Source organism: Theobroma cacao, chromosome 9, assembly GCF_000208745.1.
Source record: "Theobroma cacao cultivar B97-61/B2 chromosome 9, Criollo_cocoa_genome_V2, whole genome shotgun sequence".
In the NCBI taxonomy this organism is placed as follows: Eukaryota; Viridiplantae; Streptophyta; class Magnoliopsida; order Malvales; family Malvaceae; genus Theobroma; species Theobroma cacao.
This window is the reverse complement of record NC_030858.1, coordinates 8,089,876-8,142,867: the sequence shown is the minus strand read 5'-3', so window position 1 is coordinate 8,142,867 and position 52,992 is coordinate 8,089,876. Positions and strand designations below refer to the sequence as shown.

At 31.8% G+C, this 52,992-nt stretch overlaps 4 protein-coding genes and 1 long non-coding RNA gene across 6 annotated transcripts; 3 read left to right on the top strand and 2 right to left on the bottom strand.

Moving 5' to 3' along the window:
* LOC18588917 lies at positions 2,593-11,815 on the bottom strand. 2 transcript variants are annotated; one of them, XM_007013645.2, is made up of 8 exons: positions 11,532-11,815; positions 11,074-11,207; positions 9,196-10,159; positions 8,597-8,688; positions 5,317-5,391; positions 4,041-4,102; positions 3,899-3,968; positions 2,593-3,710 (listed from the first exon to the last, which is right to left on the bottom strand). In XM_007013645.2, exons 1-8 carry the CDS (start codon positions 11,698-11,700, stop codon positions 2,976-2,978), a joined length of 2,301 nt encoding a protein of 766 aa, XP_007013707.2. In that variant the 5' UTR covers positions 11,701-11,815; the 3' UTR covers positions 2,593-2,975. The 2 variants fall into 2 exon arrangements, with proteins under 2 accessions (XP_007013707.2, XP_007013704.2); XM_007013642.2 differs by having other exon boundaries at positions 9,196-10,156; positions 11,532-11,811.
* On the top strand, positions 19,275-19,992 carry LOC18588916. Its single transcript, XM_007013641.2, has one exon. It carries the CDS (start codon positions 19,369-19,371, stop codon positions 19,711-19,713), a length of 345 nt encoding a protein of 114 aa, XP_007013703.2. The 5' UTR covers positions 19,275-19,368; the 3' UTR covers positions 19,714-19,992.
* LOC18588915 lies at positions 23,376-23,708 on the top strand. The gene has a single exon (XM_018126799.1). It carries the CDS (start codon positions 23,376-23,378, stop codon positions 23,706-23,708), a length of 333 nt encoding a protein of 110 aa, XP_017982288.1.
* LOC108663380 lies at positions 28,391-30,227 on the bottom strand. The gene is made up of 3 exons (XR_001929357.1): positions 30,175-30,227; positions 29,452-29,535; positions 28,391-28,579 (listed from the first exon to the last, which is right to left on the bottom strand). It is a non-coding gene; the product is annotated as an uncharacterized LOC108663380 (long non-coding RNA).
* On the top strand, positions 49,941-52,874 carry LOC18588913 (peptidyl-prolyl cis-trans isomerase CYP28, chloroplastic). Its single transcript, XM_018128504.1, has 2 exons — positions 49,941-50,697; positions 52,517-52,874. The coding sequence occupies exons 1-2, from the start codon at positions 50,013-50,015 to the stop codon at positions 52,723-52,725; spliced, it is 894 nt and encodes a 297-aa protein (XP_017983993.1). The 5' UTR covers positions 49,941-50,012; the 3' UTR covers positions 52,726-52,874.

Below are 52,992 nucleotides of genomic sequence, written 5' to 3'. Positions count from 1 at the left end.
CATTTAATGACGCTAATTATGATGCAATTAATGGACAACGTAGACAACTTTTAGATAAACACAAGAATATAGAGGTAAGGTTAAGATTAGATATATGATTGTGTTAAGTATTGATATTTATTATCATGTGCATTATACGTGAATATTTATTTATTTTTAATAATAATTATATATGAATAAATTATATCTTTTAAAATACAAGTTAGAAATATAAATAATTCAAAATTTGTAATATCAATTTACAAATTATTCAATATTATGAGAATTCAATAAATATTTTTAATAAAAGTAATTTAATACAATCAAAATTCTTATTTACAACTTAGATAAATCTTATTAATATTTATAATAAAAATATTTAAAAGGACACTTTATAAGATTGAAATTTATCTCATTTATCAATTTCGCTTACATCTTAACTTGAATTTCAATCCTTGTTTGACACGACCATGTACACTATAGTTATTAAAAATATTTAAAATGGCAAATTGCAATTTATGATATAATGATTAAAAATATCTATTTTGTCAATTAAATAAATTTTCAACATTCTTATTTTTATATACATTATAATATAGATTATAGATTATATATTTTAGATTTTTTTTTATCATTTTTCTAAGATAATAAGCAAAATAGTGTAACACATTATCATGTTGACTCATTTCAGCATTATGTATATTGGATCTTTGGATTGAAGCTCAAACAAAGAGCAAAAGGATGAGATGAAATATTTGGGCAAGTAGCAATACAAAGTATGAGACAGAAGAAGTAAATATAGAGTTTAGAGTGAATTGTGTATGAAGATGTCAGGCTTTGCTGTTGGATCAATTTTTGGCTTTTGGTGAGATGGATGGCTAAGTTTTTCTTTTGCTTATCTTGGATAACCTTGACCAATGACTCCCAAGGACTAAACTTAAGATTAATGTAGCTTAGATCTGACTCTACCCACTTTGTGAGCAAAGTAAATGGGTCTACATTGAAAGTAACAATGAAACTTGGAGAAGAACAAACAATATATATGAGTAAAATACTTTAATCTTTTAATTTTTAATCATAATTTTATATTAATTTATTAATTTTCAAAATCAGCAGTCTATCTTAAAAATATAAACACTATTAACAAAAAATATAAAAAAAATTAAAATACCTTTTTTTTTTCTCTCAATTGCAGGTGCTCCTTAGGGGAGGGGAACACTTTTCCTTTATTTTTTTTTTAAAATTATATAATAGTAATTTTTAAAATCAATAAAAGGTAAAATTATTTTTTCAATATTATCACATCATCAAATTAACAGAAACAATAACGATTGATTAACAGCTAAATCTACGTGTCGGACGAAAAATATTTTTTTAGAACGAAATGTTCATTTTGAAAATTAATGAACTCATCTAAAATTTTAATTAAAAGTTAGAGAGTCTAAGTATTGTACCCTATATATATACATAATGCAATTTCTTGTTATAGTTAAACAAATTTGATGTGTGTGCCCCACGAACCAAAATTGCAATGCGGTGATTGAGTACCAAAAAAAGATGATGATGATGTACAATAATCACATGGCTTGGAGGTTGGAACCAAGATTCCCACTTGTAGAGTTAAGTGAGCTGTTAATGTACATAGACTTGTCTTATGCTAAATCTTTAGCTTAAAATAATATTCTGATTAAATGTCCTACAGAATGAAAGGTATACCATACGGGCCATGATGCAGAGACCTCACCACGAAGCAATAAGAAAGGGCGAGCATGTAGCTGTGTGGTCCGCGTGAAACCCCCCATGCAGACACGCAACCGGTCATTAGATGAAGGACAAAACCAAAGTTAAATCTGGAAGAATTAAACAAGCAAAAACGTGAACAAATGTAACTTGTTTGGTGTAATTCGTGATAAAGGTTATACATAGAAAAAGACAAAAGAAAGATGGCACATGTAATCTTAATTTAAACCGATATTTATAGGGTTAAACAATTGAACACGAATAAATTGTTTAACAAATTCATAAACACTTTTTACGTATGTTAATCATATTTCTTCACTTGCTTTTATTTTTTTTTAAAATATGATATCTCAATCCACATTAATCTGTAAAATTTTATCTATTTTAATCTATCGAGTTTCATGATTTTAGCTTACAAAAAGTATTTCATAAATTGAAGATAATGTGAATATTTAAATATACAATTATACTCTAATATACAGCTAATTTAAGATTCACTATTCTTTTTTAAAACAGTGACACATAACATCACGAAGAGACAAAATTTTATATGCCGAATTCGACCCAACGTTTTATTAACTTGAACCCACCTTGCTTTGACATTGGATTTTACTTTTAGTATCTGATCCTAACTCGAAAAATATATATGTAACTTGATTCCGGCTTGTCTCATTTTCGAAAATTATTTTTATGTTATTTTTTTTAATTTTGACAAAAATTTTATTTTTAAATGTAAATTACATTTTAATTACTTTTAAATATATGATAGTATTAACTTAATTTCTGGATAATAAAGCCATGAAATAGAACGGCTCATGCACCAGGACCTCACGAGAGCGGAGCTCCATGTAGTAATCACCCACAATAAAAGGCTTAAAGAAGGAAGTTTACGTGATTGGATGGGGCAGTGTTTTTCACATTTCCTGATCGAACTGTGTCTTGTCACATGGGGAAGCACTCAAAACAAGACTTCTTTACAGCTCCCACCAGTCACAACCACGCCAAAAATAAGGCTTGAAGGGCTCCAAACACATACAGGCATTCATTTAATGCCTTTTGCAACTTTAATTTGTGGCTTCTATCAATACATCCTGGATATTCAGTGTCACCACCCTATAAACTAATTGAAATGGAAGGGCCTGACAGCCCCAACTAATGAAAACAGGTCCTAAACCAGGGAAATGATAAAGGAACTGACCGAATAACTGTTAGTAGTCAAATGTTAGCCTCTTGTACATTCATTTAAGGCATGACATCTAATGTTTAGCACCCAATCCTCGCGATTTTGGGAGCCTAGCAGCAACTAAAGGATTCACCATGCCTTGTGAATCCTTACCCAAGCCCATTCCTTCAACAAAACCCATCTTGGCCATCATCTTGGATCCAAAACCTTTGGTATGCTTTTCAAAAGCTCCAAAACCTTTATGCTGACCCCTGGCTGAGTTACCAAATCCTTTGGTACGCCTTTCAGAAGCTCGACTGGATATATTTTGAACCATGTCTGAGTCACTACTTGCGCTGGGGAAATCAACACCCAACCCAAGTGACTTAGGCCGCTGTATGACTTCAATAGGCCGTGCCATTCCTTGACCATCTTTTCCCAAACCTCCACCATCGACAAATCCCATTTTAGCCATCATTTTGGATCCAAAACCCTTGGTGTGTACCTCAAATGCACCAAACTGTGCTGAGCTGACTATACCCTTATGTTCACAAGTTTCTGCTGTACCCTCAGGATCCATCGTTCTGACCTCAACAGTTTCTGATGACATGTGGCCACTTGATACAAATGAGACAGGTTGATTTGCGTATGAACCCTTTTTCCCACTTCGTTCTTTCTCAATCAATTCACCAATGTAACTTGAATTGGCTTTCTTTAAGCCACTCCCTTTACCAACCTTCTCTGCTTTTGTTCTACCTGCAGCCACTGACTTTCTATTAAAGCCTTCATTAACAGCAAAGTCTGCATCCTCATTGCCAGCTCCAATTAGCTGAAATCCAGGAAAAAAAAAAAACATGGTTATAAGTTTGCTCAGTTGCCATTAAGAGACTGTCCAATTACATACTGTAACTTGAGACGGGCAATATAACATCAAATTAACAATTGGATAAAATATAAATGCACAATCCTCTGTATGCAGTGTATAATCATAAGAATGTAGCTAACAACAATTAGAACCTTTTCCAGGCGAAGTTTGTTGGTGGAAGATGGCAAGGATGTGTATTGTGTGCGTGTCACTGTCACGAACCTGTAAAAGGAAAGGGCATCAAGTTTAAGCATTAATTCCATTTCTAAATCATGCAGCAGACATACTAATTACCTTTTCTTGCCAGAACCTTGGCAGCCGCTGGACAAGCGATAAATTGCAGCTAATCTTTGTACCTACAGAGACATGAAGCACATCAAATATACTCCAATATCGGCAAAGGAGTCATCAGCTTGGTAAAACTGAAGATAAAAGCCTCACTTTTATGTTGATTTAACTCAGACCTCCACATTCAATTTCAAAACAGGATTCCTTAATTGGTTTCTGTTCCATTCAATGCAAGAGTTAATTTGGGTAACTAATATTTTCATCCTACAATTCATCTTCTTTGACACCGCTGATGACATTTGCTTTGCTAGGCCATAGATTTGGTTTAACAGAGTAACTTTTCAAACTGAACATTAATGAATTAATATTTTCAGCTAAGTTGATATAAAGAGTTGCAGAAAATTATTCTAAAAGCTCAAATGTACTTCATGAAAAAGAATGAGAACATCAAATAAAAAACCATTATGATGACTAAACAAGGCTGCCAATACCACAAGACATAAAGGAAATCACCAATTGGAAGCATTGAAGCATCACAACAAGCATTTGTAAACCATGAAATTAACAAACTCTTTCAAACTATGACCTGAGAATAAAAGCAAAGTTACTGCTGTCAATGTAAATGAAACTACAAAAACAAATAGAAGTATGCCTAAACACTATTAGATGAAGCAATGCCTCAGGTTTCCTGAGCATTAGCAACATTGTGTTGGGGAAAATGTTTAAGAAGACAAAAAAGTTGCCTCATGGCCGGTGGGTTACAAGCTATTGTGCACTATCCACCTGGCACCTGAAGGCTTACTTGGATAACGCACAAGAACTAAATAAGGCAATTCATTTTTTACTTCCTAATGACTATACCAAGGTGATGGGATAACACATTATGTTTCAAAACACTGATTAACTTTAAAAGCATGTCTCCTAGTAATAGAAGCTTCTCGTTCTTATTCTAACTGGAGTCTACTTTTATCAAATAAGTTCATAGATAATCCTCGTAGATAATCTGCTCTCCAGTACATACTAACATAATTCTCCAAGTCATAGCCTTATTTAAAACCAAATAAACCTTATCCTTCATTTGATACTAATGAAACAAGCCATTCAATTGCACTAAGATAAAATTGTCATATAATGATTGCATCTCATCATCTCATGGCAGAAGATGATCCACGCCTGTAAGATAAGCCGATAAGGTAAAAATGATGCAGAACAAACAAGAGGGGGAGGGGGCTGAATATGAAAATAAATTTCAAACTGCTAAAGTTAAACCATAGATTCGTACCTGGGAACAATCTCGATGATGCATGGGTTGAAAAGCAAACATATCAACCCCATCCAAAACAATCTGCTCTAATTTCTACAATTCATCAAACCATGGAGCAGTTAAAGTCCTGAACCAGCCATGATAATACAATATTGATCTAATAATTACTTCAAAAGTTTCCTTCGTCTCAGAGCATTGCCGTATAGTGAATAAAAGAGATAGAATTGTTTGTTTCATCTTCAATAATCCAATCCTATAATTTCCCAGAACTTTGAATTTAATACACTTATATAAATACATTATCACACTTTATTTTCCTATTATTCTATTAGCCTTTTTTACATTGAAAAATGAATTATATAAGATAGTTTCCATGGAATATTCATTCAAGCTAAAGAGTGAAAGTCAAAATTTAAGCTTTCCCCAAAATCTCCACTTATACTTTAATATCATGTACTCATTCTTATTTCCTTGTCCACTAGTATTGTTTACGGAAGTTGTATAACTAATTAAGTTTACACATTGATCTCATAACAAATTCTTTACAAGGTTTTATTTTTATTTTTTTATGTAAGGCAATAATAACACTTATTTAATCCTGTGGAAATATCACAGGATTTCTGCTGCTAGTAAAAGTAATATCACAGGATTTGTGCTGCTACTTAAAAAACAAAGTTATACGAGTAAATAATGATGGACAAGCTTAAATCATTTAAATGTACTGGTCATTCACCATTCATTTAGCATTTACTGTGCCTTATCCACTTGTGACAGAATAAATTTGAATCTTGCATCAAGATTACTAACCAAAATAACAAGAACAACCAGTCCTTTTCCCACTATGACACGTCAGCTACATAGATCAGATTTTGCCATTGTATTCTATTTCAGACCATATCTTGAGTAAGATCATTAAGAGCAAGGACTTTTTGTGCTAATTAAACGATTTCAGAATTTGTTTCTGACGCAGGTACATCTAGGATTCTATTTTATTTAATATTTTTGTTGGCATAGGATTTTATTTTCTTTAGTTTGAGATTTATTTTTCTATCCTTATTAGAATTTTAGTACTTTAAGTCTTTATTTAGGATTAGAATTACTATTTGATTAGGATTTATCTTACCTAGCATAAATAGGTGGTCCTAGATAGAGAATTATTATTATTTCATCTTTGTTATTCTGAATTTTTATTCAAGAGGTTTCTTTAAAACCCAATTATCTTTTATTGTTCCAAACACAATCAACCCCATTCAAGCCTAATTGTTGAGTTCTAATTGTCCTAAACCTTCTGGCTACATCAGTTTCTCTACTTAAAAACTGTAGCATTGTACTTCTCTAATCCTCCAAAGAGTGCAAAAGCTTATATGCTAAATTCCAATGAGAAGAAAATATCTGCATGTAAGTGGACTTGCACAATTATTCACTGACCTCTGATGCAATATCTCAACCTACTCTATCTTCACTTAATCAAATTAATAGATTGTTTTCTATCACCTTTATGTCAATTTGCTTTGTATTTATTGGGACCACCTCTGCTAATATAAACTATGAAAAGAAATGAAAAGAAAAAAAATAATTCAGTTCAATCCGGTAAGGTTCTCAAATAGGAGAAAAGCCTATGGAGCACACTATTTCGTCTAGTTGTTCCTGAACATAAAACTTTGTTCCTTGTCTTATACAAAGAGAAAAATGAAAGACTTAAATAGCATCCTTTTTTCATTAATTCTTCACAAGTATAGCTGTTCTAAATCTATTTCAAATATTTTCTGACCCAAAGGAAATCTTTAGGTGCCAGCATGAGGTGGGACAAGGTAGTTCAATTATAACTAGTAATAATGTCTAGAGATATCTAAAATCAGGGATTTTAATGAGGTTGCATCCGCATTTTCAGTCACATAATGTTTATCATAGTTGCGGGTGTTGCATACACATTACCTTTGCTTGCAACTGTTGCAGTCGCAAATTTTCTTTTTGTTGCACCCCTTTCTCCAAAATTCTATAATCATAGCCCGACAACTCTTTTCCATAATATTTGAATTATTTATTGCACTTTCACTCCTTAAAAAATCATAATAACATCATAAAATTAAATATTATAATTATCTTTATATATTAAAACCAAGTATATAATATTGTTAATTAAAGGTCAAAAAAAAAAAAAAAAAACTTCACGCTCAGAAATTTCTACTCTCCTCCCAAACCAATTCTTCCCTCTAAAGTCAAATTTTCACACAACCGATAATAAGCACACTGTCCTACAAAAAATTCTCTTTCTCCCTCCCACCAAATTATTTGCTTCAAAACTCACTCTTGGCCAGAGCCCTCCACCTTTCTTTTCTTCAATCTCGTTTTTGTATTTTCTTATGGGAACAAGATCCTAGCATCACATGGTCTGACTACCTCCTCTTATCTCCCGCAAATGGAGATCCTAACTCAATCAACCTTGCCAACAGCCATCTGACATCCTCGAACAGTGGTCAAAGTGGCAGATTGCTTAGCTTCTTTCTCAAACGAGTATCATAGCAGGGTAGCAACCCATCTATCCTCAATTTGTAGATGCAAGTTTCCACCCCACAAAAATCAAGATAGGCTGCCATAATACTGCCAGTACACTCTCATGTGTTTATATAACAATTCTTCTATAGAAAAAATTTCAAAGAGAGATTGTTGAGAAAATTTTGCTTCTTCCCTCGAAAATTGATCTGTTTTCTTTTGTTTAAAGCTCAAATTGATTGTTTATGGTAATTTGTTCAATAATTTTAGATCTAAGGTTATTTCTTTGTGGGCATTAGGCTGTTTTCTAAGAAAATTTTCTTTAGAAACTGAAACAGGGGAAAAGGGGGAAACCCATGATAGGGATGGGAAAGCGGCCACTGTTAGTCTGCTATGGCGCGAGGGACCACTAAACCATTTTATTATGGCCATTACATGCCACTAAGAATGTGATTCAAATTAACAGATGAATAGCGGCCAAAAGCAGATGCAGAAGCTGCCACTACTGCAAAATAGCGGTCGCTACACCATGACAGGGCCACTATTTAAAACCCTGTCTAAAAGATACAAACAAAAGATTTCAAACTTAAATAACAGTTATAGAAACTCAAAATGTGGAAGAAGGAGAAGAAGAACATTAATGACATAGCAAAACCCTATGACTATGAGAGTGTGCTATAAAAAAAAAAAAGAAGAAGAAAAAAGATAACTATGCTATGAGAAAACAAATCGCATCAATAATCATCACACATGCAATAAAAGGCACAAGCGGGTTGTTAAATCTCTTAAAAGTTTTTCGTTTTACCGAATTTATTTGCTCAAGATCAACTCCCCGGCGAAGCATTCTTTCACGACGCTTCACAGCAATCATTTCCTTACGATATTTCTTCTTTTCACCTGAATGGTAAAGCATGTTATAAGGATATACAACACGATTTGCATTCAGGATATCAATGTACCAGAAAGAACATGATAGCAAAATCAAGTTTTTTTAAAAAGGGCTGCAACCAATCTACTGCATTTGAATTAATAGTAACACTCCCCTTTTTCAAAATGAAAAAGTTGAAAATAATATATACTTGTTAACATTTAAAAACTAAATGCCCTCATATTGGAAATTTTCAGATGTTGGCATACCAAGGCCAAATCAAAAGGAGAAATACTGCTAATATAAGTTGAGAAAGGTTAACAAAGGAATTTATGGCAGTGAACCTGTAATATATTTTTATTAATACAATTCTCTGTTTTCCTAGTTTTCCTTCCAATAAATTTTCCACAATTCCAGACAAAACCTAAGAATTTCTGGACAAAAATGGAAAAGAAGCACCTAAAGAAGATGCTTTTACCGTCACACTGAAGACTAAATGCATATGGATTGAGATAACCTATGTAAACAAACATTACCTGGAAATCTTCTGGAATTTTTACTCTTTTGTTCCTGCAAAGGCCAAGACTGAGGAAATCTGGCAACATGCTTCTTTTTCGCAGATACAGTTCTTGGGTCCTTCACTAGCATAAGATCATCCAAAGCTGATGACAAAACATCATTAGCAACCCCAGAGTATTTCTTTCTTGACTGATACTTCTGCATGCCATATTCCCTAGACGCATCTTGGAGTGCAATCCCACCCAGCTTCTCTAAAGTCTCACTAATAGAACTGCTAGAAGAACTATCATCATTCGATTCATCCAAAGCCTGACCTACCAACCACTTGGTATCTAAAACACTATCACCCCCACCAATTCCTTCTATGTAATCTTCTGCAACCTCTTCATCAATATCTGAGTCATCATCAGACAAAATTTCAGAGGCATCACTCCCATACACTCCGTCTTGCTCCCCCTGATCGGTTGTCTCAGAGCTTTCATCATCTAGTGATTCTCCATCATAGTCCTCATCAGTTTCTCCATCAGACATATCTTGAGTATACAACTTCATGCCTCCAATTGACAAAAACCCTGAGTTTTTCGAGTTTTTCTTTGAGGATGATGCATCAGCAAACAATTCCTCAGTCACCTCTGCATCCACCTTGCTATTATTACCATGATCAGCAACCAATTCCTTCTCAGAGGACGATAAATCAGAACATGCGCCCTCTTGTTGTTCTATTTGCTTTGTAGATGACTCAATTCCTCTGGGGTTTGCCTCAGATTCATCACCAAAACCCAATCCTCTATGAGAGCTATCACCTAGCACACAATCTGAATCGTATTCATAAGTATATTTTACATGGTGGGGCTTTGGAGGTGTGGTTTGATCCATGTAAGCAACAATTTGGGTCTCCTTTGAATCAAACAAAACAACAGTGTGTGACTCATCCATTTTTTTATCTCCATTGCACTCATGAACACCTGATTCTGGATCCTGCTAGAAATCCAAATAAAAAACTATCATCACAATCTAGTCAGTATAGTTAACTACGAGTTTTGGGCAAAATATCCTAGATAAAGCATTGATGCAAGCCATTTCTCAGAGCTAGAGAGGGATCCTCTTAAGGATGAAACTAACTAGGCAAAGTAGGAAGACTTTATCATTTACCTTCATTATACCAGGGGCAGGAAGGAGAAAAATGACTTTCAAATATCAGGATTAATCATCCCTCAAAACTCTCAAATACATTAACACACACAAAAAAAAAGAAAAAGAAAAACACAACTCTTAAAGAGAAGCAAAAGGGGAATAAAAGAGACCTTCGTGACAAAATAAAAATAAAAAAGAAAAGGGTCATCATGCTACTGAGCGAAACATCTTCACTAATTCAGGGCTAATATTACACTAAGTTTTCCTACTCACGTCCTTAAAAATGAGGGTATTATTTGCAGACCATTTGGAGCTACTTCCTGTAAAAAAAATGCACAAGGAAATATTGCTCTACAACAAATTATTTCAGTTCAAATAACGTATAGAACAAAAATAAAAAGTTTGTGACAACCAATATTTAACCTCTTACAGAACCTCCAAGTTTCATCAAATAGCAGAAACTAGAAACTAAGTAAAAATGCCAGTTTGATAGTGATAAAATTAGGATCAATTTCAACAACCACAAAAACTAGAATTGGGAAAACCACACATGAAAACAAACATTAAACCAATACCAACGAAGAGCTTCAATACGAAAACCTTAATTTAAATTGAATCAGTCTTTAACGCAATCAAATGTCACTAGTTCCCTCTTCACTCTATTTTTTCCCTGTGCTTACCACAGAGGGGAACAAAAACTCAACTTTATGAAAATACAAATTACATAAAGCAACCAACTCTTGGTATGCAAAGGAACATACTTGAAGATTGAGAGAAGGGTACTCATATCTTATAGCACTCCCACCAGACTTCCTTGATGATCCGTTTTTAGAAGCAGAAGCCTTTGCCCTATCAGAATTCGACCCCAAATTTGAATTCTCATTTCTATTCCTTCCTGCAATTCAACACCCCGAAAAGATTTTTCACTATTCCAACCCTACATCCACCTTCAAAGAAATTAACTTATTAACTAGAAAAGACAACCCACTTGATCTTACGATTTCTTCCTCCAACACAATACGGAAAGCAACCTTTTTGATTATTCCAACACCAACTAAGTTTCATTATAACTTAATAAAACATATAATCAACCCATTTGATTTCTTAAGTGCTTTAACAAATTCTAGATGAAGACAAAAAACAAGCTTCGTTTGTTTTCCCATTTTCATTTCTCAGCAACAAAACAGGCAGTTAAATAGGAAAAATAAGAGAAGGGGACCTCGAGAATCCAACTGCCAATCAGATAAAAGACCACCCTCCACAAAGAGAGAGTTCCTGATTCGAGACGATGAAGATTTGGGGTCCGTTCTTGATCTTCCTTTGCTACTCTTAGTTCTATGATGGCTGTTGTTGTTGTTATTTGATCTTCTCTTATTACCTCCTCCCATGGCTGCCGTTAAGCCTATCAATCAAATCAACCTTGGTGTTTTTTTTATCGAACATTCAAAGTAGAGGATGATTGAAGAGATCTTTACCTTCCCTTTGCTATTCTTTCTACTTAGTGTTCTGGGATCAATCTGGGCCGTTGATGGAGTTTTGCTTTTACGGGGTGTACCTGTTTAGGTGGGTCCGTCGTGATGACGTGCTTGGTACATAATGGAATCTGGTAAACGTTTCTTACTTGCAGGTAACAAGGTCGTACTCGTACGTAATTTCATGTACTGACGCGTGTGAAGCTGCAAATGCGGATCGGTCGTGTCACGCGGGTGAACCGAATATCCTCGTTCGGATCGGTCTGATTCCTTTGTTTTTCCCAATTTGGTAACCGACGGAGCTCCGACATGATGCAGTTTCAGTTAGGGGTGTACAAATACAAATCGAATCAAATTGAACTGAATTTGATTTTTTTGGTTTGATTAGTTCGATTCATCAAATAATTTCGTTAAAATAATTCAGTTATTAGTGTTAATTCCATTCAATTTCGATTAAAAATTTTCTTAATTGAATTACTCGAACTTGAATAAAAATATAATAAAATTTTCACATGAAAAATAAATCATAAATTATTTATTATTGTTTTTTTTATATTTTTAATTATTATTATTTGTATGAGTATCCATCTATTTATCTTAATTTTTTATCATCATTTTTAATGTTTTTGAAATATTGATTTATAAAAAAAAACAACATAAATAAACATACAAAAACACAAATAAAGAAATTTCTTAAGTTTAGTTTATGAAAATCGAAAAAACTAACCAAATTAATTTAGTTACTATTAATTCAGTTATTTGTGAAATTCGATTTAGTTTCGATTATTTTTAAATATAAATTCGATTATTTCGATTATTAGATATTCAAAATCAAGTTAACCAAAATAATCATTTGCTCTGCTATAGTTGAAGTGCAGTTGGAGTTTTCAACTATAATACTTTTACTTTATTTTTTTCTTTAAATATAAAACCTATAACTATATTAAAAGGATGCCTAAGAGGGTTTCAAAATTGTGACAAGTTTAGATTTTGGTTTTGCTTAATGTAGAGCTTTACTCATCTGACACATAGCTGATTTTTTGGCTATGGGTTTAAGATCATGGTTGATCTTCTGGACTATTCCTTCATCCTTTTGCTCCTTTTGCTTACTCCCACAGGTGATTGACTTTTTAGCTCTAGCCTTCAGATTTGATGGGCACCGGTTGATGTTTTTCATTTTTCTTTCATCTTTTTACTCTTTTTGCTTGCTCCTCTTTCAATTAAATTGATTACATTTTTGGGTTTCGGTTTCGTTGGCTACATATGGCAGCTGTTTTTCACTCTACTTGGGTTCCTTTTTTGGGGCTCGGCTATCAATCGCAGCAGGTGTTTTTGGCTCTACTTGACTTTTTATTTTTGAGCTTGGCTCTTAGCAAATGATAAATATCGGATGGCTTTTAACTACGCATTTGTCAGTTGTGCTTTGATGACGTGTTCAACTATTTGATTTTGTTGTATAGTGCTATACTGGATACGTGTTGAGGTTTGTTGAAATTTTTTAGAGATTTCAAGTCTCTTTTGCTCTTTTGAAATTTTTTATTTTGCTTTGCCTGGGGTCCTTTTGGGATTTGCAAAGAATAATTCATGCATTTTAGTATTTTTGCTCTGTTTAATCCATTCGAAAACCTTCCTATCTACTATTTTCCCTTTACTTTCTTGTCTTCTTTTTTTCCTATTGTCGGTGTTGTGATTACTGAATTCCTTTTTGTTTCTGTTGTCCATGTTGTGGTTAAGGTTTGGTTTTGGTTTGTTGTGCTTTGTTGATTCTTGTATATTTCATTTCTTTTGTTTGATTTGCTTAATGTGTTTGTCATCTCCACATGTTTTGGTCTTTTGTTTGTTGTTTGGTTTTGTTTTGTAGTACCATACTGCATCTGTGTTAAGGTTTGTTGAAATTTTTTAGTGATTGCAAACCAGAATGCCTTCTCCTTTTTGTATAAAGGCGGTAATCTTACACAGTCCCTGTTAAATATGTACAACTCTATTACAAATTTTTGAATCAACTTTTGTACATGACACTATCAAAATAATCTTACCAACTACAAAACAGTAAGCTTTTTCCTTTTTATATCAAGGCACCAACCTTTCATCGACAATATAATCATCACAATTGTTTAAACATCGAATGTTCACATAATGACTACACTTACACTGCACGAATTTTTTGTAAAAAAATACTTTATATAGCCCAAATATTCACCGCAGTTTATATACTAATACAATTAACATTACATATTTACATGTCTATTATACCAACTGCTTTAAACTAAATTAAAAAACAATTAGCAATCCTAAGCGCAACGCACGGGCCTCAAATTGTGACACGTTCAAGCTTTGGTTTTGCTCCACGTCAAGCTTTAATCATCTGTCACATGGCTGATTTTTTTGCTGTGGGTTTGAGATATATGAGGCATGGGCTATTCCTTCATCTTTTTGCTGACTTTGCTTCCTCCCACACGTGGCTGATATTTTGGGCTTTAGCCTTCAAATTTGATGGACCACGATTGATGTTTTTCATTTTTCCTTCATCTTTTTGCTTACTATTCTTTTAGTTCAATTGATTACACTTTTAGGTTTCAACTTCATCGGCAATGTATGGCCACTGTTTTTGGCTCTGCTTGGATTCCTATTTTGGGGGCTCGACTTTTAACAGATGATGAATGCCGAACGGCTTCTTGCTACACCGTCTGTCAGTGGTGCTTTGGTGACATGTTCAACTATTTGATTTTGTTGTGTAGTGCCATACTGGATATATGTTGGGGTTTGTTGAAATTTTTTAGAGATTTCAAGTCTCTTTTGGTCTTTTGAAATTTTTTATTCTACTTTGCCTAAGGTTCTTTTGGGATTCTCAGAAAATAATTCATGCACTTTGGTATTCTTGCTCTGTTTAATCTATTCAAGAACCTTCCTGCCTACTATTTTCCTTTTACTTTCTTGTCTATTTTCTTTTTTGCTCCTGTTGCCGGTGTTATGGTAATGATTTGCTGGTTCCTGTATGTTTCATTCCTTTTGTTTTGATTTACTTAGCGTATTTGTCTTCTCTACATGTTTTGTTCTATAGTGTCATACTGGATTTGTGTTGGGGTTTGTTCGAATTTTTTAGCAACTGCAAAGCAAAATGCCTTCTCCTTTTTGTATGAAGGCAGTAGTTTTGCACAATTTCTGTTAAATATACACAACTCTATTACAAGCTTTTGAATCAACTATTGTACATGACACTATCAAGAAAGTCTTGCCAACTACAAAAAAGCAAGCTTTCTCCTTTTTATGTCAAGGCATCAGCCTTTCTTCAACAATATAATCATCACTTTGTTTAAACATCCGATGCTCACATAATGGCTACGCTTATACTTTATATAGCCTAAATATTCATCAACAATTTATATACTAATACAATTAACATTACATATACACCAACTGCTCTAAACTGAATTAAAAAAAAAAAACAATTAACAATCTTGAGCGTAATGCACGGGCATGACATTAGTTATTTATTATAAGAGTAGTTTGTTTAAAGTGATGTAGTAGAGGTAGGGACTTGAATTAATATATTTTATTTTATAAGGTTATAATTGGGTCATTATATATTTTGAGCATTCCAACATAATTAATTAAAAGGATCACAATTTTGATATTATATGAAATAATATGTTCAGTTAAACCTATGAATTGTTAATATAACAAGAACTAACACAACATGAGACAGTCACCTTTAATTTAGTGAATGGATTACCACTTCACCAAAGTCAAGCCTTAGATTTGGGATCCAAAATTTTTATTTTTTTAAAAAGAAATAAAAATAATATATTTAGATCAAAATAACACATTAAAATGAAATTCTTATAATATGATCTAATAAAATTAAAACATGACCTCTAAGAAAATTCCTGACATTCACAATCAAACTACTGTTTATTACAATTTTATAACATAAGAAAAAAATTAATTGGACCAGGGTTATTCAGCTCAGCCCACAACATGGAAATTCTATGTGGCCTAGAAAGGTATTCAATTGGGCTTCTTTTAAGTCAGTTCAAATTTCAACATGCACTTTCCTCTTGGTATAAGGGCTGGGTAGCGTGGATTTTTGTTTGTTTGAAATGGTATCCACACTCCGGGTGCGCAAACAGTTAATTTGATGAAATGGGTTTTAAAAATTTTTAAATTGAAAAAATCGAACGCCTTCTCTAAAAAAATTAAAATTGAACCAAAGTAATTATAATAATCGAAAATTAAACTCTGAATATTTCAGTTAGTTCGTTTCAATTGTGATTTTTTTTACAAGATCTCATATTGAGATTTTCTTTATTTTTTTAATTGTTGAGATTTTATTTTGTTTTATTTTTTAATTGAATAATCTCAAGGCTGACTTATCTTCTGTAAGGACATGTTTGGTTGGGAGAATAGAATAGTCATTCCTTCCCTATTCTCATTTTTGAAATAAAATTGTATTTGGTTCAATGGAATAACTATTCTTCAGAATAATCATTTCAAGAGAAGCTTGAATAGCTATTACTAAAATCTCCTTGATAATAGCTTTTTCAAATTGTTGAAAATAAGAAACGAAATTGATTAGATAAATATACTCTTTTACAATTTAAATAATTATCTCATAAAAAATACTAAACCTATTTTTTTCTCTCTCTTCCTCACTTCTTCTCTCTCTAAAGCACAAAAGACACAAAATTTTTTACTTCATTTTCAAAAAAAGGGAAATGAAAATCTTTAAATATTATTTAATATATTAATATTATTTCACTATAATAAATATTATAAAGCATATTACTTAATATTATTATTTGAATATAATAAATGTAATAAAGAATATTATTTAGTATTATTTAAATTTAATGAAGAATATATTTTATCTTTTAATATTAAATATTATTTAATTATAATAAAAGGTTTAATTATCTTCTCATACAAAATATTATTAAATTAAAATAAAAATATGTTTGTATTTTGGTTAAAATATTATTTAATTATAGTAAAAGTTATTTTGATTTTATTGCTCAAAATATTTTTATCTTTTAACAAAATAAATTCTTTAATTTTAATAAAGAGTATTTATTTCTCATCATAGTTTTTTTTGTTTTTTAATTAAAAAATCTTTAAATTTTAATAAAGGGTATTTTTATCATTTACCCATTATTCCTTAACCATTCTGAAAATTATTCTTACCAACCAAATAATGAAATAAATAATAATAGCAATTTCTATTCTATTCCATTCTCATGAACCAATTTACATAATAACTATTCTTCCTCTATTCTATTCCCTTTGAATGACTATTCTATTCTTTCCAGTAAACCAAGCATGCTAAGTGTTACTCATTTCGGTTAATTCAGTTGAAAAAATTTTAAACAAAAAATGGAATCGATTAAATCGTTCTAACCAAATTTAATTAACTAAAATAATTGAATACCGAACTAACGGAATAAAAAAAAACAAACTCCAATTCAGTTCAATTTAAATTTGCACACCTCTAATTCCACACATAGCATGCCTTGCAAAGAGCAGTTAGTCAAATTTAGTTTCTTTTTATCAATAAGGAAATATACTTATAGATAATTAACCACATAGTATCTACAAAAACAATGCAAACTTGAATTAATGATTGCTACTCCTTCTAATTAAGAAGATTGTCCTTTCTTTTCTCATTAAACATTCTCAAATTCATCTTATATCCCTTATTTTTTATTAAACCATAATTTATATGTTAATAAATTGGATGTCATTTAAATCCCAAGAAATGGGAAATCCTTTTGTTTTTTGTGGGATACAAACTACAAAGTCAGGAAAGTTGATAGATATAATCTAGGCTAAAGCTCACACACACACACACACACACATATATATTTATAGCTTGTCTTAATTTCTAAAATCATCAAGCATTCTCTTGCTGGTGAAGTAGGTATGAAATATTGTAAGCATGCAGGAATGCACACAGGAGATAAATATATATACTTGCCAGTTGCCATGCATATGGAACTTGTGCAGATTTTCTCTTGATTATTCACCATATCTTTCAGCTTGATTTTGAAGATACCAACATTTCCATTTATCTCCATGACAAGTAACCTCATACTTATCTGTTCAAGTAAGTTGACCATGTCTCTCAAGCCCAAACCAAAAATACACCAATAAGAATGTATTATCTGCAGTGCTACTCCTTCCAGGAGGTTCGGCAGATGAATCTGGCTGATATAATTAAACATGGCAATGTTTCACCTTTTACTCCATTATTGTTCTAGAATTAATTAAAGTCCAGTACTACAGCTTAACTACTTATTTCTGGTCAGGTTTTTGCAGAATAATAGTATGCCCTTCGAATATGTCAATATGTCAGAATAAAAATAAATCTTACTTATAGAAGCATCAATATCATATAGGTCGCCTCTATATCTTGTTTAGCTGTCATTATAATTTAGCCAGCTTAGTTAGGTATGAGTTATGATGAAGTTATCCTAATAGGAGATATATATATATCTTTATAGCTTCATAGTTGAAGAAAGAAGATTTCAATTTTTCATCCCATAAACTCTTGAAAATGAATTCAAACACAAATCTATGTTGAAATTTATAAATTCTTATGTGGATATGTTAGTTTTTTTTTTTAAATTATACATGTAATTAAATATTATTGGACTATGGCTCTCCAATACCATAAATATCCATCCTCTCCTCTTACAATTTGAACCCAAAATTTTCAAATCGAAAATTTGAATATTGACATCACAAACATGTGCAAAACTTCTTACAATATATATGATCATACCGACAAATATATGATCAAAAAATGGTTTGATGTTATATTTATAACTCATTAACCATCCAATGGCCTTATATTAATGAACACATAAAATGGTTAGATCTTAATTTCATAACAGCTTAGAGGTTTGGAGCACTATCAACACTAGCATAACCTGAAAACAGTTGGTTTACCCGCATCAATAGATGAATATACACATGTTTACACCAAGACCTAGCTAGAAATGATGCCTAGGAAGCAGTCCAATTAATTCCTGCCAAAACTAATGTCCCCATTCCGACGACCTAACATTAATCTTTCAAAGCTCTCTTGGTTTATCCCCTAAAAATCTTATCAATATCCTAGGACTAACCGAGAAGTAATTAACAAGAGCTATATATATATACTGAACAATGGAAATAGCGTATAGAATCATGCCAAACACTTGAGTTACTAAATTTTAGTCAATATAGTAAGCCTGCATTTTGAGGCAACCTAAGAAGTTTCTTGTCGGTAAATTCCCCAATTCTGCAATTTTCTCTCCTAAATTTTTGCTTGTCTTTCCTCGCAACACAAATTAATGAGGCCAAAAGACTAACATGGAAATATGCAAAGTCTATGGACCGACCCTCAAGACACGGCTCCCACAACACTGATGGCCCACGCCATTGCCGCATATACCTCTCGCCAACAAATTAGGCCTCTGTCTTTTCGCCCTATATAACCACCATAACCACTTTCTATTAAATGCCACCGTTGTTCCATGACATTGAAAGGTTACGCACATTGCCAGAAGCAAAAGAGGTTGTGGTTGTGCTAGCTAATTAAGGAACATGGCCACAGGAGCTGCTGATGGACTTTTCCGGTCGCTCTACGAAGGGTGCATCGCCGGCTGCGACATCGGCATCGAGCGCCGGCCGTACCACCGGAACTGCAGCTGTGCCCTCCACGACAAGTCACGTGGGAATTGTCCCCATGCATTCCCTAAATGCAAGAACGTATCTTATCCAATAAGGAGAGCATGGAGTGAGGGATGCTTGGCCATGGCAGCAGCTTCTTGTCATTCTTCTCCCTCTTCTTCACCGGCTTTTTCCGGGGTTCACGGGGCTGGGAAGCATCGATTGGTATCATATAAAGAAGAAGAGGAGGAAGATAATCCGGCACCGGCTAAGGTGTGAAAAAATGAATATGAAAGGGAAATGAATAAATTTTGGCCTTTTCTGATGTTCTGGTTTTAGAATAAGTACAGATCATAGGGTGAGGCAAGGCAATTTTTGTTACTTGTTGATTGGAATTTGATTAACTGGCCTTGCAAATCCATCATGGCCTAATCAAATTGGCTGCTCTGTACTGTACTTGGAGGTGAAAAGTTTGTTCATATATAATATCCTTTCATCTGTGTATATTAGAGTATACACTAAACAGATTGTCAAATCATCTTGCCATGGTTTTTTCAATCTTCTTCTCATTTACACTAAACAGATTTGATTCATGGATGAGATTTGCAGAATTCCAGGTCGAAACCTGCAATACTGATAACATGTTAAGCGATCAACCATCTCAAAAGTTGAATTTCTTTATTTAAAATGTTTTTCCTTTTTGTTGATAAAAACCCAAAGCCAAGAAACGTGGAACCTGATTCCGAGTGGGCAGTATTTCTATAACACGTTTTTGGCTTTCGAGTTATGCAAGTTGATCACGGAATTGCATAAAAAAGCAAGAGGGCGTATATCTCTTAGGGAAACTTCCTGAAGTATCTAAACTCTGCTTACTGAAACTGTACGTCTCCAAATTTTAATTACCATTCGTCTTCTTTCTGCTGTTTTCTGTAAGGTATCTCTCAACAACATTTACTAGAATGTGATGTGAAGATCAGATCAAGATTAGTATGACAAAGAATTAAAAACAGATAAATGGAAATATAAAAAATTAAAGGGGTCTTGGGAATGTAACTTAATCTGTCTTTTGGGGTTTAGGCTCATCCAAGTTTATAATCTTGCTGGTCATATATGGTCGGCTGATTAGTTCGATGCATCCCTTGCCTTGACTACTTAACTCTGTGTGCATTATGTTTTAAATTGAAGATAAGTTAAAAGGGTACTAAAATAAATCTTAGTGGGGTTCCTCAATTTACCTTTATCCAATTAAATAATGGAAAAACCGACCGAAATGCATATAAAAGATGCCCTTTCGTTTCACGGTTTGAAGAAACGTCAAAGATGAAAATGGAGGTGAAGCTGGCTATGCAAAGTGGGGGCACATGGCTGAGTGAGTGAGTGGTTCAATACGGCATTAGAGACAAAGAGGCAGATGACCCACTTTCAAAAGTTTCTCTATTTGGTTACATTGTGATAGATCATAGACAGCATGTGCAGCATAAATGCAGAGCACACGTTGGGCCTTGGTCCAAATACAAAGTACACTGTTCTTCCTTTTCCCATTTTCGGCTAGAATTCAGAGTTCGTCTTGGTCAAGAGCAATGTCACTATTCCATTAACCAAAAAAGAAAAGTCACATTTTTTGGGGTTCCAAGAAAATGAAATTTAATAATTAGTTTTTCAAAAGTATTTTATGTTAATTTCGAAATTTTGTTTTTAAGCAATTTTATAAATCAAGCAAAAAGATAGTATTGTAACAATATATTTTGGTATTTCCTTGATTGGTTGATTGACAAGTTAAACTGATCAACTGATGACTTAACCTCTTTTTAATGTAAATGCTCATTTCAAGATTCAATTTATTATTTTGTTCAAAATTAAAAATAATCTTTTGAATTTAACTATCTAAAGAAAATTGATAACAAAGTTACCATATACATTCAATCATACTAACCATTGTTATTCGAAAGTAATTCTTAATAGATATATATATATATATATATATATTTATATCCCTTAATTCAATTAATGGTAATTTGCTAATTTTCATCATCATTTTTTAAATGGATAAAATCAAATATCTTAATTTGAATGAATTGATGGATTGTATCATGAAATAAAAATTAAATAAAAAAGTAGATTTTAAAGTGAACATTTAACCTATTTCTAAAGGAAAAAAAGTTGAGAATATTAAAAAATAGCAAGAATACAAAAAGTTGAGCGACCCAAAGTATGTAAGTAAAAGATATATAATAATATATGCTACTAAAAAAATTAAAATTTAACATTTTGCATCCATATTAATATATTTATTTATTTATTTTTAAAATTGTAAAAGTTTTTCTTGAAATGTCCTTGGGTTATGAAAAGTTAAGACTAATTGGCCGCAACCTTAGAGAAAAGAGGTTGAGAAGGTGGGAGTTGGGAGCTAGGAATGGACTTAGACGTGCTCTGAACATCAATGCCAAAAATGGGTTCAGAAATGCAAAAGGCATTTGCTTAGCTGGGTTGGTAGCCGACCCATAAAAGTTGACTAAAAGTCTTACAATTCAACTAAACCCAGCATGTGCTTATGATGATTCTTCTCAAAACCCAGCTGTCAATGGGACTCCTTTCCCAACTAGCTGCCACGCTATAATTGATTGTTCAACTACAGCTCACTGGCTCCTTCCATGAAGCTTAATGCACAAAAATAAATATAAATAAAGGAAAAGTTCATCATTCCATCACGGCCCAGTTGGAGATCGAATTCGTGCACCAATTTGGTAAATTCCACTGAATTTGAGTATAGTCACAAAATATAATAGCTATTTTATATTGCTCTAACTTTTTATTTTTTTAATTCATGTTCAACATATACTCAACTATTATGAATATATAAATATGACTCTTTAACTGTATGAAAAAACAGGAAAAAAAATTAAATTTATCGTGTTAGATACATATTCAATGTTGACACTCATCCCGAATTCAAGTAATATAGTATAATAATACCTTAACAAACTAGTAATAGATTATTGATTATTATCAGCTCTATATTGAGAAGAAACGTATATATATATATATATACACGAAAAGAGATAGGGAAAAAAATAAAATGTTGAGAAGAACATATATATATATCTCTTAGTGGTTGCAGTGCCCACAAGGTCAGAACAAATAGATCAAGACCCAATCATGTAATATACAGATTACCTATGCCAAGAATCTAAAAGAGGAAGGGAAAACATGAAAAGCTTCAGGTTTGGAACTTTCAATATGAGGCCCTGATACAGCCAGCCTAATCATCTGACTCTCTTTATGCTTTTTGATTCAAAGAGCGATCCACTTGTTTCGAGGCAAAAACAGAAGGGCCCCAAGGAAGTTGCACTTGTTTGCCTGTTGCCATTTATATTTGCATGAAGATAAGACTCAATGCAGCATTTAACAACGAATGAACAATAGAAACTGCTAGAGGTCACCTCTGCCGGCATGGGAAGAAAGTCAAAGTTAAAAAACAGAACCAAAACCATAATTGGTTGAACATTAGGCCTCCTTGAAGTACATAAAGACTTAAAAATTGGATAGTTTGTTGCATACATAGAGAGAGTCGAATGTCTCACAAACAAAAAGAAGACCGTTAAATATTCATTTTCAGTTCATAACCGGCTAGTCATAGGGACGTCTTAACTCCAACGGAAATATCAATGAGAAAATTACCCCAGCTTCATGCAATATAAGTTCCAAAAACAAGTCCTTGCCAACTATTTTAACCAAGCCAAGCCAAGCTAAGCCAAGCCATTCGTTTCCCTGTTTCCAAGGAGACCCTCTCTCTGCTCCGCATTAAAGATCGAACACAACTGAAACCAGCTGCCAATAGTTCCCTTTAGTAAATTTCTCCCACTTTCCCTACCCTGTATATATAAACACTCTAGGAACTAAGAGAAGGGAGATTTCGAAGAGCGGAAGATAGAGAGGAGAGAATGGCCACTGGAGCAGCGGCTGAGATGATGCTCCGGTGTGTCCTTGAAGGAAGCCTAGTGATGCAAGAAATTGAGATCAAGCGAAGACCATATCATCGCAACTGCAGCTGTGCCCTGCACAACTTAAAGGGTGTCTGCTCTTCCGCTTGTCCTCGTACAAGGAGTATATCGTTTTCCAAGAAAAAGACCTGGAGTGATTGTACCTTGTCCATGGCAACTTCCCATTTCTCTTCCCAATCTTCTCTTCCTGGTGGCTCTTCCGTTAGAAGCATGGAATCAAAGACATCAAGGGGGTTTTGCTGCACAGATGGTGAAAATATGTCAGAGGTTTGATACAGATAGAAGGTTAGGAGATTGATAATTTTTTTTCCCCACTTTTTAGATCAAGATTCTTTCAGTTCCATCCCTGTATATCCTATTGAATTCATTGTAGACAACTGTAGCCAAACCTCTGTGGTTCCGAACAAAATTATTGTTGTTCAAAAGGGTATTTCTGCCACCACATTTCTATATATCTTTTACAAGTATCATTGAACTGAAAAAAAAAAAAAAAAAAGAGAAGAGTGACCATTTAATTTCCACATTTCTTCCGATTCTTTCATGTCCTAAACCATGTATAACAAATCTGAGGCACTATATGCATTGACAAGGACAGATGCGCATTCATTTTGATCTTCTGGTGAGATTGATCGAATTCAGAAAGAATTAAACAGATGGATCTGACAACTTTTGTGTCAATTATTTCCTAACCTAACCTGTCTTGAAAAACAAAACAAATGGGAAACAGGTGTTGAATCTGTCTTTTTCCTAGTTTTCAGAAGTTATTTCTGAATGTGCCTTTGGGGTCATGGATCTGGTTTCACAATACTTCCCACATTTTAAAGTCCCCTCCCTTTCCCAGTTCGGCAAGGATGCCATGGAGAATTCATTGATCAAATCTGCAACATTGTGAAATTACAAAACAACTGCAGGCAATGTAAGGGCCCATTACAGCGAATCTGATACGAAACAATAATTGTTTACAGTTATGAGTGAGAAGTGCCAACAATAAAGGTACTTCCCTCTCCCTGTATCAACACACAGGGGACAAGTCAGTTAGGCCTCCTATCTTTTTCTGTTTAACTTTTTTTCTTTTCCTCCGTTACGACTACTTGAATTTTCAGATTTGTTACACACTGATTTTACACGGATACTTGAACAAATTAAAAAAATAAAATAAAATTCACTAACCGTCGGCATAAAACGACAATACATCAATCTCTTTATAAAAAGAAAAAGTGATTTGACTGTGGATTAAAGCAAGTAATTGGGACAGAAGAGGGGCAAAAGGATGGATTTCCTAAGCGTTAAGGTAACGGCTTCTTACTTCTTGTTGCACTTTTCCACAATAATGGAACAACAGCAAGTTTGATGAGCCACTTTTTACCTTCTTCCCACGCAAGTGCCAGTTGCACAAGTATTGGTGATCATGGATTAGGCAAAAGTGCGTTAGAAATTTTATTGGATTTTGCTCATCTCAAAAATCACATGAATATATTCAAGTTGAGAGTCAAACATATAGGAGAAAAAAAATTATTTAACTCATTTATTGAATAATAATTCATGCTTTGCGTGGTCATCTGCAATTCATATTGTTTCATCTCCTAACTTTGATAGTTGTTTGCAATTTCATTTCAAATAAGAACAAATTTTTTTTTTTTGGGGGTCACATACCAACAACAAAATTAAGCAGCTGATGAAATCGAAGACAGTTTCAAATTCTTGGGACATTAGGTGAAAATGTGACCGTTGAGCATTGCTTTCCTCCAAAACAAAAAGAATACCGTCAAAGTTCCATTTGGGATCATTTTCAGTTTCCTGTATCATTTCTCCTATCATGAAAACAATCGAATTCCAGAACTGTACAAATTATAATATAGATAAAAGAATCCCGTACTTCATTCCAAATTCAACGGGGTGATGGTGCAAGAAACCCCAAGAACAACGCGTAATGGGTTGCGACCTTTTGAAACTTTGTAAATTTTGAACAGTTCAACGACTACTATAAAGAATGATGATTTGAGTCTCCTGTTGTGTCTGGTCTGCAATTGGGTTTACATTTTGTTGCTACTTGAGGGTCCGTTGCTTACCTCGCGAGCCATGGCCTCTATATTTGTTTGTTTCGTTGGTTAGGCCATATAAGGGAAATGGAAATATTTTTTTACCTTGTTTTTTATGAAATTTAGATTAGAAATTTTTATGAAAGCGTTTCAAATTTTGCACAATAACTGATGTGACAGTTGACGGATCAGATCGATTTATGTCAGATCACGCCAGGTTGAAGGAAATTTGGGTTAATTTTAGGTTTGGATCCTTTTTGGTTGAACTGTAGATTATTCTGAATTTGAATGATCCAGATTTGACATTTAGATTATTTAAATTTAAATACTTTAAGTTTAAATTATTAATTTTTTATAATCAAATCAATTGGATTTAGATAGATTATTTGAGATCGGGTCATTTCAAGTTAATGATTGGGTAAATTTTTCAGTAAGTTTAACGTTAATGTAAAGTTACGAATAAGAACCATTGGATTTAAAAAGTTTATTTTCAACCATTGATCAATAAAAAAAAGGATTTTTTTGAAAAATATCTTTCATACATAAAATGGTTGAAAATAGCATCTTTTATAATTTTAACTATTTTTAGTCAAAAAAATTAATTTTGAACAAAATTACTTTTAATGAAATCAACCCATATATTTAGGTCTGTACATCAAATTGACTCATATCCTTTAAACTTTACTCACCAGATCATTCATTTTTTAAGTATTCATTGCAAGAAAAAAAAACTTTTAAGTATTATGAGTATTTTAGAATGAGTTTTGATATACGAAAAAAAATCTTTGAGCGTTTTGAGTATTTTGAAATATTTTGGAGTGATTTTTGATATATGAAGAAAAATTTTTAAGTATTTTGAGCATTCTTCATCAAGTAAGTATATTCGTTGATTATATTGTTAATGGAATTTGATGTATTATTTGAAGTTGTTGATTTTATTAAATGAAATTTAGTAGTTTTTATAGTTTTTAGGCATCGCGTAATCAGTTTTTGGGCATTGCATGATTAGTTTTTAGGTATTACGTTATTGATTTTTAGGTATTGTGCGAGTAATTTTTGTGTATTGTGTGACTGGTTGATATGATATTACTTGACTATTTAGTAAGACATTGCGTGACTGGTTAGTAAGTCATTACGATTACTAGTTAGTAAGGCATTGCGTGACAAATTTTTAAGTATTGTATGAATTAGGCATTGTCTAAAAATCAGTTACATAATGCCTAAAAATCAATTACATAATGCTTAAAAATCAGTCACGTAATATTTAAAAACTAAAGACGTAATGATTAAATCACTAATGCCTAAAAACTATTCTCACAATACTTAAAAATCAGTAATGCAATATTTAATGCCTAATTGATTTGCCTAGTCGCAGCCAGATTTAAGTTACCAAAGTCATACAGTATTCTAATTTATAGATGTCTAATCAATTTTAGCTCATCAATTTTGAGATTCTATGAATAAACTAATAAATCTAAGAACCTAAAACACATATCTTGATGTCATCTCTACTCTTTGGGATGGTGAGAAAGAGATGGATGGCAAGATAGACAATATTTGGCAAGAGAGAGAAATCAAGATTTAATTTTAAAATTTTTGTCTGAATGACAGAATAGAGAAAGTCATGCCAAACATTGGCTAAAAATAGTTAAAATTATAATAAAAGATATTTTTTAATTAGGCTTATGAGGAGGGTTATTTCTCACAATTTCTTTTAAAAAAAATTGCAACTTGTTTACCTGACAAACATGTTAAAAAAAACTTAAATAACCCAGAATAAAAAAATAAAATGATAATAAAAAGGAAATAATTAACCAAAAATATTAATAAAAGCAAAAAAACTAACAAAGAGATTAACAAAATTTTTATGAAAATTAATCATTTATAATTATATTCTTGAGTAAAAAATTATTAACTATTGAGAAATTTTTAAATAAATATTATAATAAAAATTTTATTCTAAATTTTATATTTTAATTATAATTATAATTATTTTTATTATTATTCATTTATAAATTAAAATTTATAAACTATCAAACTCTTTTAGCTCAATGATAAAAAAAAATTAAATGTTTAATTTTAACAAGAATTAAATTTATTTTGACATAATTGATTTATTACGTTAAATCTCATATATTTACGTCAATATTTTGACAATACTTGTTCCACCTTTATAATGTTTTACGTTAATTTTTATTGCTTTACGTTATGACTTTTCAACTACTTATTTTCACGATAATTTTTTTTTATCCTTACTATTATTCTTGCATGGATTAAAATTTGTAAGTGGTAAAACATTTTTAACTTGAGAATAAAAATTTAAATGTTTAATTTTTCTGAAAATTATGTTTATCTGATATAATTGACTTGTTACGTTAAATCTCACATACGTATGTTAATATTTTGACAATACTTTGTCCACATTTATAATATTTTATATTAATTCTTACCACTTTACGTCAATGTTTTTCAACTAAATTTGTCACGATCCGAAACTCTCCCTCGAGCCCATGACAACCGCTGTAATACCCCAATCGACATTCATTACCTGGAATGTCAACCGGAACACTTCAAGACTTTAATATCAGCTTCTCATTTTCGTTCTGAGTAACTATTGCCAAATACCATGTTCTAAAAGATTTTAAACTGTTTCCAACTTAAAACAAATAAAATAATAATTTCGTCTCACATGAGTATTTTGGTTATTTTTCTCAAAAATTTCGAAACTGGCTAAAATGTAATATACAAGTACAAAACACATAATTCATAATCAAAATGAGTTTAAAAGTCTAAAATCTTCATTTAAAATGAAATTATGCTTATTTGGATATAATAGAAAAATAAAAGAAATATTAAGTAAAATATTCTATTTTCTTTTAAAACAATATTTTTAGAACACTGCGTAAATAAATTTTTTACAACATAAAAATAAAATAAATTCCTATATACAGTAGTACAGATAACTAAAGTATGAAATTTAATTTACAGTAACAAGTGGGACCCTCGAATATTCAAAAGTAAAGAGGACTGTGAACCTACAGTTTGGAAAATGCAATTCCAATGGTAGTTCTCTATGCGATCAACTATCTACAGTCTATTCTGAGCCTGAAATGGGTGGAAAGGAGGGTGGTGAGATTATATAATCCTAGTGAGTAAACAAATACCATATAAAATATCTAAAGTCGAGTAAATGGAGACAGATAAAATAAATCATCATACTTTAATTTATCATCTTTCAACTCATTTCAACCAAATAAAATTCAATTCATTTAAATCGAGTAATCAACATGGCTTATGAATTTCTTAAAACTTGGCTCATGCCAAAAATTATTATCATACTCAGTTATCAGAGATACCTTGGTCGAGGGCTATCCCAAACTGAGTCCGCCAAGGCTATTAAAAAGTTATATACTCATAAATCATGTTTTTATTTAGAAAATATAGCCGTTCCTTGACGTTGGCTGAGTTCGCCTTCACGTGGTGATTTGGCGTGAAGTGAACTCTAAAAGTTCTACCTCGGGAGTTACCCTACTCGCCTCTCCAATCAAGGTAAAATATGTTAGGATTCCGTGCCCCTCTAATAGGCTAGTCTACAGAACCCAGCCCACTGCAGCAAGCAATACCTACCATACAATAAAATTTTGACAGCATGACGTGACTAATATTATACTACCCAGCCTGTAAATGTAAAACAGAACAATTCATACAGTTCACCAAAAACATAATCCAGCCAGTCATGCCAACGCATTAACATAAGCCATCAATTCAAATCATAAATTTACAACACATCAGGAGTCTCTAATTACTCTATTTTCAAAATCATCATTCAATTCCAAAACAATTTTATGAAATCATTTCACTAAATCACATTTGGTTTATAAAACCAAAAAATTAATTATTTAATTCATTTTTCATAAAATTCACAAAATCGGATAAAAATCACTTTAGATAATTAAGACGATAGTAAGGTTACTCACAATGTCTAGAGTGCGAATTTTCAAAGTACTCTGACTACTGGTCCTCGGATGCAATTTCCTTGCCTTTATCAGAGGACTCACCACCTTGACATAGTACAAAATCGAAAAACTTACTACTTTGGTACTAAATCGAAATTAAACTAATTTAGACTATTAATGCATGATATGGAATGCAAAATGCACTGGTAACCATCTAATCCTCGGTATTGACCTAATTCGTCTTATCACCCGATTAATTGGCCAATGTGTCTAATTTAGCTCCAAATTGCTCCATTTCTTTTTCAATACCTTAATTCACCAAACACAAGTCAAATAACCTAAAATTTGGCAAAACCATCTTTACTTTTCTTCTTAAAATTTTCGGTCACTAATAGTGCATTAACATCGTGATTTTTTCTACTTAATTTTCTCACCATTATTCATCATTTTCTAAGCCATTTCTCTTGAAATAATAACAATCCATCACCCACACACATCAAGGAAGATTCGGCCAATGAAAATTCATAGAAAAAATGGATTCTTTTCTTATTGTTTTGTTTTTAGACATGGTAAACTAACTAAAAACACTAACATAACTTGAAATCAAATCAATCTAACATCATTCTCTCTCCATACCCATTATGACCAGCCATGAATTCATCATGAAAACATATAATTTAACCATGAAAAATGAGGAGAAATGCATGGGAAAGAAAGATCTCAAGCTAAATTGAAAAATTTTACCTTTTTTTCACTTGTTTCCTTGAATTTTCACACTTTTTTCTTGAATTTTTCCACCTAGGGTTTGTTCTCTTCCTTTTCTTCTTTTGCTCTTCTTTGTTCTTGGTTTGGCCAGCAATATGAAACAAAATAGGCTGATTTTATGCTTATTTTAAAGCTAAATAAATAATGGTTATAAACTTGACACATGTCACTACATTATTGGTCAATTTATAATTTCTTAACTATTAAGCTTTCTCTCTCCACCACTTAAATTCCTTCAATTATCCATGATAATATTAGATAAAATTCATGTGTTGGACAAGTGTCGGTGGTGTAAAATTACAATTTTGCCACTAGGGTGGCAAAATTATCATTTTACCCCTATGCTCCGAAAAAATGTCAGAATTAAAATTTTTCACTTCTCAACCTCAGATCATACTCCAATAAGTCAAATGTGATCAAAATCTTTCAAAAAAATTTCCATTTTATCCTCGAGTGGTAAAATTACCATTTTACCCATAGATAGTGAAATTTTCGGTTTAACTCCAAATTGATCATCGAACTCCAAATCACCATTTTAAATCATTCTTAGACTGTAAAATTTTTAATTTCACCTTAAAATCTCTATTTGATCTAGTTTGATGTTTAAATCAACTTTGTTGTACCTCTAGGTACAATACAGACTTTTGTAAATTTTTCGGAACTCTCCTAGAATGCAAACATGCTATCCATCACATGTATGTCATGGCAAGTATTTTATAAGGTCAGACTTTACAAAATTGCACCATAAATCTTTTTATCCTCACTATTATTAACACATAGATTAAATTTTGTAAGCCATAAAACATTATAAACTTGTGAATAGAAATTTGAATGCATAAGTTTTTAAAAAATTATATTTATTTCACATAATTAATTTTTTACGTTCAATCTCACACATTTACGTCAATATTTTGACAATATTTGTTCTATCTTTACAATATTTTACGTTAATTCTTACTGTTTTACGTCATGACTTTTAAACTACGTATTTTCATTATAATTCTTTTTATCCTTATTATTATTCTTGTATAGATTAAAATTTCTAAGTAATAGAACACTTTAAACTCAAGAATAAAAATTTAAATGTTTAATTTTCTTAAAAATTATATTTATTTGACATAATTGATCGGTTACAGTAAATCTTACACATTTATGTCAATATTTTGACAATACAAGTTTCACTTTTAAAATGTTTTATGTTAATTCTTACCACTTTAAGTCAAAGGTTTTCAACTACTAAATTTCACCATAATTTTTTCTATCCTTAATTTTTTTCACTTATAGATCAAAATTTATAAGTTATAAAACACTTTAAACTCGAGAATAAAAATTTAAATGTTTAATTTTCTCAAAAATTATGTGTATTTAACATAATTGACGTGTTATGTTAAATCTCATACATTTACGCTAATATTTTGACAATGTTTGTTCCACTTTTATAATATTTTATGTTAATTTTTACGACTTTACTTCATGACTTTTCAACTAATAATTTTCACCATAATTAACATAAGAATAATAGTAAGGACAAAAAGAATTATTGTGAAAATAAGTAGTTGAAAAACCTTGAAGTAAAGCCCTAAGAATTAACGTAAAACATTATAAAGGTGGAACAAGGATTGTCAAAGTATTAACGTAAATGCATGAGAATAATGCAACAAATCAATTATATCAAATAAATATATTTTTTGAGAAAATTATACATTTAACTTTTTATTCTCGAGTTTAAACTGTTTTACGGCTTACAAATTTTAATCTAAGTAAGAATAATAGTAAGGATATAAATAATTATGGTAAAAATTAATAGTTGAAAAGTTATGATGTAAAGTCGAAAAAATTAACGTAAAACGTTATAAAGGTGGAACAAAGATTGTCTAAGTATTGTAATAAATGTGTGAGATTTAACGTAATAAGTCAATTATGTAAAATAAACATAATTTTCAAAAAAAATTAAACATTTAACTTTTTATTCTTGGGTTTAAAGTATTTTATGGCTTATAAACTTTAATCTATGTATGAATAATAGTAAAGATAAGAAGAATTATGTTGAAATTTAGTAGTTGAAAAACCTTGACATAAAGTGATAATAATTAATATAAAACATTATAAAGGTGGAACAAACTTTGTTAAAATATTGACGTAAATGTGTGAGATTTAACGTAACAAGTTAATTCTGTCAAATAAACATAATTTTTTTTAAAAATTAAACGTTTAAATTGTTATTTTTCAGTTTAAAGTATTTTACGGCTTATAAATTTTAATCTATACATGAATAATAGTAAGATAAAAAGAATTATGGTAAAAATTATTAGTTGAAAAACCTTGATGTAAAGTTGTAAGAATTAATGTAAAACATTATACACTGGAACAAGCATTGTTAAAATATCGACGTAAATGTGTGAGATTAAACGTAACAAGTCAATTATATTAAATAAATATAGTTTTCGGAGACATTAAACATTGAAATTGTTATTCTCGAAATTTAAAGTGTTTTATAGTTTACAAACTTTAATCTATACGTGAATAATAAAAAAGGATAAAAAGAATTATAGTGAAAATTAATAGTTGAAAAATCTTGACGTAAAGTGGTAAGAATTAACATAAAACATTATAAAGTTAGAGCAAACATTGCCAAAATATTGATATAAATGTGTGAGATTTAACGTAACAAGTCAATTATGTCAAATAAATATAATTTTTGGAGAAATTAAACATTTAAATTGTTATTATCGAGTTTAAAGTGTTTTATAGCTTATAAATTTTAATCTATGCATGAGTACAGTAAAGATAAAAAGAATTATGATGAAATTTAGTAGTTGAAAAACCTTGACGTTAAGTGATAAAAGTTAACGTAACACATTATAAAGATAGAACAAGCATTGTCAAAATACTAATATAAATGTATGAGATTTAACATAATAATTCAATTATATCAAATAAACATAATTTTCTAAAAAATTAAACATTTAAATCTTTATTCTCAAGTTTAAAGTGTTTTATTGTTGACAAATTTTATTCCATGTGTAAATAATAGTAAGGATAAAAAGAGTTATGGTGAAAATTAGTATTTGAAAAATCTTGATGTAAAGCCGTAAAAATAAAAGTAAAACATTATAAAGTTAGAACAAGCATTGTCAAAATATTGATGTAAATATGTGAAATTTAACGTAACAAGTTAATTATGTCAAATAAAAATAATTTTTGAGAAAATTAAACATTTAAATTTTTATTTTTGAGTTTAAAATGTTTTACGGCTTATAAATTTTAATCTATGTAAGAATAATAGTAAAGATATAAAGAATTATGGCGAAAATTTGTAGTTGAAAAGTTATTACGTAAAGCCGTAAGAATTAATGTAAAATATTATAAAGCTGGAACAAGCATTGTGAACATATTGACGTATAATGTGTGAGATTTAACATAACAAGTCAATTATGTCAAATAAATATAATTTTTTGAAAAATTAAACATTTAACTTTTTATGACTTTCAAGTTTTAATCTATACAAGAATAATAGTAAGGATATAAAGAATTATGGTGATAATTCATAGTTGAAAAGTCATGACGTAAAGCCATAAAAATTACGTAAAATATTATAAAGGTGAAATAAGAATTGTCAAAATATTGACGTAAATGTGTGAGATTTAACGTAATAAGTTAATTATGTTAAATAAGAAAATTTTTTGGAAGAATTAAACATTTAATTTTTATTTTCAATTTTAAAGTGTTTTACAGCTTATAAATTTTAATATATGCGTGAAAAATAGTAAAGATTAAAAGAATTATGTTGAAATTTAGTAGTTGAAAAACCTTAACATAAAGTGGTAATAATTAACGTAAAATATTATAATGGTGGAATAAGTATTGTCAAAATATTGACGTAAATATATGAGATTTAATATACCATGTCAATTATGTTAGTTAAACATAATTTTTGGTGAAATTAAACATTTAAATTGTTATTCTCGAGTTTAAAATGTTTTACGGCTTACAAATTTTTATCTATGCGCGAATAATAGTTAGGATAAAAAGAATTATGAAAAAATCAGTAGTTGAAAAACCTTAACATAAAGTGGTAAGAATTAACGTAAAACATTATGAAGTTAGATTAAAAATTGTCAAAATATTGACATAAATGTATGAGTTATAACATAATAAGTCAATTATATCAAATAAACATAATTTTTGAAAAAATTAAACATTAAAATTATTTTCTTTAGTTTAAAGTGTTTTACGGCTTACAAATTTTAATTTATACGTGAATAATAGTAAAGATAAAAAAAATTATGATGAAAATTAGTATTTAAAAAGCTTTGTCATAAAACGATAAGAATTAACGTAAAATATTATAAAGGTGATACAAGCATGTTCAAAATATTGACGTAAATATGTGAGATTTAATGTAACAAGTCAATTATGTCAAATAAACATAATTTTTGAGAAATTAAACAGTTAAATTTTTATTCTTAAGTTTAAAGTGATTTACAGCTTACAAATGTTAACTTATGCGTAAATAATAGTAAGGATAAATAGAATTATGGTAAAATTTAGTTGTTGAAAAACTTTGACATAAAGTGATAAGAATTAACGTAAAACATTATAAAGGTAGTTAAGGAATATTCAAAATATTGACATATATGTGTGATGTTTAATGTAATAAGTCATAATAATAATTTTAATTTAATTAAATTAGTTAGATATAATGTTAGTATAAAAATAATAATGTTTTTATATTTTAAAGTAAAAAATATAATAAAAATAAAATTATATATTATTTAAAATAAAATAAACTAGTTTAAAAATTTTCTATTTTGTTAATAGAAAATGGATAAGTTAAAAAATTATTTATGTTGTTTACCTGTTAAGTAAATTTTTATTATTTTCTTAAAAATTATTTTAATTAACCTTACAGTAAGGTTAGCCCTATTGTAGAATTCACCGTTTTAATGAAAAATTTTATATGTTTTTTTATTTGGATAAATTGTAAAAAATATTTTTAATTGTTTGGATCAATTTATAGAAAATATTTTTCATTATCATTAATTTTCAAAAAAAATTCTATCTTAAAAAATAATGCATGCCTGACCCATTTCAACACCATTTCAATGCCAAAAATTTTAATACGAGATCGAACTCTCACAAAAAGAAAGTAAATTACATATATAAATCAAGCCAAAATTAAAAGAGTATACATATACAAATAATAAAAAGGTAAAATTCTTTTATATTTCGAAGTTTTAATCGAAATTTTAAGCAGATCCATTAGTTTTTGAAATGGACACTTTACTCCAAAAGTATAAATACCGTTAACAAAGATTATGAGAAAATTAAAATACCATTTTTCTCTTTATTAATTTAAAAAATTATTCTTATATTTTAAAAAAATAAAAAAATGGGACAGAGGAGAGCACCGGTCCCACGAGAAAGGGGAGCATCCACTGGTGCTCCCAAGGTTATTTGAGTTCGTGTTCAAGTTATTTTGAGTTTGGATACGAAAAGTTTTTCTATGTAAAATATTTTTATGAAAAATTTTATATTTTTGTTATTTAGATCAATTGTAAAAAAAAATTTTATTATTTAGATAAACTTATAGAAAATATTTTTCATGATCATTAATCTTCAAAAAAAATTTCTATCTTAAAAAATAGTACACGCCTGACCCATTTTAACACCATTTCAACATAAAAAATTTTGGTGCGAGATTGAACTCTCACCTGATGAAAGTAGATTGCAGACATAAATCAAGCCAATTTACGGGATCAATGGGTCTTTTTCCCATTGACCCTTAAAATTTTTTCCATTTGAATCTCTTTATCAATCATCCAAACAACATTATATTCTGGAAATATTTTTCCAAAAAGAATTTATATTAAAACAATCAGACCTTTAGATGAGTTTGGATTGTCGACTTTTTTCAATCAAATCGAATTTGTATTGAATTGGAATTCAGACGGATCAATAGAATCTTTCGCGTTTAGGTCAATTTTGAAAATTATACAGAGTGTGATCATTCATATATATATAACCACACGTGAAATGCTTCGATGTTCCTTTGTAACACCTTTTATTTTGTCTTCCCATTACTACCAATATTATAAACATTTCCTATAGCTTTAGCACCAATTTATAACATCATTATATATCTTGAACAAGAAAGTAAGCATCCGGTACTGAGTCCTCTTCTGGATTTAGGAGTTGCTGGGCCCTGAGAGGTATCCCAAGGATTGGATTCAAAGGGTGGATTTGCCACTATGTTTACATCTTTTTTATTTTCCTCTACAAAATTTACTTGAATTCAAAAACAGGGAAGAAACGACTTTCCACATTTCTTCCAACATGCCTTTCATTTCCTGGATTGTCTATGGCAAGCTAAGAGCAGAATTTGGTCAAGGACTCAAAGCTATGTGCAGCAGAACATGCTGAAATTGTAAATGTCAGAGCCGATTCAGGTTAAGATATCAGGAAGTAAAAACTGAGTGCAATGGCTAAACATGGCAAGTAAGAATCTTGAATTGTTGTATTCTACCGTCAAGGTTCTCAAGGATTTGTATATCACCACAATTTTGTTGTTTTCTCAGTGCAGACCAGAATGATGGGGATTTATATCTTAGTAGACGCAATGGCTTAACCCGATGTTAATTTAGTCCTTAATATAATCGGTTTTATGAGTCCTAATTTGTTGGGTAGAAATATAAATTATGCTGGCTAGTCGTGCAAACAAAGAGAATAAAGAAGAGGTTTAAGTAGTATTAGGTTAACATGAAACAATATGCAGGCCCCTAACTGTGGAGATATATTTGTCAATGACCAATTAGCCAATTCTCCTGTGCCAGAACCATTTTTTTGAAAGGATAAACTGAATTGAAAAAAGTGGTTTTCCAGTAGAATTAGTCATCAGATTGCTAAAAACATGAATTAGAATTTAGATCACCTAAGTTCTATATTCTAGTTCAGATGGACAACGGCAAGCCAGTGATTCATACCTTCATGCAGATCAACAAAAGAAAAATGTGCAACATATATGGTAAAGCCACTGGCAAGTACTTGAACTGAAGTTGATTCTGAAATTCCAGTAAAAATATCAACTAAAACTGACAAGTTTGCACTCAAATGCACAAAATGGAAGACAAATTGCAACTCAAACATTTCCTTCTTATTTTTTAAGACTGTCAAGTGAGAAATAAGTTCATGGTTTGCTGAAAATGACAGTGTAGCTGTCTTTTTCTTGACAAATAATGTGACTGCACTCTATTGAAGTTATGTTTGTTTTTTGTGTGTACAAAGTAATTGAATGGAGCAATTAGACATGGTGAAACTAAGAGCAATTGTAATCTGGCTTTAGCAAAAGTAACTTCTTTCAATTCATAGGCAAATCATGAGAATAGAAGATAAATCAACATCAACAGGATACAAAACGCCAAATAGACTTTGATAAATTCGATAATGAAATCTCCTCTAGAGAGCAAATAACTTTCTTGAGTATTCTTGAAGTGGAGAGAATTTTTTAGGACCATCCCACAAAAAATATTTTGAAAGACCTTTGAAAATCTTCTAATATTTAAATAATAAACTTATTAAAAAAGAGAACAGAATAAATAATAACTAAGTGAAATTAAAGTAAGTATGACAATTAAGAATTATTCATCAAGGTTAAAAACAGATAGCTTTTCAAAAAAAAAAAAGAAGTTAAAAACATATAATATATGATTATCTGTTTTATAAATTGTAATCTATCATTTTTAATAAACTTATGTTAAAATTAAAATTTTATTATTAAAAATAAATTTAATTAGGTGGTTAATCACATGAGTGGTTCTTTGTATGTAACAAACACTAGCCAAGATGACAAAACATGTCAGAAGCTCAATACAGTTAGTATACAAAGACAAGTTAGGAAATGGAGAAGTTTTTCTTTTTCAATCTGTTTTCAGATTTATAGTCTCCAACACTTGGAAAAAAGAGTACAGGGGTTTTCTAGCTAAACTACCCCTGTAAAGTCTTGCATTTTTCTCTTTGAGAATTTTGTAACTGCACATGAACATCATATATGATACCAATTCATGCTCCTTTCCTTATTTTCCAGCTAACAATTTTGGGGGACCATTTGTTTTACCTAAGAAAAGCAAACAAGCAATTATTAAACCGGTGTTTCCCCAGGTTGAGATTCAGCACAGGAATCCCTCATTGAGCCACATCCTTCTAGATAAACAGACTCCAATTTTCCTGTGTAAACTGTCATTTTCATTTTCTCTTCTAATTATCATTAGGCTATTGCCTGTTAGTCATGCTTTAACCATACATTTCAATTCAGCCTTGAAGTTGTTGGCTTAAGATGTTATCTGTCCTAATCATCAAGTAAACTGCCCGTATTAAGTCTCTCTGCACAGAATTTGGACTAGCATATCATAAATTAAAAGGGTCATTTGTCTCTATTTTTACGTTTGCCAATTGTAGAATGGCAAAGCCCTAAATATTATAGATGGTATGAATTTTAATTAATTTTGTCCTCTATAGTCTGCATTAGTCAGCTTCAGTAACAAGTTGGACAGAGAAAAGGTTAGAAAGATCTTCACCATGATTTGATAGGTGAGCTTGAGTTCTATGGAACCGAATATTCTTGCTCATCACTTTACCCCAGAAGAAAATCAAAGGACAAAAACAGTGCTCTTACACCCCAAGGAGAAAAAAAAATCAAAGTGGAATAAAAGCTTGATCATTTTGCATAAGGTGGAATTAATTTGGTTACTAAAAACGTGCATCAAATTATGTGACTTATTATTGCATTTACACAGCTCAGTAGTAGACCTCAAAAGAGTTGCCAAGATAAGCCAATAAGATTTATCCAATCGAATGTGAATTTAATGAAATTCTATGTTAATTTTATATGATTTAATTATTATTTTTTCATAGATAAAATGTCATTTGATTGTGATTATAATTTTTTATTTGTAAATATAACATCATTATAAAATGTTGCAAGATGAAATGTCAATGCGACATATTACAATGCATTGAATACTTCTAAAACTGTTTGTCATTTATTTGCTTACTTTCTAATTGCGGCATAGCCATATAATATCACAATCCTATAATACACTTATAAAAGGCATGCTTTGCCGTTGGCAAGAATGGAAGACCAAGCACATTTTTGGACAAAATGGTGTGAGACGACTTGAATAAAAGCAGTTTGAACCCCCAAAAAGAGAGTAAAATTTAGTTCTAATTAGAAAGAAATACTCTGTTCATCACTAGGATCCCAATAACATTTTGATCACCTTTTGTTCTCTACCTTTTTTTAATAAATATTAATTGCCAAATTTGCCTAGTACAAAGAAGGATCATAAGGAAAGCCAGTGGACTTTGAGAGTCAAATCAAGTGATCAAAACCGTGGTTCGCATCATAGATTCTAATCAATTCTTCATGTAGATTTGATATAGTTCATTGTTGGACTTAGGACTATAATTCTTGCAGCTTCCAAGTGTCCTTAATTTGACGGCTGGCCCTATGAGTTTAAGGGCTTATTGATGTAATATTCCGTTGGAAAAATTTAATTTTTGTTTTTAATCAGTTAAACACCTCTCGCTTTCTATAATCCGCTATAGACTCGTACAAGAACTGGATGCTTTTTGCTTAGCAAATATCGCCTGCCTCAGAAAATGCCTTGAGAGAAACAGACGATACGGGGAGATCTATTATTTTAAGTTTCTACCGACTTTGTGACGACGACAACATCCACACTTCTTGTAATATTAAGTTCCAAAAATAAGTTTAAGGCATTGCGAACCTAGCCAGTGCTCAATTCTTTCCCCTAATTCCTAAGAATATTACTTAAGCACAGTACTGAAACTCCCATTGAGGAACACGTTTGACTTAATTTGTTACGCAACTATTGCAACAAGAATCCTCAAGAACAAAGTTCTCTTGAATTCTACGGTGTATCATTTTAAAGAGGTGAAGAGAGAGGGGCTTCTGTATATTATGTCATTCTCCAAGAAACAGCACTAGGGTGATTGCTCTTTGTATGTTGCAGCTTCATCTTCTCGTCCTAGTCCCTCCATGCAGTCAGTAGCCGGAAAGTTGTGAATAAGGCTTCGAAAACACTGATAATGAAATGTTTTCAGAGATTTTGATGTAATTAAATAATTAAAGAAACAGGTTTGGAGGTGACAACTTTCTTCTATTTTTTTATATGTTTTTCTTCCCATATTTATTGTCTCTATTACTCCTTAAAGATAATGAAGTTATCTAAAATTTTCTTCTGAAAATTAAGCATCCCTGTAAATTTTGCAAAGTCTAATGTAATTATCAATTTTCTTCTTTCTCTTGTTTCCTTGGAGACTATAACTTCATCTACATATCAAGGTTATATGCAGGGGATTTTAATTGGAATGCATTTCTTCTTTTCGCTACGAAAGAGAACAGTAACTTAGATCACCAAATTTTGTTCTTTCCTCAGTGGAGACTAGACACGTCCACATATAATAATAGATTTTGATATTCCTTGGAATATGGTCAAGTGATGAATGCCATCGATGATACATATGAGTTCTCGGTCTGTCCTATAAGGCAACACTGGCCTGGTCCGATATCAAATTGGGTAACAGAAAATAAGTTAAAACTATTAACCATTTTTACCGGAAATTGATGTTCGGATGGCTGCTACTTGGATATATGGAACAAAGGCATACCTTCGCCCTCATTATCAGCCATCAGCAAACAATTTGGAAGAACTAATCTAAATTTTAAGAATTTGCATCAAATTATCTATTACATACTTAAAAGGAAACTTCAAAAGGACTTTTTCATTTTGTTATGTGTAAGCCTAAAGAAACGCCATGTTTTCAAATTTGGATTTTTAGATTTATGTCAAAGTTTGAAAAGGAAAAATCATGACTCATGAGTGAATCAAATTAAAATGTCTTTTTTCCGAACGAGTTTACTAAAATTTAAAAGAGAATAGTTTACCCCAACATGATGAGGGCCACATTCTAATATATCTAACAGCAAAGGGGTGATTTAGGTTCTTGCAGATCATTTGGATATTGTGAAAAATAAATGTCAAGATCACCAAAGAATTTCTCCTTTTTTTCTTCTCTAAAAACTATGAATGAGAAAATGATTTGATATTATATGAAATAATAATCTCAACTGACTATTATTTTTCGAGAAATATTGTCATCGTTATGTCAAATTTTATTATTTTTTGACAACAGTTTTACAAGGTTAATTAATAAATTTGTTATCTGCATAAAAGGACAATATAACCGTCTTTTTTCATGAAAACAACATGATACAATTAATTTAAAAGAAAAAAATCAAATTAATTCTAAACTAGATTATATAATTAAAAACAAGTACTTTAATTATTTCCCAATTAAGTAGATCATGCTAGTCAATGTTAGAGAGATTCTTAACATAGTATTCTACATTCATTTCTTCTCGTGCTTTTGCTCAAACGAGCTCAAGTTGTAAATGAATCATGGATTAGATTTAGCCCAAGGACATTAGAAGATTTGTTTCTTCCATCACATATTTATCCTCATACCTTCATTTGAAGTATATCAACAAAGAAAAGAATAGAAAACAGGGATGCAATTCAACTTTTAAGGGGGAAAATATATGAAAATGGAATATAGCAACTCTAAATCCATGGAAACACCTTAATTTGTTGATTTTTTTTTTTTGTTCCTCTAGCTACCATAACAAAGATCCCTTTATAAAGTTATGAGGTAATTAAGTACCAGAAAAATAAAGTTATGAGGGCAAAGTACAAAAAAGAAAAAAAATGTTAGAAACAACGAAACTGAAAACTTGGATTTGCCCTTCACGAAAAATGACAATGCAAAAAAAACCCACATCACGAGAATTGGAGAGGTTGTTCCTTGGAGTAGATCGCCCGCTTCCTGAAAAAACAATAAAGACCGTTAAGCTAGCTTCAAGAATCAATTCTAATTAGTTTTTAATGAGCTACTGAATTAACTTATGATAAAAAAACACCATAAGGGAACCCCAACTTCATCCAACAAGTTCCAAAACAATTTCTTGCAAATCCAACCAAGCCAAGTCACTTCTTTCCCTAGTTACCAAGAGGTTCTCTCTCTCTCTCTCTTCCCGTTTCTCTTTGGCAGCATAGTTATTCGGATTCACTTTGAGAAACTAACTGAAACTTTCTCCCAGAGAAACACGTTTGTCTTAGTTGGACAGTTGCAGAAGTAGTACTTCAACAAGAATTCTCGAGAACAAAGTTGATTCTCTAGAATTCAACGAGGAATAACTAGTCCCTAATGCAAGGTTTTTCTCTCTAGATCCATCTAAGACTAAACACTTGCTCTATATAAACACACTTCAGAGATCATGGAAATCAGCAAAAGCCTCAGACAAATTATACACTTCACACACACACACACACACCTCCCTCCACTAGCTAGCCAAGATGACAAAATACGTCAGAAGCTCAATACAGTTAAAAGTATAGAAAAACAGGTTAGGAAATCGAGATCTTTATTTTTTTTTTTTTCATTCTGCCTTTAGATTTGTAGTCTCTTAGGTCAATACAAGGAAAAAAGCGTACAGGGTTCTTCTAGCTAAATTACATGCATGTAAATTCTGCATAGTTCAATGTAAAGTTATGTTTCCAACTCTTTCTTGTTTCTTAATTTCAATAGTGATATAGTGCCATCCACTATAACATTAAACCAAGCTGAAATGATTAATTTGTTTTCCTCTTCCTCCTTTTTATACTCAATGAAGGACAACTTGAATGGAGCATTAACTTTGAAACAGAGCAGCCCTCTTACAATCAAATTATGCTTACTTTTTAGGCATTGTCTCAGTGGGATCAAATTTAGGTTCTTTTTTTCCGAGTTAAAGGACAGAGAAATTAAAATGTTCCACATTTCTTCCAGAATCCTTTCTATTTTCTAGACTGCTTACCGTAAAGACAGTAGAATCATTTAACTGGCCTACAAGAGAATATGTAGCCTAAAGAAAGCAGAATGAGCTACTAAGAGCAGCGTTAGTGTTAGGAGAACACAATGGGAACCTGGGTTGTTTACGTACTTTCAATCATGAACAAAAAGTGAGATCCAGTAGTGTCTGGGAAGTACAGGATGTTTTCCTCGGTTTCTGTCAAAGATGACAGCTGGGAGTTGCTTTCTTTCTTTGTAAGAAAGACTAGACATCGGCCAATTTTAGAGCCGGAAATCCTTAACATCATCGAGGATTGGACTTCTCATTAATTTTGTCCTACTACTGCGTATTTTGCATTGGTTAGTTTCGTTAACGAGTTGAACAAAGAAATTAAAAGGTTAAAAAAATAGCTGTTGACCATACGTAGTAATACTATATGAGTACAATGTTGGACTTCTTTTTTTTTTTTTTTGAAGTAACTATGTTGGACTTTAAGTGCTACGGAATCAAAGATTTTCTCTACGTACCGGAAGAAACAGAGAGCGAAAACGTAGAAAAATTTGAAGTCGAACGAAAACTATGATCATTCTATATATCTGGTCGAATTAATTTCGTTACCAATTAGCACTTGCATCAAATTATGTAGCTTGCTCTCGGGAAAATAGAGTTGGCTGAGAGCAATAAAAAGTTGTCAAAATTAAATATCTTATGTAGTTAATCCAACAACTCGAGTTAAACCGTCACTAGCTTTTTAAGCGGTAATTGTCTTTTGTAATTGTACAGATATTTTATACTCATACCATGTTTTTATGTCATGAGAAGTTTCTTGTTATTTCAGCAAGAGATTTAAAATGACATCCTGGTTCTCGAGACTAATAAATATGCTTTTTAAAAAAAAAATCTAACAATTCTTAATATATTTAGTCAATATTTTATTTGCTTAATAACTTTTTTATATTGGTACAAATATAGTGATTTTACAATACTGTAAATACAATTTTCAAAGAAATGCAATTTTGTCATTGGGAAGAAAAGTCGCTATAGCGGTCATTTTCTTGGGGACTGATACGATACAACTTCATCAAAGCATGAAGTTGCTTTCGCAGAAACAATTGTTCCCTTTATATATACTCCTAGAATCTTACTTGCAAACTAAGTGTAATGCCTGGCAGAATTGCAAATTATTTAAATTCTCATGATGTACGGTTGGCTTGCGTAATCACATTAACATTCCAAGTGGGATGAATATCACATAAAGAGGTTCAATAATATTGATCTTTGTTTGCAACACTAAGAAAGAAAATCACTCTGGTCGTCAGCCATTGTTCTTATCTCTTTCCATGGAATAATTGCCAAAGTTGCATAATGAAAGAATAAAAGAAAAGACCATTCAAAATCTTGTGACGTGGTTGACATCTTTCTTAGTATTGTCGTTGTGCGTGTGCGGAAAGACGTACAAAAATGTTGTATGCAAAGTGTAAAGACATTATCAGCAGAGAAGAGAACTACTATAGCGAGGGCATTTAGGAGTAACATATATAAGCATATAAACAGCAGTTGTGGTTAATTTGATTATTAGAACAAGGCTTGATTGGCTTCTAATGCCCTTCATTTAGTGGTCTTAGGAGATGTCATATTGGTATAATTATAAGGGTTTAAGTTTTTAATTATGATGGTTGACTATTTATATCAGAGTTTGCATGGTCCAATTATTCAAAATTCGAATGTGATAGCTTGTAATCTTAAGAATTAATTAGCACTTGCTGATTGAGGTGGGTTAGAAAATACTATTCTCTATCATTTCAGAACTATGGGTTCGGTACAGAGTAGGGAAATGAAAAAGACTAAAAAATCATAAATTGAGTTCTTTTCAAAAATACCTTTCATATATAAGGTGTTTTTAAAAATAATCTTTTTTATAATTTTAACTAGTTTTAGTTAAAAAAATAAATTTTGGACAAAATTACCTTTAATGAAACCGACACATATGTTTAAATTCGCATCTCAAACCGACTCATATCCTTTGAGCTTTCTTTGCCAGACTATTCATCTCTGGAGTGTTTATTGCCAGAAAGAAAAATTTTTAAGCATTTTGAGTATTTTTGAGTAATTTTTTATATACGAACAAAAACCTTTGAGTGTTTTAAGCATTTTAGAGTGGTTTTTGATACATGATGAAAAATTTTTGAGTATTTTGAACATTTTGAGCATTCTTCGTTAAGTAGGCATATTCGTTGATTATGTTGTTAAATAGAATATGGTGTATTATTTGAAATTGTTGATTTTATTAAATAAAATTCAGTAGTTTTAGTGGTTTTTAGGCATTGCATGATTGATTTTTAAGTATTGTATAACTGATTTTTAGGTATTGCATGATTGGTTGATATGAAATTGTGTGACTAGTTAGTAAGGCATTGTGTGACTTAGGCATTGCCTAAAAATCAGTTATGCAATATTTAAAAATTAGACACACAATGCCCAAAAACTAGAGACGTAATGATTAAGTCACATAATATCTTAAAATTAGTCTCGCAATACCTAAAATCAGTGACACAATACTTAAAAATCAGTAATGCAAAACCTAATAATTAATTGATTTGCCTGCTCGGAGTCAAGTTTAAGTTATCAAAGTTATACAGTGTTTTAATTTACAAATATATCTAATCAATTTCAACACATCAACTTTGAGGTTCTATGAATAAACCAATAAATCTAAGAATCTAAAATATATATCTTGATGTCATCTCTACTCTTTGGGATGGCGAGAAAGAACTAGATGATAAGATAAATAGTATTTGGTAAGAGAGAGAAATCATGATTCAATTTTGAAATTTTTGTCTGGATGGTGGAATAAAAAAAACCAAAACCATTTTAATTTATTTGAAATTATTTAAAAGGTATTATTGTCAAGTTATGTCAAAAATTAACTAAAAATAATTAAATTTATAATAAAGAATATTTTTAAATTGGACTTATAAAGAGGGTTATTTTTCACAATTTTCTTTAATAAATTTCCTCTTATAATCTCATGAATAGTTGAATGGATTGGAGAGAGAAAAAAGAAAAAGAAAAAAAAGGTGAATTTTAAATCAATTAAAATATTATGAATTAGGAAAATAGTATCAGATCAGCTGGCACAAGCAAGGGAACCAGAAGCACTTGTTTTGCCTGAATCAAACCAGGCAAAATATAAAAAAAAATGCTATTAAAAAAAAAAAAACCAAGCAAAGGATCAATGGTAGGTGTGGAAGCAAGTAGGTAACTTAGAATTAGAGGTGAGTAAAATTGGATCAGATTAATGATTTAATCGAATCAAATGTAATATGAGTACAATAATTTGATCTAATTGGTTTATTGGGTTTATTGGTCCAAAAAATTTGATTTAATTGATTTATTTGATCGATTCTTAATTTTAAAATTTTTAGACCAAATCAACCAAAAGACCAAACTAATTTTATATATTAATACTATTTTATATATATTATTTTAAAATTATTATAAATATATTTTTTCATTCTATGTTTTATAATAATGAATGAAATTTATAAATTTTAATATTATAATTTATAAAAAATATAAAATTTTAATCATTTTGGTCTAAAATCGAATCGATCGAATCAATTCAATATTTGATCGATTTATTTTTTTTATATATTTGACCAAGTTTGATCTAATTTTTAAAAATATTTAATTTATTTGATCTTTAAACATGATGGATCAAACCAATGAATCGATCAAATTGTCCAATTGCTTATCCTTACTTGTGACAAGTAGTAACTAGTATGTACTTAAATGAACACATTGGAGAATTGTTATAATACTTAAAAGTTTCCACAACCCCTCCCCGCTAAAGAAAAGATAATTAATTAGTGGTCGTATGTTAGACTAGTTTCCTCATACCGGTTGCTCGTACCATGGAAATGGAGGATGAGATCTAAAGGGCAAAGGTAACAGTCAGAAAACAGAAGCCAAATTAGACCGATTCTATTTGGCTTTTATTGGTAGCTAAATATAGCTCAAGTCGAGAAAATTGGATACTTTGTCGCATAGGAAATTACCGCCACGTCGTAAACAGAAAATTTGAGACCGTTAAAAGATCCATCAGAGTTTCAAACAATTAGCTAGTCAAAAAAGGGTGTCTTTCGGCAAAAACAATGAGAAAACCTCCCCTACTTCTACTAAAAATTCCAAAAACAAGCCATTGCAAACTTAACCAAGCAGATTAAGCCAAGCCACTGATTTCTCCAAAGTCCTCATAGATTCCCTACCACTCCAGTATCTTCCGTCTCTTTTTTGTCGCCAAAATTTGTTTTCCAATGGGGATTGAATCTTCCCTTGACAAGAACGATTGTCTTAGTTAGAAAACTACCGCAGCAAGAACCAATTTTTCAAGAACAAAGTCATCTAGAACTCAACGTGGAGAACTAAAACAAAATTGTTCTCTCTACATAATATTCCATCTTTGACGCCCACCTAACTCCTATTCCTTGCTCTATATAAACACTTGTAAAAGCATGCAACACTCTTTAACACGTTCACACATAAGCACTTAAAGAGAGACAAGAGAAGAGACCCTTACTTAAGAGGGAAGGAGATAGAGGGAGAGAGAGAGAGAGAAAATGGCCATTGGAGCAGCTAAGACGATGCTCCGATGTGTCGTTGAAGGAAGCCTAGCAATTTACGAAATAGAGATAGAGCGGAGGCCATACCATCGGAATTGCGGCTGTGCTCTGCATAACTTACAAGGTGTTTGTTCCTCCGCCTGTTCCCGTACAAGGAATATATCATTCCCCAAAAGGCAGGCTTGGAGTAATTGCTCCTTGTCCATTGGAGCAGCTCCCAAATTCTCTTCTCAATCTTCTCTTTCCAGCCCTGAGTGGGCTCCTCGTCAGACGTAATGGCCCTTTGTCGCGTTCATATGTTTGTAGATGATGGAAATATTTACGAGGATTGATACAGCTAAGTGGAAAAGAAACAGTTTAGGAAAAACAGAGTTTCGGTTTTTTTTTTCAATTAATTTCCATATTTCTAGTGATCTCTATACTCCGTAGTATCATACTCCTAGGGCTAATGAAATTACGTAGAGGAAAGAGCGCAGGCATTCTTCTAGCTACCTAGTTGTTAAATCCTTGTAAATTTCTGTCGAGAACAAGATGTAAAGGCAGTTCTGTACTTCGTTTCCTTTGGAATATTGCATTTCAGCAAATCAGAAAACAATACAAACAAATTACAAGCCTTTCGTTTCTTAACTTCATATTTTACAATTAGTGATTGTAGACCAGAGGGAAAAAGAACAATTATTGGTTATAGGAGGTCTCGTTCTGATACTATATTTTCATTTTCTACTTTACTCGACCAAACCCGAATTGACTGAAGAGTCATTTTCTGCTTTATCTACTACTATTATTGTGAGGAATGCAACAACTTCAAAAGAAAACTTTATGACAGAATTTTATGATCTTTCCATGCTAACCGAGTCTTTTCACTGAATTAATACCATATAGACTGAAAAGGGTAGATATGCCTCTAAATTTTTTTACATGTTTAATTATTATAGTAAAAAAGTAGAGAAATACCCATTTTCCACGTTTACCATGGTTTCATTAGTCCAATTAAAGTTACATCAAGGTGAAATCAAAACTTTTACGAGCTTTGCAATTAGAGATCCAAATAAGCATACTATGTTATTTCACTTTACAAGTAAAATTTGAGTGTGAAACGGTAATACATATGAGTACTGGCTCAGAACGATGAATCCTAAGTTAATCAGCTCCTTTTATTTAATTAAGTATTATTTTCTTCTAAGTGCGAGACAGAGGCTGGAATATGGAGGACATCGCATTCTAATATGTTGTTTTCTAAGTTGGAGACTGAACAGAGGAGGTCTCTCCCAAAGATGGCCACGTCCTTAATATCATCGAAGATACACAACAGATTAATGAGTTTAATGTTCTCATGTACGATATATATATATATATATATTGGCCTTGTTTGGATGAAACGTGACAATGTAGCATTCAAATTACACACAGAAAAGACAAGTAAATTGCCACAAAACTGGAACCTTATATTTTCTTGTTTGGTTTTTCCAACTCTCATAAGTGACAAATGATGCTCAAGGGGAAAACAAGATATTGATCCTGAGAGTATCTTTGTCAACCTATGCTTTAAAAAAGAAATAATTTTTATTTTGTAGAAAATGAGACAGAGAAATAATTTGATACAGCTGAATTAAACACAGTTAGACAAAATCCATAGCTGCTTTTCGCTGGCCTGGATCTAACTTAAAATCTTACAAGCACTTAGCACTTCATGCTGCAAGACAAAAATCATCAAGTCAAACGCTAATTCTCGATCACCACCATCAAGTAGACTTGGGGATGAGTTAACCCATTCTTGGCTCGGCTTGATTGTGAATTACATGGGATGTGAGCGTGGGAAATATCTTTGTTTATGGGGTTAATTTATAACTCACTTGATATCAAGAGTTAATCTTGAATGAATGTTTTATTTTTCAAAAATTCATTCTGCAATTTAACTCTAAACCAATAACAAAAAATGTTATTTATTATCTCATATCATTTTTGGATATCTAGATAAAATAGCATCACTTTCCTTCGTTATATACTTGAATTAAAAAAAAATGACATTTTAATTTAGCTATGCCTTACTTTATTACCAGGGCTGACTTGTTCATCATTCCGACTCGTTGCATGACAAGCCCATACCCATCCTACGGACCAACAAAATTTGCTAAACTCTAGTAACTAACTAACAAAGGCCTAATTTCCTATTGTCTATTTATCCACTTAATGTAGGCCCCACACTCCCTCTAACTACCAACCACTCCTATCAGCTTCCCTCTCTCTCCCTCCCATCTCCCTCTAGCCATGTCTTCTCCACCCTCATGGCCTCCCCTCTATCTCCAATCCCTTTTCCGCCCTTTCTCTCCTCTTCCTCCACCACCCTCACTCGCCGCTCCCTCCTCCTCTCCTCCTCCTTCTCCACCGCCCTCAACACCCCATCCTTATCTTCATCCTCATTATCACCCCCACTAGACACCACAATCACTGACCGCGTCTTCCTTGACTTCTCCCTCTGCCCCACCTACTTCCGCTCTACTGTTACCAACACATCCACGACCGCCGCCGCCGCAGATACCCCTCTCTGTACGGACCCTACTCCTTTAGGCCGCATAGTCCTCGGCCTCTATGGCAACCTCCTCCCTCTCACAGTCTCCACTTTCAAGCTCATGTGCACATCTTCCTCCTACAAAAACACTCTCGTCCACAAAGTATTTCCAGGACAGTTCTTTCAAGCTGGACGCCAAGGCCGAAGCCGAGAGTACGGCGAGGTCCATCTCCTTCCTGCCTTGGACTTGCCTCTGAACACCGAGACTGTTGACTCTAAGGCCTTCTTGCTTAGACATTCAAGGGCTGGCGTCGTTTCGCTTTGTTTATCAGAGAACGATGATGATGATGAGGTTAAGCTTGGTTCTGATTATAGGAATGTTGAGTTCTTGATCACTACAGGGCCTGGTCCCTGCCCTCAGCTGGATAATAACAACATTGTTTTTGGGACAGTGCTTGAAGGTAAGGTTTCGGTCTGTCTGTTATGTCAGCAGTGCTTAAATTTAGATTTTATGTATAGTTTAGCATATATGCATTTAATTTCTGCTGATTTCGTTAATGAAGTTTCGTTCGGGGGGATAAAGTAGTGAAATTCAGTTAATTAGTAGGTAATATATGCAGGTGCATGTTTTATTTCTTCTGAGGAGGTTAGTCTGATGGGTTTGGTAATGTTCAATTTGGGTACTTTATGAATAGAGTTTGTAGGAAAGAATGGCATTGCACAAATTCAAATTTCTTTATATGTCTAAAATATGTGATTGCGATGGTAAGTGGTGATTGTAGCTGTTCCCAGTTGGTAGAGAGACTAGCTAGAGAACTGGTTACTGATGTTTTGCAGTTTCTTTCAGTTTTCTTTATTGAAATTTTGCATAAAAACTTGAAGGTAGTTCTTTTCTAATGATTCCTCAAAAGCAAACAGCTTCCTTATAAATACTCTGTTTGTTAAAATTGGAATCACACTGTTGCGAGAAGTAGGACTTTGGAACGCAGTTGTTGGACAATATTAATTTTGGAACTTTATTATCTATTTTTGAAATGGCCTTATGAGGTGAGTTATTTCTTACAATTTTCTCTATTATATATATATAGTTCTTATTTTTGGAGTGTCTTTGGTCTTGTCTAATTCCCCCACAATTATAAACTTTGTGAGAATCAAGGCATAATAAATCCATTTGGATGGCATCTCTCAGTAATTGAATTGAACAAGAATATCTGAATCATGTTTTTGTAAATTTGCTCAAGTTTAGCAAATGTTACTCTCTAGGGTTGAATGTAACAACAAAACAAAATACACCAGGGGCTTTGGGTTCATTGCAGTGATTTTTGTAGCCTAATTTGGTTTTACTACAGCTTAAACTCTTTTGCTGAGGGGCTGCTACTTTTGTTCCGAGGATGATAGCATCTGGTTTTGAGTCGCTTTGATTGGGTTGTAGTCACAGTTCCAAGTACTGTATGTTAGCTTCTATGCCAAAAGGAGTCTTTTACCATATAAAGTTCCAGACTCAGAATAGCATTTTAGCTCTTCTATCAATAAAACACCAACTTTCAAAAGAAAAAAAAAGTGCCACAGGGTTAGTAGAGCACATGTGTCTCTAATCGTGTTAAGGAAAAGGTTAACCTCATCTGACTTCAAATGCCTTTGCCCTTTCCTTTTGTCCTCTTTGGAGGCTTGTTCTTAATTCGAAATCCATCTACACCAGCAAAATCGAGATCTTTTAAATGCTGTGACTTCTTCCAAAGGAAATGCTTTCTGTTCCATTAATTATATCTTGAAGGTTGCTGCTATAGTTAAAATGAATGAGTAACCTTAAGACAGCTTGCCACTGTTAGAGGAGAATCACAAAATCTCTCCACATTTATTGAATATAAACGAGTTTAGATCCTTGAACATTATGTCTTGTTGCTTTGATGCATATTGCATTCTAATGACTTGTGTCTGTTCTGGTTTGCCTTTCTAGTGAAACACATACCATTTGTAGCATGTGGTTCTGCATGCATGCTGATGCAAATGCGCCACACTTGTGTAGATATTACCAATTCTCAAACTCTGATATTACTGTCAATATGATAGGTATCTGTAGTGCGGTATGAACCTCTAGAAGTGTTTGTCCTTTTGAAAACTGAAGAATTCTATAAGGCTTTTTGATATGCAGGAACAGGAAATTTTTTCTGGAAATTGTTGCTATCTACTCTTCATTGTCCTTGTGCGTTTTACACACATTGTCTAGATTTTAAGAAATAATTTGCCACCTTTTGAACTTTGATTTCATTTCAATTTCAGGTTTGGATGTTGTGACAGCAATCGCTTCCATCCCAACCTACAAACCTTCTGAAAGAATTCGCCTACTAAATGACTTGGCTGAATTTTTTGGAGATGAAAGAGCACAGAAAGGTCGCACGTTATGGAACAGGCCCCTTAAAACTGTTTACATCAGTGACTGTGGAGAGGTCCAAGTTACAAAGCCTTCTATGTCACCTACTCTGCCGTAAGAAACAAGTAATATATTCATTCTTTAGCCTCCCCTTTTGCATGTTCAAACTCTCGTCGTGTAACTTGTCCGATCTTGCCGGAAAATTTCGTACCAATATCTATGCATGAAAGAAAGAGAGAAAAGTATTGCCCTTCAAACTTCAAACTCGGATACTGTCTGTAACTAGGAGCAAAGCTACATGCTGCCAATGATGGTACGGTAAGGGAGGTTTTGTTTTGCCCCTCATCATCCTTTGCAGGCAAATCTTAGCGCCCACTGCATGGTT

Excerpts from the sequence above, each read along its gene's own strand:
- LOC18588917 (XM_007013645.2), bottom strand. The coding sequence starts at position 11,700 with ATGGGAGGAGGTAATAAGAGAAGATCAAATAACAACAACAACAGCCAT. Across the intron at positions 8,689-9,195 it reads AAATTCCAGAAGATTTCCAG|GTGAAAAGAAGAAATATCGT; the intron begins GTAATGTTTGTT and ends TTTACCATTCAG. Across the intron at positions 3,711-3,898 it reads ACAAACTTCGCCTGGAAAAG|CTAATTGGAGCTGGCAATGA; the intron begins GTTCTAATTGTT and ends CCTGGATTTCAG.
- LOC18588916 (XM_007013641.2), top strand. The coding sequence starts at position 19,369 with ATGGCCACAGGAGCTGCTGATGGACTTTTCCGGTCGCTCTACGAAGGG.
- LOC18588915 (XM_018126799.1), top strand. The coding sequence starts at position 23,376 with ATGGCCACTGGAGCAGCGGCTGAGATGATGCTCCGGTGTGTCCTTGAA.
- LOC18588913 (XM_018128504.1), top strand. The coding sequence starts at position 50,013 with ATGGCCTCCCCTCTATCTCCAATCCCTTTTCCGCCCTTTCTCTCCTCT. Across the intron at positions 50,698-52,516 it reads TTTTGGGACAGTGCTTGAAG|GTTTGGATGTTGTGACAGCA; the intron begins GTAAGGTTTCGG and ends TTTCAATTTCAG.